The sequence below is a fragment of the Bos javanicus genome, chromosome 27 (genome assembly GCF_032452875.1).
Source record: "Bos javanicus breed banteng chromosome 27, ARS-OSU_banteng_1.0, whole genome shotgun sequence".
NCBI classification, from domain to species: domain Eukaryota; kingdom Metazoa; phylum Chordata; class Mammalia; order Artiodactyla; family Bovidae; genus Bos; species Bos javanicus.
Window position 1 is genome coordinate 8,662,514 of NC_083894.1, and position 72,089 is coordinate 8,734,602.

Below are 72,089 nucleotides of genomic sequence, written 5' to 3' on the forward strand. Positions count from 1 at the left end.
TTTTAATTGATGTTCCAAGAGAAACTGTGGCCTCACACAGCTGCTGTGTCCTTGGAAAAGGGAGAGTATTTTAATTGCTTTGCTTCAGCTAATTTTGAATTTTCTTCTTTGATAAAACACCAAATCTTGACAAGTGGTGATTTCTTAAATGCTGCATGCAGTGGAGAAACTGAAACCCTATCAGTGAGCTTCTTTTACTCCATTATCCTGAAAGTCATTGGTTTGTCTTGTTCTTGGATGAGTCTTTTGCCCGAGCATAGTATTGTAACATCATGTGTTAGTCATATGGAAAATACTGAATATCTGATTTACATAGTCTTACAAATATTGATGATTTCATTAATGATATCAAAATAATATTTATTATTATAACTACAGATTTAACAAGAAAAGCCAAGTAGTGAGAAGCTGTTAAATCTCATAGTTGTGAAGGTAAATATTCCAAAATTTAATTTTCATGTAAAAACTCAAATGTTATCACTGATAAATCATACTGACAATTGTTTTTCTTTTTTTTTCTACATACCAGGCTTACTTTATCATATTCAGTGTAATATCTGTCAAATACCCAGATCTGTATAACTATAGTTTATCTACTAATCATTTGTTGAAATAAAACATTTGTCATTGTTGTTCAGTTGCTAAGTCATGTCCAGCTCTTTGTGACCCCATGGACTGCAGTACACCAGGCTTCTTTGTCATTTACGATCTCCCTGAGTTTGCTCAAACTCAAGCCTATCAAGTCGGTGATGCCATCCAACCATCTCATCCTCTGTCGTCCCCTTCTCTTCCTGCCTCAATCTTTCCCAGCATCAGGGTCTTTTCCAATGTCAGCTCTTCGCATCAAGTGGCCAAAGTATTGGAGCTTCAGCATCAGTCCTAATGAATATTCAGGACTGATTTCCTTTAGGATGGATTGGTTTGATCTCCTTGCAATCCAAGGGACTCTCAAGAGTCTTCTCCAACACCATGGTTTGAAAGCGTCAATTCTTCAGTGCTCAGCTATCTTTATGGCCCAACCCTCACATCCGTACATGACTACTGGAAAAACTGGTGCATTGCAAAAACATTGGCCAGTTTTAGCTCAAAACTCAGTCACAGTGTTTTCCCCATGATGACACTGCACTTCACTATTGAGCTGACATACTCTATGGGTAATTCCCGTTTCGTCAGACAATGTTAAAAAAAGACATATCAAGGGTTGACATTTAATAATAATTAATACTATTTTCTGCCTCATCAAGGGCATTCTTAAGAGAAAGTGGCAATTTTTTTCCTTTGGCCACAAGTGTGTGATGGTGAAAAGTAGGATGACAACCTGCAGGGTTGGGCCCCACTGTGTTAGGCTAATACGTGAGCCATTTTTCCCATTATTGCTAGCATCAGCGCAATGAAAAGGGCAAGCAGTGCCTTCATACTGTCGTGACAGAGGTTTAGACTTCATGGACCGCGTAGGACTGTCTCAGGAACCTTCAGGGCCCATGTGCCACGCCTGAAGTGCTGGCCTGATACAGGGCATGCCCAGCGCTGGTTGTATATTAAAAGAATGGAAAGATGATTTAAATACTTTTGCTCAGGTCCCAGGTCAGACTGATTAAATCACAACTGTTGAGAGTGGGGCTCAGTATTTTTTTTAAAAGATTCCTAGGTGTTTCTACTGTCAGTAAAGTTGAGAAACTTTGGTCTCAGTGGTATTTGAACCTGTTTTCAAGTGCTTGTTCCTATTCTAAATTTTATTATTCTGGCTTTTCCCAAGGTCTTTGATGTGCTAAGAATACTTACCATTCTTCCATCTCATTCAGATCTTAAACTCTGTAACAAAACTTTTTAGACTTTAAACAAAGAAGATGATAACGCATTAATGAACTATCACCTAGTTTGTGCAATTAATTGGCCTTTTTTTTAACCTTATTGCATTGCTTTTTATTAAAAGACAAATATCCAAATAAAACGCTTACCTCCCATTTGTTCTTAAAAAATAATCAGGGGACTAGGTTAGAGTAGGTATAGTTTTAAATCATTCTTTTGTAATTACTCCCATAATGGGAATGGTGATCAAAAGGCTGTTCTCTCAGAGTACAAGTATCTGAATCACAAAGATTGCAATCCCCTGCCTGTACTAGACCTAGAGAAGTATCAGTACAATTTTAAAACATGTCTAACAATGCATATATTTTAAAATGTGTCCTTCTTGTTTCATCACAGTACTTTACCTTGAAGCCATTTGCTTTATTGAGAATTTATTCTATTCTTTGTATTTTAGAATGATTATTGATTGCTATATGAACTTCTTCTTGGTAAAGAATCCACATGGTGGGTTTTTTTTTTTTTTTTTTGCATTTACTGATAAGCAAAGAAAATCATATTGTGATGTATTCTTATACATAGAACTTTTCTCAATTTTGCATTTCACTGGGTAGACTATTCTGGCATCAGCGGACAAAGAGTTAAGCCTGTTGATACAAATACGTGATAGCTGTCTATAAGGGACAGGATTTCCTGATAAGTATTAGACCATAAAGCAAAGGGTAGCAATATTATAAAAATAAGTTTTCTGCTTATGACATCTTTTCTTATGAAAAAATATAAAATCCTTTTAAAGATAACTTATCATTTTTTATGCTAACCCTCCCACACCTGAGCATACTTTTCTTTTTCTTTCCTTCAAAAATAAAACAAGCCAAGAAAGTCTCAGTGACACCAAGGGAGCTAAGGGCAAAAATCCATGGATCGGTCTATGGGCAGTAGCCCTCTAGCCTGGTTGGTAAAACTATTCACAAAATGTCATTTGAACACTTTACTAGATGGAACTTAAGATGAGACTAGGAGGGGAAAAAGTATTTTTCTCCCTTCATATGGACTGTAGTTCTGAGCTGTTATCAAGCTGTCTCATATACCACCAAAGAGTGACTGATAGTCAGAGTCCGAACGAGAGGGAGAGAATTCCTCCAGGTCAGAAGAAGAGGATAATGATTTTTTAAGAGTATATCAGGAGATTGATGACATAGAGAGGACTTTCAGGCAGGCAAAGGAAATGGCTGGAAATAAACGTCTTGAGCTGTGCTAGTTTTCCGCCGTTGCTTTCAGAGCTGCCAAAGGGAACAGCTTCCCAGCCTTATTGACCATGAAGCCAGTAACATTTCCATTAAAATTTCCTAAATTAACTCTCTGGATGCTTGTGGACAAAGAGCAAATGGTCAGGCCCGAGGTTTCACTGACTTACAATATTCGCTCTTCTTTTATTTGTTATTATTAGTTTCACCCTCTTTTAAATGATCACTGTTTCAAATAAATTATTTAAGTTATTTATTTAAACTATCAGTACATCAAACTTGTATGAAACAGGGAAGGAATATGAAATCCTATGCTCCCTCCACGGACCACATTTACCTTGGATTGCGGTCCCAGGCTCTCTGTCCTGCTGCACCCCTGAGATGGGACCCCACACAGGGTGAGTGTGAGTTCCCTACGCTTTTATCTGCGACAGTGCCTAGTACCATTATCTTGGGGGAAAAAGTTACATCTGCATATAGTTTTGTATCTTGTTGTCTTTTCTTCCTTACAGAGTATTACCCAATGATTCATTAACTTCTCAGATTATTTAGTTACTATCTGTTTCAGTCATTTCTACTAATTTAATTTTTCACCTCTACTTTCAGTGTTAACTGAGAAATTTTGATGTTTAGTTTGTTTGACTTCCCTTATGTTACAGATGTCTTATTTAAAGTATCTTGGCTTATTTCCAGCTTTATAATCCCTTTTCCCCCTCTCTGCCACTTTTCCTGTTCCTTGATTCTCATCCTTATTTCAAAGTCATAGGAAAGAGTCATAGATCTGTAACCATTATTTACCATATACGATGTCTCAGGTATAGATCTTTTTCACAGTCTTACTCTGAGATAGGAATTATCATTTCCCCCGGTTTGCTGATATTGAAACCCAAGCTTAGAAAGAACATGTGAATTGATGAGGTTGGTAGGTGTCAGAGTCACGGGTGGACTCAAGCTATGCCGCCTTTCCCTGCAGAATGAGATTCTTGACCACTCTGCCTGTGAGGCTGTCTCTAACCATTGCCACAGAGTGTCCTTTTAAAAAGGAAGTTAATATTAGTTATTAACTAACATAGATTATGTTAACCTCAAAAGAATTACAATGTATTCCAAATAGCAGAAGCGTCCCTTAATGGTCCTTTACAAGGCCGTGATCTGTAGATTTATCCAAAGCCATCTTGAAGTCATTGGTGTTTTTTACACTTGGCATCTCATGGAGCAGAATTTTCAGAAGTTTGTTGCTCACCCAATTAAGTCCTCCTCCTTTAGACCTCTAGAAGTTCTGCGCTCATCACTCCTTTCAGCTTCATGACAGCTCTCCAAGCTGCTGCCTTCGTCTGGGTTCACTCCCTGCCCCTCTTCTTGCATTATTGGCACCTGTCATATCTCATCTCAGCTTTGACTTTCGGAGTCGTAAACCAGTCAGCACTGCTGTCTCCACTTCTTCTTGATGTCTCTAATTGCCCTCCTTTGGATCCTTTCCCCATCAACTGTATTCTTCTGAAAGTACAGACCAAACAGATTTCACAAATTATTTCTGATATGAAAGCTTTGTTTGGGAGCTACTGTGAAGGATGGATTAAAAAGGGAGTTACATCTAAAATCTCAAAGCTCTTGGTGTAATTAAGAGGTGATGAGGCCTTGCTAGGGGGCGGGGGGAGGCAGGGGCAGGGTGGGGAGGGGAAGACGGGTGATTAGTAAAGGAACATTCTTGGCATTCGCCCACTCTGTGGCCTTGGCAAACACTCAAGGTCTTTGGGTCTTAATCCTTTTACTTCCAGGAGGAAAGCTGTAATGACTACCTTTCCTTATCGTTTTGAATATTAGAGGAAATACATTCATTTAGACTTAAAGGAAGTACTCCAAAAGTTGTAGTTATTACAATCTAGATTAGGAGCAATTGTGTTAAAAAAGGAGGTAGAGATAATGAAAGAGAAAAGAATGAAAAAGCCCCCCAAGATGTTTATCCAGAGAGACTGGGATAAGATTAATATACCTTGAATTATTTCTGGCCTTTGAGATTTCTGGCTTGTTCCTAACCTGCCACAATATATGGGATTTTGCTTCTCATTTGGAAAAGCTACTGTTTTTTAAAAGATATAGTTTTGATAACACTGGCCTATTCTTTGTCAGGTAACTATGCTATCTATGTGTTTCTATGTGTAAGAAGATAATAAAGGTGGGTAGTGACTGGAGAAATTGAGAGTTCGGCAAAGGGGTAGGAGGAAGAAAGACAGGAGTGGAAGGGGGAGATGGTTTTTTATTTTTCATTTTTTTTGATTCATAGCTTACACTTGGGTTTGCTCCAGGGTGTTTTTAAGTAGTGTACAGATTTCCTGCTGATTATTGATTCTGCTTTATAATATCTGTATTTTATCATAGTCTGTTGCCTAAAGTTGAGTAAGCAAGTGATAGATTTCTTTAAAGTGTTTGCTCTCCAAGAAGACATTGATTCCTATTATACTGTGGCTTAATTCACAGATACTTCCAGGGAGGACCTCTGTTCATTGCTCAGGTTCAAGGCTCTAGCCATTTATCCTTCCCTAGATTATTCTTGCCCAAAGGAGAGGTTTCACCAATAGAGCAGCAGGGTAAAGTCTTACATGATAAATAACAATATGATTTATGTGTATATCTGAAATTAAAAAATTAAAAAAAAAAATAAATAAAACAACTTGCTTTTGAAAATGCTAAAAAAAAATAAAATAAAATAAAATTTGCATTTCTCCCTGTCAGTACTCATGCTTCCAGCTTACAGTGATGTACCTTGTCAAATTTCTGTAATACATTCCATTGCCACTTTAAAAATACATATTAGAAGGACTAACACCAAGTATATACTTTCTACAATAAGATTCCAATACCTTGATGCTCTCCGTTTTTGCCTCCCCCCACCTTTTGTATCCTTCCTGTAGATTTTGTAATCTACGTGCTCTGTATTCTCTTTCATCTTCCAAGTATCTGACATTCAAATTATATCCACGGTTTCACTTGCTGGTGTAGAACATCCTTCAGTGTGTTTGCATCAGGGCTTTTAACATGTGTTTTGAAAAATTTACATAACCTGCCTTCACTTTCCTGTTTCCACCCATGGTTCAATTGACCAATATATTACACAATCTAGTCCTTCCTGTTTTCCTTAAATACTCTATAAAGTTCCCTCAGTACTCTTAACTGAGCTTTGGAATCTAAAAATCTTCCTTTTTTTTTTTTTTAAAGTTGGCATCCCAGAATTTTTAATTCAAGAATTCTTGCCCTATTTTTAAATGACTTTATCAGAGCTAATGTGAATCTTATTTCAGGTGAAGTTCTGTGTGTAAGTGCTAAGTTGCTTTAGTCATGTCCAACCCTGTGACCCCATGCACTGTAGCCTGCCAGGCTCCTCTGTCCATGGGATTCTCCAGGCAAGAATACTGCAGTGGGTTGCCATGCCCTCCTCCAGGGGATCTCCCTGACCTTTCCTTAATTAGTACAGTGAGCACAGGTATTTATTTCCTGACTTACTCTTGCCATTAAGGCCTTGAAAGTTTTGGTTGCATTTATTTGGGTTGCATTTATTAGGTATTGTCTCAAGAAACACCTGGAGAAGGCAATGGCACCCACTCCAGTACTCTTGCCTGGAAAATCCCACGGACAGAGGAGCCTGGTAGGCTGCAGTCCATGGGGTCGTGAAGAGTCGGACACGACTGAGCAACTTCACTTTCACTTTTCACTTTCATGCATTGGAGAAGGAAATGGCAACTCACTCCAGGTGGGCTGCCCTCTAAGGGGTTGCACAGAGTCGGACACGGCTGAAGCGCAGCAGCAGCAGCAGCAGCAAGAAACACCAGTCAGAAGCCTTGGATTTGATTCTTCAGTCTATGAACTGGAATGGACCTTCAGCCTCTCCAGCGGTGGGGTACTTTCTCTGTGCCACTGAAATCCTTCCAGCCAAATGGCTACAGTTTCCGGTGTCTCCTCTATGATCATCTGATATATTTGTTTTGGTAGGGAAATCACATCCTGAAGATTTCACAATGATTGTTAATTCTAGTCATTTATAATTCCAGTTCCTTCTATCATATACCTCTATCTCAGAATTCCCTTCCTTAACTAACACCGAAACATTAGCTAGAAGGTGAGCTGGATCGAGAATACCCATGTTCTTCCTGTCATCGGGAGGTCACCTCACTCTCTTGTTTACCCTGCAACCCTGAGAGATTACATCTTGTGCTTCTGTTTCTCTCAATCAATCAATCAATCTCAGATTTTAAAAAAAGGCATATCATGTCATTCTGGTATAAATGTACAAATTTTTGTAATGAAAAACTACTCAGGAATTCCTAAGTTTAAGACCATAGACCATAGCAAACATAAACTTGGTTTTTATAACTGAAGTTATTTTGGCTACTGTCAGAATAAATGTACCTTTAGTGACCATTCATGACTTTTTTTTTTTTAATGAGTGTTGAAAATAGGGAAAGACACAGGAACAGCAACAGGAGACCTCAGAGAGACAGACGTGCCCCAAACTACACCCTCGGGGGAGCTGCCTGCAGGGATCTGGTTAAGAACAGGTGGGTAGACATGGGGCTGTGCCTTTCAGCTTGTTTCTCCTTTCCTCTTCAGCCACTCCTCTGATCTACCCAGGCAGTTTGTTCTAAAAGGTCTGGATTGGCTGTGGGGGTATATTCAAATTCATTGGATATTTGAACTGATTATCTTCTCACTTTCACAGTATAGATACATCCTGGGAAGAACTTCACAATATACAGAATATTTTATTTTAATGAAGCAACTAGAAAATCAATGTAAAGAACTATTTAATATTAACACAATCCATTACCAGAAATGCTGTGGAAATTCAGAAAAGAAGACATTGCTTAGTATTACTTAGAATTTTGCAAATAATTTTCATACAATGGATAGGATACTAGTGAGACATAAAGAAATGAGATTTGGGGGAGCCAGTTGTTCTAGGCAAGGGGGACCACTCAAGCTAAGGCAGAGCTGGGACTTCCAGGGCACATATTCAGAGGGTAGGAAGCAAGCCCACGTGATTGGTTGGAGGCCCTAATTTGAGAATGGTAAGAAGTTGTATAGTGAAAAGCAGATTGAGTTAAAATCTTGACTATGAAATGAGGTGAGATGAGACCCAGTCGTTCAAGGAACTAGATCTAACCCTACAGAGCACTACCAAAGAGTTCTAAAAGAGATGTGTCTTATAAAGGTGAGTCTATAAGCACAGTACTGTACAGATTGAAACAGGAAAAAAATGATGATCTGGTCATGAGGTTGATGGTAAAGGTCTAGACTAGTGCAACTATTCTATTATTTATAAAAATAAAGAGATGTGAAGCACACTGCAAGGGGAAGAGCTAACTGTGCTTGGAGTCTGCAGGGGAGCCAAGAAGTTTGGGATGAGAAAATGGTAAGGAAATAAGAAAGAGTTCACAATGTTTAATACAATTTCTCCTTCATTTTCATTATAAATTTTATAGTTGGGGCAAATAATCAAATGAAAAAAAAATTGTACTAGATCCTCCTGGAGAATTGAATGTGATTAAAGAAAGGGTCAATAGTTTTAAGATATGGATCAGTTTTGATTCTATAACTCAAGACCTAAGTTGTAAAATTTAGTCAATGATTCTGTTCACTTATACACTGAGTAGCACTTTTTGTGATTTGTATATTAAAGACAAAACACAATAAACTTTAACAAATGGGATTTCAAAATGTTGTTAGTGTTAGTTCATTAGTTCTATTAATTTTTTTTATTCCAATGAAAAACAAAAGCAGTATTCTGTTTCACTTTTGCTGCATTAGTTTAGGACAAAGTCCTAATTTTCCAATTTTTTCCTTCTAATGTAAGAGCACGGATCTGATTCCCTTTTCCATAACATTTTCTGTGACTGACTTTCTAACAAAGACCTCTGTGACTCTACTGCTCCTGGGGTGAGAAGGGGTTTCAGATAGAACCTTGACTGAAAGAGGAATTATCTTGCTGCCCAAAAGACTGTACTTTTATAGAGAAAAATATCTTTTTTCTCTAAAATATTTCCTGTTACTCATTATCAGATACATACCTCACTGGGTAAGAGGGGTTAATAGTCACCTGCTTGCTGTCTTATTATTTCCCGTCAATTTAAATATAGGCAGGAAACATAATGATATCCCTAGATTCATTGCTACCATCTCCACCGACAGAGAGGAGGACATGATGAAACACTTCTATGCTGGTTCTTCCCAAACCAGGCGTGAGTGCAGAGCTGCTTCAAACACTGCTGCTTCATTCCATTCATTCATCTAAGCTTAATGGAACAAAGTATACATGTAGGTATTGAGCATATTACAGATACACATGCTGTACAAAGAGATTTCAAAACTTACAGATCTGCTTCACTGCCTTCAGATGCGAGGAACTATCTTATTTGAATGATGAAAGTAGTTAACACTTACTAGGTAGCAGGGACCATTCTAAATATTTTTTAACATATTAACTCCTTTAAGCCTCACAATAACCCCACTTTATTATCCCCATTTTCCAGATGAGGAAACTGAAGCTCGTAGAAGTGAAGTGACGTTTCTAAGGGAAGTGACAGAAGCAAGATTGTTAAAGCCTGGCATTTGTTTTCAAGAATCCTGAGCTCCTTGAGCGATTCGTGCCAGGGTTGGAGACCAGTGCCTCTGAACAGGAAAAAAAAGAGCTGCAGAGAGACCCGGCTATGATCACAGAGTCCACAGCTCTGTTAAAGTCTCTGAGGGCCTCAGAAGCAACAAAGCTGATCTCTAGGGGACCAGGTGGATCTAGGACAGGAACAGAGGCCTCCAGGGTCGGTAACTGGTGGAGCCTCCCCATGTGATCAGCTTTGGGTGAGTCTCCACATACCGAGGAATTTTGAGGACCTTGGAGCAGAAGGCCACCAACAGTTCTTGAGGTGGAATTTGCCACCAGGTGGTCAGAATGAGGCTCAGAGACTTCACTAATTTTGTCTTCAAGTAAGCAACACTGTTTAGCCCACAGGGTTTTGTGGATTCAGACTTATCCTCATTTGAGTAGAATCAACTTTAGAGCCACAAACAATTCACTTTTCCACCACCTGCTTGTAAAAAGTCATCAAAAGTATCAAGTAGAGCAAAAACAATCACAAATAGCCCTTGAGGGCACCTCCCTGGTGGTCCAGTGGCTAAGACTCCAAATCAGGTGCCGGGGTTCAACCCCTGGAACTAGATCAGGGAACTAGATCCCACATGCCGCCGCTGAAGATCCCTAGTGGCAAAACTAAGACCTGGCACAGCCAAACGTAAAAATATTTGGGAAGCAGTGCATGTGTTACACCTTCCCAGCTTTTCCACATCATCATCTTCCTCAAAAGCTAGGCTTTCAAGAATCAACCGGGTTTATTTTTAAATAGAAAGCACCATAAGTTAACAACATGAAAAAGCAACAGTATATCTCCTAAGGGTACTAACTCAGTTCAGTCCAGTTCAGTCGCTCAGCTGTGCCTGACTCTTTGTGACCCCACAGACTGCAGCACGCCAGGCCTCCCTGTCCATCACCAACTCCCGGAGCTTGATCAAACTCACATCCCTCAAGTTGGTGATGCCATCCAACCATCTCATCCTCTGTCGTCCCCTTCTCTTCCCGCCTTCAATCTTCCCCAGCATCAGGGTCTTTTCACATGAGTCAGTTCTTCGCATCAGGTGGCCAAAGTATTGAAGTTTCAGCTTCAGCATTGGTCCTTCCAATGAATATTCAGGACTGATTTCCTTTAGGATGAACTGGTTGGATCTCCTTGCAGTCCAAGAGACTCTCAAGAGTCTTCTCCAACTCCACAGTTCAAAAGCATGAATTCTTTGGCACTCAGCTTTCTTTATAGTCCAACTCTCACATCCATATGTGACAACTAGAAAAACCATAGCTTTGACTAGATGGGCTTTTGTTGGCAAAGTAATGTCTCTGCTTTTTAATATGCTTTCTATGTTGGTCATAACTTTTCTTCCAGGTACTAACGACCACAATGATATCTATTTTTACATATTATCTTTCACTTGCATAATTTCATGCATTTGCAGTCATGCCTTGTTGACTGTTCCATTTTTTTCCTGAGCCCATGAATACTAATGCAGCAGATTATCTTCTAAACTAGAGAATAACAGAAATGATACTATTCAAATGCTCATCAATTATTCGACTGATGCTCCCTCCACTCTTATTTATTATTTTACTGCCACATGTCTTTTTTTTTTTTTCCTGAAATGCCTTGAGTTTTCCAAATAACCTGAGCTTTTTCAGATAGTTCAGACTTATTCTGGCTAAATAATAAAAGCAGCAAATTCCCCTTTCATGTTGTCACGGTTGTTCCTCCTCTGCTAGGAATTTGATGGAAAGAGTACAGAGCGAATAAGGCCTCAGTTCTAATCCTCTCCTCACCTACTTTTAGGAGTTTGTGTGCAGATTTACAAACCTTGTAAAGTAATAGTTGGCATCAAAATGTGACTGCAAGTGGTGATCCTATGTACCTTACAAAATTGTCAGAATATTATGAAAATCTGATCAAAAACTTTTCAAAACATTTATACAGAACATAGATGTAAACTTTTGCATAGCTAAAATTACGTATCTTTAATGTAATTGCTTTGGCTTTTCCCACCTATCATTTCTAAATAGCTCAACTGAATTTAAGAAATAACTGATACATGCAGCGACCTGTCAAGTGTGGGTACCATTGTCTGGAAGATGTTGAATCAGCTGCAGACCATCCTGAGATAGGTAACATCATCATTCATGGCATAGCACCAGTAGGTAGAGGGAATGCTTTAAATCCAAGTAGATGGACTACTTTCTATCTACTCAATTTTAGAAAAAGGTATTGAACTGTCATTAAGAAAAAATTGATAGCTATTGTATAAATTTCACAGATGTTTACTCCATTATCTTTTTTGTTATTTATGCAGAACTCATGTTTCACTTATGAAACAGCACTAAGTTGACCACAGAGCAACAGGAGTTACTAAGAGCAAGCTTTTGTGATCCTGTTTTTTTCTTTTTCTTGTTTTAGAGAAGTTATCACTGTCTTCTGTTGTTAGTCTTTGTGAACCTGACTGCTTCTAGAATGGCCTCTTCTTAATCAAAATTAAGGACATAAACATTGAACATAAAAGCAAATTAAGCGGATGTCTTATCTTAAAATTACTTGATGGAATCATCTAGAATTTATCTTATCTCTAAAGGAATGAATTTGTTTAGTGGAGGGGCGGGAGGTTCTTTGATTGTTTTATTAGAAAATTTATCACAAACTTATACGTGAGTGATATTTGGCTCAAGTGAAATCAGAGGGTTGCACATCAATCATAGTTCAATAAAAACTTAAAAAAAAATTCCTTTAATGAAATCAGAGGGGGAAAGTGACCTTAGAGACAGTGGTAGTTAACAATAAAAGGCCACAAATTACTTGACATTCCTGACATTGAAAAGCGCTTGGGACTGCTCTGATGAATAGAGTATGGTAGACAAAATACTGTGGTTTCCTACCTACATCATGAAAGGTTATGCTTTCTGTCTCTTTCTTTCTGGAGGAAGTCAGACATCAAGGAAGAGGTCCTGCTACCCTGAGACAACACACACTGGAGAAGCAACACCCAGCCATAGCCAGTCTCCAGCGCAGCCCCGTGAGTGACCTTCTGGGGCGCCTTGGCCAGCTAGCCCCACCTGACATCTGGACTGCAACTGCATCCGAGTCCCAGGTGAGACCTGCCCAGCCAGCCGAGCCCTTCCCAGGACCCTGACACGTAACCATGAGCAAAGGAAAATGAAATGCCCCTAAGCTTGGGGATCATTTTTCACACAATAATATTTGCTGGAGTAGTAGTCCTAAAGTTAATTTATGTGACTCTTAAGTAGACGGTAAGGCTAATATACAATATTCAAGCTACAAAAATTCCTGCTCTTGGTTTCATCATTCATTAAACTTGTGATCTAGCCAAAGTGTCATTTAATGCCTTGGTTCCTTTGTCTATAAAATGTCCATCTCTTTAGAGTTACTCTAAAGTTTAAGTGAGAATCCATGTAGAAATCCTTATAGAAGGGGGCATGAGAAGCATTATTCTCCTATTAGACATAACCGATAAGTGGAAATTATAATGCAAATATCTTATAATAGAGATGTGATGTTAGTTTTTCTTACAGATCAAATTTTCAGAGAGATATTTAAGCTATTGCCTATTTTCTGTAATGATATTTATTGTTGGATTGAGGGAGTGAAAGAATACAAATTCAATCAAAGTACATGAAAGCATGTGCCTACTTAGAGTTTCATTTTCTTCTCTCTTCTTATTGTGATATTACTCTGCATGATGTATTATGGGTTTTAGGAGTGATTTGTATTCATCATAAAAATTCCCTTCAGTATTATTAGAGCCCATTGTGGGATGCTTAGAACTGTCTGAAAGTCATTCGTCATTCAGAATGTATGATGAAACCACGGTTAGGCAGCTCCCAGCCACTGTCACATTTACACTTCTGGAAAACAACATAGTGAAACAACATTTGGGAAGGAAGTGACCTTGATGCTTTCATGTCATGCTATTGTGATAAATATCACCAAAGCTAGAACTTTTTAACATCAATCCTATCGAGAATCAACTGCTACGACATCTGAAGAGCTACATCCCCACACTTTATTTCTGACTATTTCCCTTGGAATGTAAATGAGCTGTTTCTCGCAAGCATGGTCCTTGATGTGACATTGGAGTGTACTTTCGTTTGCTGAGGTCTTTCAAGAGACAAAAAGCTGCAATCTTCAGACTGGGTTTCTGGGAATTATATATGTAAAGAGAGAGCCAGACTTCCGTTTCTGTATAAGGAGGAGACTTGCTAAGTGAAGAAACTGAGTTGCCCCCTGGAATGAGCCTCATGGGTCTGAACGGCTGCTTCAAAAGGGTGTCCAACACATAGTGAGGCCAAACAGACCCAAACATGAGAGCTTGGAGGAGAAAAAGGTTTACAGCAGGGCTGAGCAGGGAGAATTTTAGCAAGGAGCCTGCGTCCACCCTTCCACTCCTCACCCCCAAAACCCTGAGCTCCCCAAGGCGCTTTAGCAAAGCATTTTTAAAGGCCAGGTAAAGGAAAGATGTTCTCACTCACAGTACTCTGGCTGATTTTGAAGTCACAGGGCAGTTAACATTATCAATCCTTAGGCACCAGAAGGTCTAGGGGCTACATACTCATGACCATCAGGTAGGTAATGTCTTCCATTTGATGGTGGTTTTAGCAACTGAAAAACTCAGGAAATACACATGAGATACTATTATCTTCAGAGAAGAACTACAGCAGAGGATACGGGGCTAGGGTCTGTCCCAGGAAGTCCTGCTGGTCACAAGGGAAGTTGGGCTTCTCTGTCCTTACAGGTGTTTACCATTTCCTAAGTCATAGATCAGAGAAGGCGATGGCACCCCACTCCAGTACTCTTGCCTGGAAAACCCCACGGACGGAGGAGACTGGTAGGCTGTAGTCCATGGGGTCTCGAAGAGTTGGACATGACTGGGCGACTTCACTTTCACTTTTCACTTTCCTGCATTGGAGAAGGAAATGGCAACCCACTCCAGTGTTCTTGCCTGGAGAATCCCAGGGACGGGGGAGCCTGGTGGGCTGCCGTCTATGGGGTCGCACAGAGTCGGACATGACTGAAGCATCCTAGCAGCAGCAGCAGCAGCATAGTCATAGATTACACAGGATAAAGAGGAGATACCGGTTTCTCATCATCCTGGTGGTGGTGCTGTCTTACATTTGTGTGAGTGGGGAATCATGCAGTTTATCTATACTGCTTGTGTGCTTGCCACCTTTTTCCTGAAAGCGATAGAGGGAAAAAAAAGCCAAAATCAACCTTTGTCTAGAATCTTTAAGACAGTGCCAACTCTCATTTTGGAAGAGTAGAAATTATTTTATTAAGTGTTATTGTTTTCCAGTACCAAAACTAGTTCTTCAATGCAAAGTACAAACTGTGAAACTTTCTTGTAAAAAAAATCCTCCATGATTCTGAGGAAGAAGAAAAGCGAAATTACAGGAATTCAGAGGCCCCCTAATTTGGAGGCTTGTTATTTATCCCAGGCTTATTTCTCCTTCTTCTCTCCTGCTGGCCCTTCCCCCACTGTAACCAGTCTCTCATTGCCAAACACACTCTGAGACTTAACACAAATTACTGCCACTGCTAGGAATGCACTTTCCTGAGGTTCCAACAGTTGAGAAAGCCCTAACTTCTCTAAGTACTCCATTGAACTCTAATTTCCAAAATTTCCGAAATGTTCTCCAGCTAGAATTCTATGTCCCTCAGACATACCTCCAGGGGAATCTGTTTATACTTCTTATCAGTTGTTTCTTGTCAACTGTATTTTATCATTCATTATATTCTGTGTTTGAAATTAAAGATGCTTAATATGTTGGTTGCCAAGAATTGTAAAAGATCTGAGATTTTGTCTCAATACAATCTAACAAGTGTGCCTTAGCAGTTTCATGACTTGCTGGAAGACATGAAACTCCTGGGTCAGAAACAAAGGACTTTATTACCCACAGATAGAGCAGTAGCCAGAGTATCTGTATGTGCACCATTTCTCTGAACCCTGAATCCCACCAGGTGCCTTGAAGAAGGCAGGTGTTGCCTGCGTAGGCAGTAGGTTGCATAATGGAAAGGAAACCATGTCCTTTATAATGAGCAGTTAGTCCACCTGATGTTTGCCCAGAAGAACACATTATTTTTATTATAGTGGATGGTACACAGATATGCCCTTGCTGCAGAGACAGCTCTCTCTGCTGTCTTCCAAGTCCTTTCACTGTGCAAACCTCCCAGGAAAGGCAACCAGCACCTCAGCTCTCCAGACACCAAGAAATGTGGCTAATTCATGGAACAGTCTCTCAATGTAAGTTTCCTCCATTTTGCTCATAAGTCTTTCTGTCTGTTCATTATGGCCTTATAACCTAGGAAGAATGTCTGATTCATATTTTTAATAGAATAAACATTGTTTCTTGAAGAAAGTTCATCCAGCCTTCTGAGTAAATGGAGTGATAGAGCAAGGGTGTTAAGAATCTCCTCTGTCTACACCCTAGATTTTAAAAGAATCTACCTTGTGGATAGCAGAATGGAAACCAGTGAGTATGTATTTCAATGTTGAGCATACAGCCTCCCTATTATACTTAGATTTTCTCTTTGGAGACGATTTACTCTTAGGGCTTCCAAATTCTATTTCATCCAATCCTTGCCACAAGCAAAGTGCCTCCTACTTTCTTATTCCCAGCTTCATCAAGACCAGAGCCCAGGCAAAGAAGGTTCATTTCACCAGGGTGTAAATACTGATGACAGCTTTAGTGTTACCCATCTGAGACTGACAGTAAGCTAAACAAGAAGGAAATATAAGTTGGGTAAATGTGAGCAGTTGCTAGCTACCCTAATTAATAGAAATGTTGACTGTTGTTCCTGAAATCGTACATTCACACTACACTGATGAACATCTGCCCTTCCTATGTGTAGGAGTAAGCTTGGGCAATGAGTCCCAACGATACAGGGACATTAGTTAATATTGAAATAGTCAAGAGCAAAAATACAGCACTGTGGCTATCACATAAGCCTTAGCTTTTCCATTTGAAAGCAGGTATAAAGTAACACCAAATAGTTTTGAATCACAGACAAGAAAAAAATACTTGTTCCTGCCAAGACAAACATTTGGTATAATCTTTTTCTAAGGAAAACTTTGTGCATAGCCACAAACATTTTTTTTTTTAATGAACATTGAGAGTGCCAAGAGAGTTTGAAAAGAAGCATAATTATTACTTAGAGACCAAAAAGGAAGATGATTATCTTTTAACAGGAGAAATATGCCTGAGTATGAGAGGTAACTAGGTGGATTTTATTTTATTTTTTAAAAACCAAAGAATGCCTAGGGCATATACTACATTATATTTAATATAAAATTTGCATGGAAGTTGCCAGAATTCCCAGAAATGCTTTCAGTAGCATGTCATTTTGCAGCTTTATATGTATAGAGACGATTATGACAATTATTGGCCAATTTTAGTCATTCATATTCACCGCAAAATATCAAACCCTGCAGTTTCCACGCCCAACTTCACTCAACATTCAGATCATTTCAAAGTTACCACCTTGGGGTGGACCTGTGATCCCCAACCTAAACCTGCAACTAGACACTACCAGTCAGTCTGAGGGATCTCACCGCTATGATGGTTTACTGATGACTCCTCCCTCCGCAGCCTGCCCACATCCCTCCCCCACCACACACTCTGTGAGCTTCACTGGGGTTGAGCCATGCCGGTTCCTTCATAGCTCCATCTCCTGGGCATAGGAGATGCCCAGAAAGATAAAGGTAAAGAAATAACCAAAGGACGAATGGGTCCCTTGTTTTACTCTTTAGGGCTCCGCTTTCAGACCTCTTTCCGTCCATAGGATTCTTGGTAGCTGTCAACTCTTCTCAGCAGTGTGCTGGCAGAGGGCGTTTTCTCTAAACCCATAGGCCACAGGCGACATCTTGGTCTGGCGAAAGGGGAAGAAGGCCCTTTCACACGTGCAGTCACAGTGACTGGAGTTTTCTCTTTCTCGTGATTTTCCTTCTCTTCACTTGTTCCTTGGTTTTCACTGTTTCCTGAGTGTGGAGCGCCTCACTCCTGGCTGCCCTTGGACACCTTAGCAGTTCACCCAGTTCACAAACCGCCTTCCTGTCAGCCTTGCCTCCTGCTGCCACCACTCAGGCCCCAGCAACTCGTGTGTGGTGTTTGCTCCCAGACGCGCTCCACACGTGCACTCACGGGGTGTGTCTGTAACATGTCTTGTACATATTGTGATCTGATAAGTACATAGAAAAGAGGGATGAGGGCCTGGAGAGAATGCAGGACTATGGGTTCTCACTTTTCAAAAGCAAATATTAGTTTTATAAGGGCAATTTCAGAAAATAAATCAAATTTTTCTATTCAGTGTTTGGGTTAGGTCCCATAAAATTTGAGCTCTATCAAGTCTCAGATTATTTGAGCCACATCAAGTTTTGGATTGGTCAGTCTTTCTGGACCTGGGCAGAATTCTAGTCAGGAAAAATATCTATGCATCCCTCTCATGGTGCACTCCAGAGAATGCATATATTTTGTTTGCTTCTGGTATTATTTCTAGCACAGATTGTATTCCCATCCTTCCGTCTCCCTCCACTCTTGCTAAGTTCCTGCTCCTTTCACATTTTCTGCAGAAGTGGATTTCCTGAAGGAAAAATCAGGCGGCAAGCAACGTGCTGTTAGCACAGGAATTGACCTAGGATGGAGCCACGCATTTTGCAACTGGATCTGGAATGCATCTCCGTGTAGATCACGGTCTACTTCCCTCTGTGTCCCCAGGGTTTTCCTGACTCATCTTGCAGATCAAACTGGTTCCTGGGAGCCTGAGGTGTATTGTGAAGGACAGAGAAGGATGTGTTTAGGAGAGGTGTCAGCCCCACATACAGAAAAAGTTACTTAGCATTGGCAAGTTTTCTTCACTGCTTGGCAAGCTTTCCTCCTTTTCCTTATTTATCTATGCTGTTTTTTTTCCCCAGGTATGTTTCTAATGCTCAGAGAAGTTACCAGTGGTTTCCTGCTCTGTTTTCTCATCAGTTTTCTCATTTCTTTCTCATTCGTTTCATCTCCCGTTTCTGTTCTCTAAACCTAAAGCAGTAAGATGACTGTCTGGTCTCTTCTTGGCTCTCATAAAGCCTCATTAATTTGAAGAGACTGCTACGTTGCAAATAGGGAGGCCTCTTGAGAATGATTGTTGGGTGGGCAAACAGTGGTGTGTGCTACAGGAAATTGACGAATTGGAGCCTGAGGATATTGTTATAGACCAAGGGAATGCCAAGAGGAAGGCAAGCCAGGAATTCTCATCTGAGAAGGCTGCATTTGTGTTGAAATACCAGTAATCAACTAAATAGGCCTCAAGACTATTTATATTTGTGGAAATTCTTCTGTAAATAAAGCAAAAAGTATATTCAATATGGTGCTGAAAATAATTCAGAAGTTGTCATTTCTGACAAAAAAAAAAAAAAAAAAGAACAAATCTAGCAACCAGCAGTCCTTATCTAGGAAAACTCCAGATCCACTATAGCAGGTCAGAAACATTTGCTGTCTTTAGTTTTCTGTTCTGTGAAGAATTTGAAGGGCCCAGTTTAAACCACAACACCCTGTCTCAAGGCTTTATATCACGATGATATCCCAATATTATACAAAGATATGGTATATAATTCCTTACACAAAGAACTCAAATTTAACACCCAGCCACCCCTTTCTGCCTGGTCCTTATAAATAATCATCAAGTTTCCTGTTAAATCTTACCTCCGTAAGTAGGTTCTTTATCTCACAAAGTTTAGAGGGATGTATCCTTGCCTCAAAAATATGGATAGCATTTTACACTTAAAAAATTTTTTTGTTCTGTGAACTAGATTTGAACATTTTACATTTTAATGGTGATTAAAATTCTCTCAGTGTGGTAAAAAGATAAAGGTGGTTTACCAGGAAACACAGGAAATCTTTATGTTTAAAAAATAATAAGCTATTATGAAACAAATACTGAACTCAACTTTACCAGATGACTCTGAAAGATTCATGAGTACTTAAGACTTCATCCAGTAATTTACAACACAAAAAAACAAAACATGAAGACATGCATTTTCTGCAGATATTATCCAGTCATTATCTCAAATCTCTCTCCATGTGGCAGTAAGACCCTGGTCTTTCTGAGACATGATCGACTGCCTGATAGTAAGAAAAAACAGAAGGGATCAAGTGTCATGAAGCAAACCTTCCAATAACTCAAGTGTGGAATGAAATCGGGTAGGACATCACACTGACTTTCTCAATTTATGTCTCTTTTAAAAACAAAAATTGACATTTGCATGGTAGTCTTTCAGCAAATTTGGCAGAAAAAAATCCAACTTAGTTATTTCAGAAGAATTCTACCTCTCTTAAAAAAAAGTTCTTAGAGACCCATCAATGATAAGAAATATCTTTCAAGGCCTCCCTCAAACACTGACACATTTACCGGGTGACACTTTCTTCTACTTCTCATAACTTATCTGACACACTAGCGTATCAGCAATATACTACAGGGAAGATAATTGGAATCAAGAAAGCTAATCCACCTTTCTGCTTCAGCTGTCAGAGAGGGAAAAAAAATGAAGTCACAGCAAATACTTTTAAAAGCACAACAGTGGAATGTCAATTCCCTGACTCAGCAGCCCAAACAAAAATGGCAAATCTATTCACAAAGCTGTAAGAACCTGCCACAGCTGGTGTTCAGTGGCATAATATGCTTTTATAGCTAACTTGAATGAAAGTCGTAGGAAAGAGCGATGTGACAGACCCCTCGCCCCAACCTGCAAGGAAGGCTGCAAGGCACTGCACGCCCGTCTGGCGTCCAATAAATCCAGCCGAGTTAAAGCATAAATCTAGGACTCCGGTATAATCGAGCAAAAGTTTCAGGAAAGTGATTTCAAGTGTAAGAAAGGACAGTGACTTCCAAATAAATCTAGTTGAAAGCTGTGTTGCTTGGCCACAGAGCTAATCAGGGAGCCACGTGGGTGCAGTCCAGGTCTTAACCCCGTAATATTCACACACCCTCGTCCTCCTTGTGCGGCACGCAGATCCCTAAGCGTCACACAGAAGCAAGCGTGCTGGTTACAGAAACCTCTCTGAGTGGAAGACAAAAAAAAAAACCTTGACGATGAATATATTGTTCCTGTTTATATCATATCAAAAAAGTGAATCTTTGAAGGTATAATTATTTTTCTAAGGACAGTTCTCACAAGAAGTTTTCTCTTCCTCCTTCTGTCTGTCTCTTTCTGGATATTGAGTCTCTGACTTAGGCACATCTTCCCACCTTACCAAGATGCATGACATGCTGTCCCAAAAGCTGAAGAGTATTTTCTTATGGGGAGGAGAATATCCAGATATCCACCAGCTAGCAGTCACTGTATGAAGCAATGCCCTTCTTGAAAGGCAGCGGAAAGCCACAGTGGCTATCAGCTGCTGGGCACTTTCGGTTAGTCCCACACACTGTAACTGCCTCTGACCTGGCTGAGTAAGTGGGTGGATGTAGCTAGATGCTAAAATTGGCTTATCAAAGTCCAGAAGTTGAAATTATTTTAATGTTCAAGTATCTTTATTTTGTTTTCTACTTTGACTCTGAAGCACTTAAAGGGAAAGAATCTAGGAAAAAAGATTTTTAAATGAAATTTTGAAGTTGAACATTTTGAAGACTGGGTTCAGGATCCTGCCTGCTGTCAAGATGACACCCTGTTATCACACGTGTGCAAAACACCCAAACACAGATTATTGCAGACTCATTCACAACCTGCCATGTCTTACTATTTAACTGTCATGTACCGATATCAACAAAGACCAGTTTTTGCTACGAAAAAATGTTTTTACTGTGCAAGTTTTAGTGTAATTAATTTTTTCCTCTAACCTCAGGCTTAAGAGAACAAGGTCTTTGTGCCTATAGAGACCGCTAAGAAGCCTGCCCTCCCTTGCCCTTTACACGTTAAACCACCCTCATCAGCCACCTTAGCTATGGAATATCCTTTATGTTTGCAAAATTCTCTTATGATCAATTCTAAAGTTGTTCCATGGAAGAGTTTTATTGCTTCCTACCTTCTTTCTTTTATATGAAGATATCTATTGATTTCCTACTAACATTAAAGCATTATACTTGAAACTGGGGAGAAAACTTAAGACAGAAATAGTTCTCCATCTTATCATCTAGGAGGGACAATTATAGGCAATAATAATTTAGGGTGATTATTTGTGTTTAATGTGATTGTTCAGGAACCCTTAGGAAGGACACTTAACTGGACTACAGTAGTGAGGGAAAGCTATGCTGCTGTTGCTAAGTTGCTTCAGTAGTGTCAGACTCTGTGCAGCCCCATAGACGGCAGCTCACCAGGCTCCCAGTCCCTGGGATTCTCCAAGCAAGAACACTGGAGTGGGTTGCCATTTCCTTCTCCAATGCATGAAAGTGAAAAGTGAAAGTGAAGTCGCTCAGTCGTGTCCGACTCTTAGCCACCCCATGGAGTGCAGCCTACCAGGCTCCTCCGCCCATGGGATTCTCCAAGCAAGAGTACTGGAGTGGGTTGCCATTGCCTTCTCCTGAGGGAAAGCTATGACAAACCTACAAACCTAGACAGCATATTAAAAAGCAAAAACATCACTTTGCCGACAAAGGTCCATATAGTCAAAGCTGTGGTTTTTCCAGTAGTCGTGTACGCATCTGAGAGTTGGACCATAAAGAAGGCTGAGCGCCAAAGAATTGATGCTTTCAAACTGTGTGCTGGTGAAGACTCTTGAGAGTCCCTTGGACAGCAAGGAAATCAAACCAGTCAATCCTAAAGGAAATCAGTCCTGAATATTCAGTGGAAGGACTGATGCTGAAGCTCCAGTAATTTGACTACCTAATGTGAAGAGCCGACTCATTGGAAAAGACGCTGATGCTGGGAAAGACTGAGGACAGGAGGAGAAGGAGATGATGGTTTAGATGAGGATTAGATGGTTAGGTAGCATCACCGAGCCAATGGACATGAGTTTGAGCAAACTCTGGGAGATAGTGATGGACAGGGTAGCCTGGCATGCTGCAGTCCATGGGGTCACAGAGTCAGACAGGACTTAGCAACTGAACAACAGCAGTGAGGGAAAGCACTCTGTTAGAAGTGACGGCCTTTACTGTAGGAGGAGGGGAGGCAGAGGAGTGATCCTGGTGAAGAAGGTCTGGCTGGAGACAGAATGTGGGGAGTGGAGACTTGTGAAACCTGGGCTTGGTGGTATGAGCAGGGACCATGGTACAGATTAGCTAGCCCTCTATCCTAGCACTGAAGTAATCACTTGAGATTTATACATGCCATCACATTTGGGTTTGTGAAAATTTGCTCTGGAGTTTGGAGACTGGATTAGAGAAGAGCCTTGAATCCAGTTTAGAATATCAATCAGTTCAGTGCCTGTTAGAATAATCTCCATGGAAGAAAGTGATGGCCAAGCTAAGGAACTGCTGCTGCGAATGGAGAGAAACATACAGATTTGAAATATTTAAGAAGTAAATGTGATTGGCTCTGTGTGATGACAGACAAGTGTCGAGGTCTTGAGCAACTGGGTGGATGGGGTTGTCAGCCCTTGAGACAGGAAACATGGTAGGAGGGACATGTTCGGTGGGAAAGGTGAGTTCCGTTTGTACTGGAAGAGTCTGAGATGACTGCGGGGCATCCCAGTGGAGCTTTCCAGGAGGCACGTCAGAGCTTCCTGCTATGTTAGCAGAATACAATATGTAATCACTGTGACACACCAATTCCAGGTCATGTTGTGGAATTCTTTGATTGCTGGCTTTCTTCTCCATTCGACAGTAAGCTCTCAAAGGGCAGAATCTTGATCTGTTCTGACTCACCATCGCATGCCCCTGACCTAGCACAGTGCCTGGTAGATGGTTGGAGCTCAAGACATGTTCCATTCATCCTGTTTCCTGTGGGAATAAAACGCTGCCATTCGTATGCAGTAAGTGACAAAACATTTAGCAAGTTCAACGTTCATTTTCTCCAGTTGTTAGCTTCCTTTTGGATTTTAACTCTGATGGTATGTGGCTAAGAAATCAACTATTGCATTCAGATGTCTTCTTAAGTTTCCATTTGCAGAATCTTTCAACTTACATGACAGTTGCTTATCTATTGCTGTGTAAGAAATCCACGCAAAACTTAGCTGTTTAAAAACAGAAGTTAAACTTTTTCTGTAAAGGGTCATATAATAAATAATTTAGAAATCTCTGTTGCAATCACCCCACTCTGCCCTTGTAGTACAAAAGCAGCTATCGACAGCACACAAGTAGGGGAATGCATTTGTGCCCACATAAACTCTGTTGATGGACACTGACATCCCAACATTATAGAATTTTCTTGTGTCGAAAAACATTATTGTCATTTTAAGTTTCTTCCACCACTTAATAATGTAACATCCCTTCTTAGCTCACAGACCGTACAAAAACAGACAGTGGGCTAGATTTGGCCCAAGGGCCAACAGCAACATTTATATTATCTTTATCTGGGGAAGTGGAACCGTAGTCAGGAGCCAGGCTACAAGAATAAGGAGCTTTAGTTGGGGTCTTAAGAATTGCAGTTCTGGAGACACAAACTCAGGAAAAACCGAGAGAGGCTTCCAGGGAAGGGAAGAGTCAGGGGCTTATAAAGACAAAAGCCACAATATTGTTAAAGATGCCTGGCAAAAATCATGATTGACATGTCAGGAAGTACTTGTCCTTAGGGAATCAGCAGGCACTTTAGGGTAGGGGTCCGCTAAGTATCTTGAGTTCCTGGCAGATGTTCTAGATGCCTTCGTTAGGATAGTAAATGGTCAGAAGGCCAGATTCCCTCCAGGCTGAGAGGCATGAGTCATAGTCTCTCAGTGAGCTCCCAGCTCCATTCCAGAGAGCTCTCTAAGCAGTACTGACTCCTCTTCGATTTTTCCACTTGCAGAAGGAAAGAATTAAGACAGACCTCAGTGGGGTGATTCTCCTGCCCCTCTCAGTGTTGAGGAAAGCTGCTTGGCAGCACTTGGCTTTGGCTGTGCTGGCGTGGAGGATCTTAGCCTTATTCAGACACCTGGCACCTTGGTGGGAATGCCTGGGGAGAGCTGGGCTCAGCTGGGATCGTGACTGCAATCACTGAACTGGCTTCCAGAGAGCTTCAAGATGAGCCATATGCATCCTGGCGGAGGGTAAGCCATGTTCCATATGTAAAGCGAGTCAGGCTTTGAGAGGATGGATGACGCTTATCAGCAGGAACAGAGTAACATGGTGTCCACTTAGTTTCCTAAGAAAGCGCTTATGCTAATACACACTGTTGGGTTTTGTACAACTGTTTACTTTTCATCTGATCCTTTGCTATATTTCTCCATCCTTCGATTGCCTTTCCTTTTCAGTTCAAAACAAGCCTGCAGAGTCAATGCTGAAGCATAATCCTGTATTAATTTATGGGCTGTGGTGTGGCTCACCAGAAATGAAATGCTCTGGTCCCATGAAATCCTAATCACTCTCCCAGCCAGCAGGTGCCAGAGTTAAAGCATTTCCAGGGAAGTGAACAAGAACGTTTAATAAGACCAGGGCTGGGGACTGGTTGCATTTTAGTCAGGGAGAGGGAAGTGCTGAACCGCTGATCAAAGCTTAGCCGGGGGAGGCAACTCTGTTGGGCTTCAACTCAGTGGTAAAGGCAGTCACTTCAAATCCATGGTCAGTTCAATTCAATTTATGAGAGACTTACCCTGTTATTTCTGTATTGCATACCAAGCAGAGAGGATCTGAGCAGGCTTATGAAAAATCTCCCAGGTAAAAGAGAGAATATAAAAATTGTGCCCTGTGTGAGTACTTTCAACTACCCCTGACCCTTTGAGCCCTTCTCCCAAAGTAGATCAGAATCTCAGAAGAGGAGAAGGGCCTCTGGGGAGGCCTGTGTGTCTGGGGTGGATGGCTCCCATCCCAGCCCTGCAGAAGAGTTCTCTCTGATGCCAGAAGAGTGTGGGAAAGCCCTTCCTATTAACTGCTGACCGGGAGTAGCTCGAGCAAAAGCAGGTTTTAGGAAAACTCAACTTGGATGTGCTGGGATTAATGAACTTCCTGAATATACAAATGGCTATGGAAGGGTTTTCTAAAATCTAAGAACAGTGCGCAGAAGGACATCTTGAAATTCATTGCAAAGCCAAGATAAGGTATAATATGCCTTAAAGACGAATATAATTTAGTTTAGTTTTGATTGTCAATTATGCCAAGGCAAAACAACTTCTCAAAGCTGGTAAAAATTTTACATGCCTCCTAATAGCAAATGGAAGTTATACCCAATAGAATGTAAACCAAAAATAATAATCAAAAATTTGCTGATGTAGTATTAGATTCACCTTGGCAGGAACTATATCTTCTTAATGATGTTCAATGTATAGTGATGTTAGAATCAGCTTGTTTCCCTGAATTCATTCTTACGGTGTCAGGCAGAAAACTGCCCGTTTTAATTTTTAGTTTAATCTTGGTTTTGAATGTCAGTTTTATTTTAAAGGGATTTAAAAAGTGATGTGAATGAAATAGCTCATCTAATGTGTAAGTATGATAGCATAGAAAATTTAGAATTAAACTTAAACATTGACTGTAGTACCACTTTTAAGTTGATACAGTATTTAGAAATATTGATACATTTAATTGCAAATATAGTAATAGTCATCTTAGCCAGTCAGGCTTTGCAAAGATGTACACAGAAAAGCCTGTGAGACATTTGTGTATGTTGTAATATGAACAGGGAAAGGACTGGGAAGATGTTTACAAGGTTTGAGTAAGAAAGAAGGGAAGAAGGTGAGGGAAGATTTTGAACTGGGCCAATACATACTCAGACAATAATCCAACAGGGAGAGGAGGAAGAGATGGCGTCTATGTGGCAGGAGGTGTCTGTGTGTGTTTTGTTTATTCTTTCTCACTGGCTAATGAAATGATAATGAATTGTCTAGATCTGTAAGACGACAGAAGGAAACCCTTCAGGGGCTTTTGTGTTTGATGCCTTCTGTTGGTCTACCATGAAAGAATAGCTACAAGAATATTTAACAAGTGAAGTCCTCCAATCCCTTTCCTTCTTTCAACCAGTTTTGTCAGAATCATAACACAAATTATTCAGTTTTAGAAAGCAAAGCTGTTCAAGAATACAACTGCTAATGGAGCACTTGAAAGCCATCCTTGTTTTGACAAGCCTGGTTCAAATAGTATTTGTGGGCACAAGAGCATGGTTTGTTTTTATCTGCATCCAGACAACTTATCCCAGGAAAAGTTTTGTGCATGATTTTTTAAAAGAAATACCATCTAGAGTTTTGACAGTGTTCTCGGCTGATAATCCTTAACCAATTAAAGTGGACCCACCGGAGACCTTGTTCATAAAAGATTTACCAAAAAGTCACAGTGTAGTTGAATTCAAAATGAAGTGAAAAGATAAGTGAGCATTTCTGAATAATAACCTATTCAGTAAAAGACAAAACATATCACTTCAAAATACAATAGAACAGCATTTAAAAAGATATCTTGGGAGACATTTCTCTCCCCTAACAACTCTTTAGAATAAACAGATTTCTTCAGGGTTACTTTGAAAGACGGAAAGCACTTAATAGGTAATTGGGTCGACAGTCGCCCTGTTTTGAGACAACACTCCAAGGATCTGTACGTCTTGCCCCCAAGCAACAGCAACATTTTGATAATTTGAAAAACAGAAATGTTAGCTTGATTGTTTCTAGCCTAACTGACTCTAGTAGAGGAGGACTCCAGTTTATTTATTTCTGAGGGATACTGCATATCAAAGCTTGGAGTAACTCCATTTGCTGCCACTGGTAACTATTTAGTTCTTAGTATATGATGTTACTTTTGCAGGATTTGATCATTTATGTTTATTTTCTTCAGTTGGGGGCAGTGGCAGTAGGAGATGAGGTCTGTGACAGGAATTGAGATCCATAGAATCACAGGGTATTGGTGCTGCTGGAGAGAGTGGGCAAGGGCCAGGAATTAAACGATGTTCCATTTCTGTCGTATGCCAGACACTGTGGTAGGTGCGTCATAATTTATGAACAGCACATGTATTGACCGACATAATTTGACAGATGTGGAAAAAGACTCGTCAAGGAATTTCTCCAATAGATAATGCGGTGGCAGAAAAACAATTCCAGTTTTGCTGTTGTTGTTCAGTCGCATTTAGGGCTATCAAACGCCAGTGTTGTGTTCTTTCTGATTCACAAGGCTAACTCCTCCGGGAGGAAACTTGGCATCTTCTGGCTCAGCACTGCTAAATTCTAAATTGATATGAGTCATTGAAGGTCGTGAGAGAATGTGGATTCTGAATCAGTAGGCCTGGGGTGGGGGTCTGAGAACCTGCATTTTTAATTAGCTCCCAGACACTGCTGATGGCATTGGTTTGGCTTCCTGGTGAAAGGGTCTCCAATACAACACCGCTTTAACATCATTAGAATCATTGTCTGACATTGCTTTTATTCTGAACTCTGGTTTAATTTTTAATCAGCCTTTATTACAATAAATAGAACAAGAGAGCAAGACAAGTGACACTGGTTTTATTTGGGAATGCAAAGAAGCCTTTTGACGTTTAAGGTGTTTAAGGACTTTGCACAAGTTAGAAAGAAATGGAGACAGATTGCTAGCAATTGAAAGGAACTTTTTCCACATCTACTGTAATATCTGATTTTCTCATAGTATCATATGTTGCCATCCACATTCTAGAAACCAAATTTTAATTAAAGAGAATACATGAACAACCACATCTAATGAACAGCATAGAGAGGTCACAAATTTAAATCAGCTGACCAATGCTTTAGTGCACTGTCCAGGCACTAGAATTGTATGACTTCCTGTCCCTTTAACTCAGACGCCAATAGGTTGATAATGGCAGCTTTAACTTTCCCCATTATATCCAAGTTGAATGTGCCAGTGATTTTATCCTTCAAGTGGCTATGCTTTTTCAAATACTGAAATATGGCACTTCTTTACTGGCTGACCCTGGATTGTGTAAGAAAAGATTTATCTTACAGCACCTACGGGGCACAGGCAATTCGTAGATATGCAATTTTCATGGGCCTTGCCATCTTTTTAACTTCCTAAGGGTCAAATATACACACATAAATAGCACAATACTCAAGAAAACAAGCAAAAAATTTAAATGTCTTTTTAGAAGCACTTTTAAAGGTCTAGGAATCTTTTTTAAAAAGATCAATAAAATGACATAAATAGGTCTTAATCTGTTTTCATAATTAGCATCCAATTAAGATATGTCATCAGTTTTTATTCAAATGAAGTTAATTAAACTATTAAGATAGTGAGTTCAATTATGTCCTCAGGTCCAAATTCAGTCACCAAGTATCAGATATAATGATACTTTAATAAAAAGAACTTCTGCTTTTGAACTGTGGTGTTGGAGAGGACTCTTGAATTCCTTGGACTGCAAGGAGATCCAACCAGTCCATCCTAAAGGAAATCAGTCCTGAATATTCATTGGAAGGACTGATGCTGAAGCTGAATCTCCAATACTTTGGCCATCTGATGTGAAGAGCTGACTCATTTGAAAAGACCCTGATGCTGGGAAAGATTGAGGGCAGGAGGAGAAGGGGACGACAGAGGATGAGATGGTTGGATGGCATCACTGATTCAATTGACATGGGTTTGGGTGAACTCCGGGAACTGGTGATGGACAGGGAGGTCTGGCGTGCTGCGGTTCATGGGGTCGCAGAGCAGGACATGACTGAGCGACTAAACTGAAAAGGAACTTCAACAATTAAAAATTATGAGCTTTAAAAGTATGTTACAGTCTATGTATGGTATCTCAATTAAAAATGTCTTATGCTTATTATTTGTCTCTTGAAACCGAAAGGAATCATTTGACTGCTGGTATTAGAAATAGATGTTGGATGAAACTGGAGCCTATTATACAGAGTGAAGTAAGCCAGAAGGAAAAACATAAATACAGTATACTAATGCATATATATGGAATTTAGAAAGATGGTGACAATAACCCGGTGTACGAGACAGCAAAAGAGACACTGATGTATAGATCAGTCTTATGGACTCTGTGGGAGAGGGAGAGGGTGGGAAGATTTGGGAGAATGGCATTGAAACATGTAAAATATCATGTAAGAAACGAGTTGCCAGTCCAGGTTCGATGCACGATACTGGATGCTTGGGGCTGGTGCACTGGGACGACCCAGAGGGATGGTATGGGGAGGGAGGAGGGAGGAGGGTTCAGGATGGGGAACACATGTATATCTGTGGCGGATTCATTTTGATATTTGGCAAAACTAATACAATATTGTAAAGTTTAAAAATAAAATAAAATTAGGAAAAAAAAAAAGAAATAGATACCTTTTTATGTGCATATAGTATACATGTCAGAGAAGGCAATGACACCCCACTCCAGTACTCTTGTCTGGAAAATCCCATGGACGAAGGAGCCTGGCAGACTGCAGTCCATGGGGTCACGAAGAGTTGGACACGACTGAGCGACTTCACTTTCACTTTTCACTTTCATGCATTGGAGAAGGGAATGGCAACCCGCTCCAGTGTTCTTGCCTGGAGAATCCCAGGGATGGGGGAGCCTGGTGGGCTGCTGTCTATGGGGTCCCACAGAGTCGGACACGACTGAAGTGACTTAGCAGCAGTAGCCACAGCAGTGTACATGTACATGTCTAACAACTTCAGGTCAGAGTTCTACAAGAGTAAATCAGGATCAACCAATTTGCTAGGGAGCGACAGGCTGTGAAGATTTTCAAATTTATTTTTCTAGTGGTACATGGTTGCCTAACATTTAACGGACGGCAAACAAGAAACACAGGCATTTCACCTTGATATAAATAAATATACTCTGAGTTTCAATCTGGCTTCTTTCTCCCTGTTCCAAGGCCCAAAGTAGGAGATTTCAACAAATCATCACACCTTATGGGAACCCACAAAAGTTAAGATTTTCCCTGCTGCTCTGAGTGTGAGGCTGCAGGATTATTTCCTTACTGGTTTTCAGGCCTCCATCAGCAGCTGCTGAGTCCAGCTTTCAAGTTCCTCTTTGTGAAGACCGACTGGATAGGCCAGAGAGGGTGTCTGTGAGGAGGCACCCCAGTCATGATACGTGGTGAGGTCTGAGCACAGGTGACCTGAGAGCATTCTCAAAACTACAGCTTTCCAGCCCTAACTTACAAAGACCATGAAACATTAAGACGAGTATAGGAAAAAAACAGAGCAGATACCCTGTAGGTGGGGACAATATTGTACATACAGCTTTATTAATGACTCCTGATGTACAAGGTCATGAAGGCAGAGATGATAATGAGCACGTACAGTTCAGGATGGCTGTCCACAGACGGCTGACTGAGTGCTCAGGAAAGCAAGGCGGACAAGAGCCACTGACTCATTGCTAGCCTCTGGACAGGAGATTCATAAAACCACAGTACAGATTAAGTTCCCTAAATCAACTTGCAGAAGAAATTAACAATACTAAATACTTATAGCTAAAAGTCAAGAGATTTTTGTGGCTAACAAACCTTCACAGGTTGAGAGCTCCATTAGATGAAAAAGTCCAAGAAAATCAACACGGCTGCTCATGAGATGCCCACATTTTCTAATACATGCAAAACACAATGCACCTTTAATATTAACAGCATTCTTTCCTCTTCAGGCTAGAAGACCATATTATTTAAAATTGATAAGTCATTGACTTACTACTGTAAAGGTACTGAAATTCAGTTAGAGCATATCATGGTGGGACTCATCATTACTCTTCCTTTGGGTCTAAATATCTTGGCTACTCTACCCATTTAAGTATCCAAATACAGATTACGTTTTGTGCCTTTACTATATCACTATGGAAATAAATCCCCAAAGTAGAAATTTCTTGAAACACTGAGCAGAAATCCAGAGATCACTTAAAATTAAACATATACAAAATACACACATACATATTCATTTTCAGGGGATATATAAAGCTTAAGTAAAAACAAAAATTTTTTTTCACATATAGAAAGTGAAAATGCTGTTTCAGGATAAAATTTATTGTTGTGCTTATTTTACAGAGTTTAGAATACATGAGGCACATTATTCAATGACAGTGAGTAGCCTTTTCAGCTTCTGTCTCTTCTTTAAATATAGATGCTGACAGAAAAGCTGGATTAGATGCAGTCTACTTTTTCCTCAGTTGGCGCACTTTTTAGAGGATTATAAACCATGAACGGAAACTGAGTAAATGTTGAAAGTTTATTGCAAGCAGCACCTGGGGCCAGGAAGAGAGAAAGCTGTTTGGTTAAATGCAGAATGCACATGTTTACAACCGGTACAGACACTGCTTCGGACAGCGGCCACTGCGTACCTGCTGTCCAGGCAGGCCATAAAGTGTGCGTGTAGCACACATCAGCTGACAGCCCACGAGACCTCATCATAAAGGCTGATGTTTTGCTCCTATACATATGCGGTCATTGCTACCATTATTTTAAAGTTTTCATACCTACCCTTTTTGTAGCAGAAGAAAATTTTCAGGTACATTTCCTAGTCACTGGGCCATTCCCTGTATCCATCCATAATCCTCCCCTCCCCAGGCTCCCTGTTCGTTTCTACTCTTCTATGCCCGTGGGTGGGGAGGCTAATTTGTCAAGATGGTCTCTGTCAGACAGAGACAGTTCTTCCCCCGGCTCATACACCTGGAGGGCATTCTTTTAATGCCACTACTTTCAGCATAAGGAGCTGGTCAATTTTAAATTCATCTACAATTATATAATTATCATTTTTACATCCTGTTAAATGCAACTTTGAGCTTTCTAAGATTTATTTCCTAAGACGGAATCGATGAAACGGACTTATTGTAGACATAAAGCCTTTTCCCCCATAACTTATATTGACTTTTGCATTTTAGTACTTAAAAAAGCGTAAGGAATTCCTCCACCAAGTTTTCAAATACCGAACTGTGGGAAGTAAGAGATCAAAGCACAATAATAAGCAGTCTAACCTAATAAGTTGTATTGATCAGTAGGCCGTGTATCTTCCCCATCTGAAATCTCACTAATGAGGAGCGGCCGTGGTTGATCTTGAAGTGCTTTGAAACTGTGATAGGTTCACATGAAAAGTAAATGAAGCAAACGATATGCCTCAAATACACTGCAAAAATAATTCTGCCAACGCCTTTAGTTTACTAATTGGCAATACATTTTGTACCCGGGAACCCTGAGATCTAAATGACTGAGGCCTTTAAATAATGAATGGAAAAGAAGCAGGGAAGATCATTTATCCCTACCTACTTCTAACAAATAAAGGCATTTGACTAGATTAGCCCATCTCAGCATGCACTTGAGCTGAAGCTAAACTTTCCTTTGGACAGATGTCAAGGCTACAAAGCTAAAAACCAAAGACTGGATCCTAACCACTGCCAGTCAACCAAGGAGGGGTTCAGGTGCATTTGTAACCCTTTGGGGGTCTTGACACATCAGCAGTGAACAACTATCTACTCAGTATAGCCCCAGTTTCTGCTGCAGAGGAATAAAATTCCTCACAACATTTAAAAGTCTCTGTCCTCATCAACATTTGCAGGTCCACACAAATATGAATTTCAAATCAAACCCACCATAACTTCCGGTCACGTTAGCACATATCACAGCCCCAAAGAATTTGGGAAAATACTTCTGGATTCTTGAGATCACTTTTTCACATGCTGTGGTTGGATTTTCTCCTCTTCTCATATATTCTACAGCTTGATAGCTGATTTAAACAGAGGCAAAAATTTAGTATCACAGAATAAACAAACTCCAAAGTTTGGTTACTTGAGGTTCCACATGTAAAACTTACAAAATTGTCAAATTTAATACAGTGCAGATAGGTGAACAGAGGCCCCTAGCTTCTGTGGCAATATCAACAGAAAAGGAAGTAATCTTGATACCATTTCTGTCTTTTCAGCTCACCCTTTTCATTTCAGATAAGAAGTAATGTATTTGGCTTTGGCTGATTAACTGTTATTTAGTAATAACAGCCTAAAGTCAGGAAGTATAGAGTATAGTTTCTTTAAATAAGAATCAAGGCTACTGTCAATGGGGAGAAACAGTAGGCATGAAGAGAACACCTAACTGTAAGGGTTATCTTTTGGTCATTAACGGTATGTAGTGACTCCATTTTCTACTTCTGTTGTCAGTTTTCACATTTTCTTAGCGGCCTTACACTTTATTTAAATAGATCCTAAGTATGCTCATCTGTGTAGCGCAGTGAGCGGTATTATTCCATTTCAGAGGACTATGACTGCTTCATCTGAACGATTATGACTGTTAAAGTGATAGTGTGAAGAGCTGGTAGGCAGGGTTTCTAAAAAGTTCTGCCACATACAGGTTCGGGTCACGTGGCACAGACGATTATGTTCTATCCTGACACATGGCATTGCCACCCGACTCTCTGGAGTCCCAGATGGAGGAGGGGGACACACCTTGGGACGAAGCGCATCAGGATGTCCCCGTCGCCCGTGGCTGCCGCGGCTCCCACCATGTCGTCAGCGTAGGCCCCAGACCCAGGGATTGGTGAGTCTCCTATTCGGCTTTGGGAGGGCACAGCATGGTCATTCAGGGTGCAGAAAACTCTCTTAGATGTTTCTGCTTAGTCACTGACTATCATTTCAAGTAAATTCTTCATCAGAATACAGACAAGCAAGATTTTCCTTAGTTTTTCCACTTGGGTTTTCACAACCCTGCACTCCTTACACGGCGATCAGACAGCAGCCCGTCACACGCAGGGGGACGGGTTCACAGCCACCACCACCACCCTGCATTGTCTCACGCTGGATCGTCTCAACAGGTCCCAACTGCTTTTCCTCATCTACAATCTGTTCCTGCTTTCCAGCTCACATGCCAGCATTTCAGCAAGCTTTTCCTTGTGTTAATAATAAACCTTCCATGCTTTTCTGCTACTTTGAAATAAAAGTCCAGGAATCCTTAAAGACCGCCTCAAGTCCGGCTCTGGTCTTCCTTCCCTGCCCTTGATAGATGTGCAGTTCTGCTCTGGCCATCCTGAGCCCTGAACCCAGGCGTGCACTGCTTCGGGTTGGCTCCAGACGTGGCTTGGACATCGCCGTTCCCTGGCTCAGGCTCAGGGTTAGTGCCTGGCCTCTCTCTCTGGTCTCCCTGACTATCCCGGCCTAATCTGATCACCCCTGAACTCTGCAGCCCTGGCTGAGACCCCTTCTCCTTTGCACTTAGCAGCTACTCATGTATCTTCTTTCACAGTGAACTCAGCTATGAGGGCAGGGCTGTGCTCTTAAGGCTCTTCATCCCCCAAGGCACCTAGGACATATTGGCTGACAATCAATACATATTTTAGAGATCTGTTCTTTTAGAAACACTAACCCAGGTATTTTGAATTTTATACCATTTGTAGATGTACCAGCAGCAATATTTCCTGTCTTATGGATGACGACCATGCCTAGAAATTTAAAAAAGAATATATCATTGTAGGTATCAACTCTACAGTGTACCTCAAATAAAACCAAATAATTGAGCAATTGGCAATATAAACATCCTCTTCCATTAATTTCAGGTAGAAGACAATAGGAATCTTGGGGATTCCGAAATTACATCAGTGGTATATAATCTGTGTGTTTTAATGACCTGGTTTCATGGCATCATTTTGTAGGCATCCCATTTCCTCACTTCAGACTGCTCACTTTTCAGTGCCTCTTCAACGATTATGCCAAAGAGAATCACTGCTGGACACTAATGGAAACTTCCAACATTACCGGAAATGACTGGAGAGATCATTTGAATGTGGCAAACAAAAAATAATTAAAGAACTAAATATCAAACAAAGATTTAAAAATCATCAAGTGAATGATCATCAGATTTTTGTATAAGGTAACTGACCAAAATGTATACATATAAAAAGAATGAAAAGAATGTGTGTGTATGCATATGTGTATACGTATGTTTTTTTTCCCTTAATTGGCAGTTAATCAAAATCACCTTCTGGTTCATGAATAAGAATAAAGAAATTTAAAACTACAAGGAAGAAATTAAAAATGGCTGACTATAACCATAAAAACTGTAGAGAAGACAAATTACCAATAGTATCATGACCGTAACTCTGTGCTGTATCTTCGTAGGTGATACCATCTCGTTTTAAGACAGTAGGTGGTTTGTAGGGTCCACAGTATTTTGAAGAATCTGGTATAACATTCTGTAAATAATATTTAAGTTTTAATTTTTTAGAAGGGGTGATTTTAGAAATCAGCAAGTCGTTATGTACAATCACTAAACATCAGCAAGAAACCAAAAGGACATCTGGTAACTGAAAGGTAAGAATTAAAAGCCAAAGGTTACCTAAGTCTTATGTGAACAGATGGATATAATTTTGCTAAATATGTAGTCAAATCTCAGAATTACCCAATATGGACTAGACAGCTATAATATCTGGAAGAGATCCCCACTTTTTCTCTGTATATGCCAAAATGTCTCAGCACAATGGCAAATATAAAGATACTCATTTTTAGATTAGACATGATTTTTAAGATTAGATTTTCTTTTTTTTTGGATTCCTTAAAGAAATCAGATATACAACCTGATTTTTTCAATTTTAGAATCTGTTCCCTGGCCAAGAAGACTTATGCTGAGATTTAAAGCAAAATCTATTTTAAAACCTTCCAATTTTCAAAGCTAGGTTCATGTGAGCATATTCTAAGTTGTACTCTCAGATTCTTTTATGAATCTTAGAGGCTCAAGAAAATAATCCAAATTCATAAATTCAGCTTGTGGACCTGGATTAGTATTAAAGCAAGAAGCCTACAACTCGTGTCTTATCCGTTTGTGCACAGGGTGCCTCCCATGACCTGGTGTCAAGCAGCGGTCTCTTTCAAGAGACTCCCTGGTTACTCAAAGGTAATTAGAATTTGGTGAAGAAATGGACGAGAGATCAAGGTACTCTAAAGGATTCTGCTGGGAAAGAAAAACCGATTTAGGCTAAAGTCCTGGTGGCTCAGACCATAAAGAATCCACCTGCAAAGCAGGAGACCCAGGTTCAATCACTAGGTCGGGAAGATCCCGTACAGAAGGGAATGGCTACCCACTCCAGTAATTCTGCCTGGAGAACTGCATGGACGAGGAGCCCGGCGGGCTACAATATCGCCATGGGGTCACTAGCAGTCGGACACGACTGAGGATTAACACTTTCTTTGCTTTCCCATTGATTTACAGACAAATTATCTTTCTAGTAACAGACACCTAATAGTATAAATCTTCAAGGTGAATAAGGGTAAAATATAGAGTACACTGCACATAGATAAACTGTTAAGAAATACTTTAGATTAATGGTTTCCAAACTTTGGGTTTTTAACACATGGAAACTTTTGCTACAAAGGAACAGAGAGCAGTTGCAGTGAGGCAGCCCCTTACCCCACAGCAGAAACCTTTTAAGTCCGAAGCCACTGCCAGGGGCCAGGAGCTCCCCAACGGGGATGTGGATCGGATGCAGCTAGGGAGCTTTCGAGACCACCTGTGCCCAGAGCTGGCTTCAATTGCTGGTTCCAACGAGCAACCAGGGGTGTTAACTCACGCTGCAGGCAACAGGTAGATGACCGAAAGCAGAAGGACTGTCACTCAATATTTTCAAATAACTTAAAAAAATCATGCATACATACTTTCCAGTAATTTGGTTGGCAATTTCGAGCACGCCAGTCTGAATGAAGAGCCTGAGAAACGTTGGTGGATAAATCCTCATTGATAAAGCCCATGCTTTCGGCAAACTTAGTGGCTGGAGATTGGGAACAAAAATGTACATGAGTTAAGTGTCTTCTTTTAAATAAAATGTATGCACAGGAAGTGCTGTGGGTCAGCTGTCTCCTTCATGGAGCACAAGGAGGGGGAAACACAGACGGTCCAGGGAGTATTCAGACTCAAGGAGTGCTGTGGGCATTGGTTTCCAGGTCTCCACTTCCCTATGACCTTCCTGACGCTCATCTACTGACACCCTGGTGATGTGTGTGAGGACAGTTCTCCTTTCCCTCCAGATCTTGCTCCTTCTGCTTTACAAAAGGAAAGGGACACCCTGCAACCACAGTGACTCTGTGGCTCTAACTGGGGTGCAGGGCCTGGCATGTAAAGAAATGCTGAGACACCCAACAAAGGCACCGCTGATTCCACGAAAGAGTAACGGCTCCTGGCTTTGTCGGGTAGCTTTCCATTCTGAACATCAACAAAACTGAAGGATGCCTCCTGGAGTTGTTCACTACATCATTAAACGATGTAGCAAATGTGATTTTTGACTATAGATGGCGGTATGATTTTTAGTATATACCTAGGAAGGTGTTCAAGGATGTAGCACTGTGGTAGCAAAACTCCTTCTGTTCCCACCCTCTGTCATCATATGTCTCTCAGGTCTCATATCCATAAAACTGTAACACAAGACAGGAAATGATGCTGAATCCTTGTTCCCCTCCAGTAATTACTCATTTACTGATAATAAACTGATTCCTAAAATACCCTCCATTAAAGATAAAGAAAGTATGATTTAGAAGTTAAGGAACTTATCCAAAGTTAAACATGTTATGTGAAACAGCTGGACGTTGAACTTAGGTCTGCTTTTATGCACTATTTTATACTGAGCCCTTTTTTCAGAGTGAAGACTAGAGCCAAAAGACACCGTAACAGAGCACAGTTGAAACACACCTGCCTCTCCTGCCAACAGCGTGTGTGTCGTGTGTTCCAGGACTTTGCGCGCCACGCCAATGGCGTTTTTAATTCGTCTAAGGTCTCCGACTGCTCCCACGTTCATGGTAGTGCTGCCAGAAACAAGCGCGGTAAAATTCATTCAGGTATTTCTATATGTTCACAAGTTTTTTACTTCAACCTATAGTGTTTTGTAGGATTAAACTCCACCGTCTTACCATAGAAGCGACAACACATTCACAAAGTTCATACAAATTCCCACATTCAGACATTTAAGGGGAAAAAACCCAGAAAATCAATTAGCCATATACTCCCAAAGCACTGGCCTTCTCAGTTGCCCACCGCTCTGGCTTTTGAAAGGGCCTTTAAGGCTTCAGGTCAGGGAAACCAAAGGGTTCGTGGCTGGCAGGTAAACAATGGTTTCCCAGGTACACGTTTTTGTACTTTAAGGTTCTCTCTATTCTAAGGAGACCTACCTACCTCCATGCGATATTTCTATTATGATAACGACTTTTCCTTTCAAAAAATTTTTAAATTAAGGTGTAGTTAATTTACAATGTTGTGTAGTTTCAAGTGTACAGCAAAGTGATTTGGCTTCTTTTCCATTATAGGTTATTACAAGATACTGAGTACAGGTTATATCAAAATATATCAAAACTTATACATTGTGGGGGGGAGGGATAAATTGGGAGATTGAGACTGACAAATATACACTACTACATATAAAATAAAGAGCAAGGACCTACTGTATAGCACAGGGAACTCTACTGGATAGTCAGCAATGGCCTAAATGGGGAAAGAATACAGAGGAATATGTGTAGCTGATTCGCTTTGCGGCACATCTACTAACACTACACTGCACATCAACTACACTCCAATAAAAAAAATTTAAAAAAGAATAAACACCGTATATATTTGTGCATCTTGCTCTGGGTATAAGACTAACTGCAAATGTAGCTCAACCTGCAGCAAAGCCGCAGAGAGAAACACGGCTCTGCGCGCAGGGCGCCCCTACCCGTCCATGATCATGGCGTCCAGCGTGGTCTCCCCCGACTCGTCCGGGCTGCCCCCGAAGCCCACGCTGCCGTCACACTGCTGCTGCTCGCAGGTCGCGCAGCCACTCTCAACCGCGTCCAGGGCCGAACCTCCGGCCGCCAACGTCTTCCACGCTGGGAATCAAATCCCAACAGTGCTCGTGAAGATAGTGATTTCCTTTTCCGTGCCAAAGGCAACAGACCAAACACGGCACGGAAACGCCTATTTTAAAAACTGTTTGCACATTTACTCCAGTTAAGTTGAAATTTTCATTTATCAAGTGCTGCGAAGAAGTCAGAATGATACAGACAGAATTATATAAGACAGCTACTTACCATGAAGAATCCAAAGCCTTCAGCGATTGACGCAAAGTGAAAAAGTACCCATTTCTACTACGAGTGTGAAGAATGAATACTTCTGTAATTCTGGGCCGTGTGACCCTGAGCTAATAACAACCTCTCCAGATCTGTTTCTTGCTATTTAAAATGGAGATACTAATCACACAGTAACTGAATTAATCCACCTGAGCACACATTGGAATTATCTGCTGTTATGGTACTGTTATGGACACTTGCTGTGATAGAGGCTACTTCAGTAGGTATATTTTTATTTAAAGTATTAGATATATTTAAATGATTATGTAGAAAAAATCTTATGATGCTATATCATTAATTTTCAATTTGCCTTTTAGTAGCTTCAGTTGTAAGTTTTAAAACGGAAGGAGAGAAATACCATACTAAATACTTATTTTGGCTCCAGTGGCCATGCTTTTAACACTAAACTATGTTCTCCAGAGCCCCATACATGGAAAAGGGGAGGAAGAAAAAAGGTCTGCAGTAGTCAATTTCTTTATTAATAAAAACAGAATTCCTTGACGGGTTGGTGCTACTATTTGTAAATAATTTAAGTATTACTACTGAAAGAACAGGCTTCAAAGTACATTTAGAGAAGTTTCCCCCTTGAATTCAGGCAACATAAAGAACTGTCTCCTGCCTGGGGCCCTGAACTTTCTTTTCTGTCTCCTTGTTGCTGGCAATTTCTTGCAACCTGTTTACGCATTCTCTGAATCATACGCACTGCCTGTAACATACAAACTTAAGGCCATCAAATGCTAAAGCCAGTTCAGCACCAGAAAATTCTATTAGTAGCCTCAAATGGGGGAGAGGAGGAGTAGAAGAAACTCCTGGGGCAGTACGAGTTGAAATGACTGGAACACAGTAAGAAAATGACAGAACCATGATATGTACAGGATGTTACCAAAGCACATAAGACAGGCACCTGACTCAGACTGGGTCTGAGGGTGCTAAATGAGGGAAAGCTTCCTAGAGGAGGTGATAGTTTAGTCAGTCTCAGTCCCAGCTGGCTGCAAATCAACATTACTTAAGCAGCTTGGAAAAAAAAAAGTTTTGGTTCAAGCAGTGGAATGAACACCTCAGGAGTGGGGCCCAGGCACATGTATCTTTTGAGAAGTTCTGAAGCAACTGCACTCATCTTACACGCTAGTAAAGTAATGCTCAAAATTCTCCAAGCCAGGCTTCCGCAATACGTGAACCGTGAACTTCCAGATGTTCAAGCTGGTTTTAGAAAAGGCAGAGGAACTGGAGATCAAATTGCCAACATCCGCTGGATCATCAAAAAGCAAGAGAGTTCCAGAAAAACATCTATTTCTGCTTTATTGACTGTGCCAAAGACTTTGACTGTGTGGATCACAATAAACTGTGGAAAATTCTTCAAGAGATGGGAATAACAGACCACCTGACCTGCCTCTTGAGAAACCTGTATGCAGGTCAGGAAGCAACAGTTAGAACTGGACATGGAACAACAGACTGATTCCAAATAGGAAAAGGAATACGTCAAGGCTGTATACTGTCACCCTGCTTATTTAACTTATATGCAGAGTACATCAAGAGAAACGCTGGACTGGAAGAAACACAAGCTGAAATCAAGATTGCCAGGAGAAATATCAATAACCTCAGATATGCAGATGACACCACCCTTATGGCAGAAAGTGAAGAGGAACTAAAGAGCCTCTTGATGAAAGGTGAGAGTGAAAAAGTTGGCTTAAAGCTCAACATTCAGAAAACGAAGATCATGGCATCTGGTCCCATCAGTACAGTTCAGTTCAGTCGCTCAGTTGTGTCCGACTCTTTGCGACCCCATGAATCGAAGCACGCCAGGCCTCCCTGTTCGTCACCAACTCCCGGAGTTCACTCAGACTCACCTTCGTCAAGTCAGTGATGCCATCCAGCCATCTCATCCTCTGTCGTCCCCTTCTCCTCCTGCCCCCAATCCCTCCCAGCATCAGAGTCTTTTCCAATGAGTCAACTCTTCACATAAGGTAGCCAAAGTACCATCACTTCATGGCAAATAGATGGGGAAACACTAGAAACAGTGAGAGACTTTATTCTTCTGGGCTCCAAAATCACTGCAGATGGTGATTGCAGCCATGAAATTAAAAGATGCTTACTCCTTGGAAGAAAAGTTATGACCAACCTAGACAGCATATTCAAAAGCAGAGACATTACTTTGCCAACAAAGGTTCATCTAGTTAAGGCTATAGTTTCTCCAGTGGTCATGTGTGGATATGAGTGTTGGACTGTGAAGAAAGCTGAGTGCCGAAGACTTGATGGTTTTGAACTGTGCTGTTGGAGAAGACTCTTGAGAGTCCCTTGGACTGCAAGGAGATCCAACCAGTCCATCCTAAAGGAGACCAGTCTTGGGTGTTCATTGGAAGGACTGATGCTGAAGCTGGAACTCCAATACTTTGGCCACCTGATGCGAAGAGCTGACTCCTTTGAAAAGACCCTGATGCTGGGAAAGATTGAAGGCAGGAGGAGAAACGGACGACAGAGGATGAGATGGTTGGATGGCATCACCAACTCGATGGACATGGGTTTGGGTGAACTCCAGGAGTTGGTGATGGGCAGGGAGGCCTGGTGTGCTGCGGTTCATGGGGTCGCAAAGAGTCGGACACGACTGAGCGACTGAACTGAACTGAGGATGATGATAATACAATGTATAACCAAGACTGGAACCCCATATTTCTAGTGACAAATACGGCATGTCAGCATGTAGCTCAGAAAGTAAAGGTGAATAGACGATGCTTTATTTGGGAACTTGGTCGTTTGCCAAGCCTAAGTAGAGAGTTACTGCAGATAGGTCAGGGGTTAGAAAGCAGAGGTGCTGAGGCCGACAAGAGACACAAGCCCAGAAAATACAATAAAAAGCAAAAGAAGGTGCAGGGGCCCCTGGAAGTCTGAGCAGAGCCCGCAAGTGCCGTACGTCAGGGTGGAAAATAGTGACCGGAGTCCGAATAAAAGTCACCCCGCCGCTGATGACCTAAAATGCAGCTGTGGCGGGGAGGAGGGTGCGGCGCAGGAGACGCTGCGGCGCGGGGGTGCAGGAGAGCCCCGAGGGGCGGTTGCGGAAGGTAGGCCGGCTCCCGGCTTCCGGCCCCCGGCCCGGGCCCAGCGGCGGCCCGCCCGCCCCGCGAGCTCGCGCAGCGCAGCCCCCGGCTCGGCCCCGCACCTGCCACGGTTGCATTCCTGAAAGGCCAAGTGTTGAGGACCAAGGGCAGCTGGCCGAAGCTGCGCGCCGGGGCTGGGCCGAGCAGCAACAGCAGCAACGGCAGGAGGAGGCCCGGCTTCCACGCCATAGCTGCGCGCCCAGACCGCCGCCGGAGGTCACAGCCGCCGCGGACCCGCGACCCGTGAACCCGGAACTCGCGGTCCCGGCGCCCCGCCCATCGCCCCGCCCCGCCCAGTCCCTTGGGGCGAGGCCCAGATCCTCAATTCTCGCGAGACGCGGTTTCTGCGGCCCCTTGAAGTCTTCAGGTCGTCACGGTGTTGTCTATTTTTCTTTTTGTAAACTATTCAACCAAAAGTTAGTACGAAATTGTTCGGCTTTGGCTTACGCGATCCTGGGAACTTTTAAATTTGATTTCGTTAGTCGAAGTTGGTCAATTTGTGAAATTTACAGTGTGCTCCGTGCGGTTCCTTGACGCAGATACGGGGATGGTTATTGAGTGTTAGGTGAGCCGTGCTCGCCTATAAACCAGGTTTATATTAGACTTCTCCCACTCTACCTGCAGTCGTCTCTCCGCTGCAGTTTTTGTAGGACGTCCTCTGGTTATAAATCCCTGAGCTGAAAGAAATGGGAGAAACTGGAGAAGGGGAATCTAACAACTGTCTACACAGCTCGCTGAGGTGTGCTTTGTCGTACCTCTAGGGCGAGAAGCTACCTCCATTCATTTCTGAGTGTGTTTTACTTGTGCCTGGCAACATTAAGTGCTTAATACATGTTTGAATACAAGCAGAATGGAGACTTTACCTTGTTGAAAGATGAACTGAAGCGCATTAAAGATTCTGGGAACTATTTCTAAGTAGACATACCATAAAACATAATTCTCATTGAGTGTTCATTTAAAACCTTTTATTTATATGTATCTAATTTACTTGTTCTTAACAATTAGATTTGCTTTTGGAAATTTCATGAAACATTAAACAGCTAATCATTTTAAGTTATGTTTCTTGCTGACAAATTCTGCAACTGAGGGAAGGAGCTGCTTTGACTTTGTAAACCGAGGTAGAATTAAAAATACTCTGTTTAATGCTAATAGCTTCAAAGATTGACCTGTTCTAATTAAGTAGACAAATTAGGTTTTATTTATGAAGATTATCCTAGATCACGTGAACTTGAAAAACAGGTTTCTATATTTCTGTGAGTATATTTTATATACTGTTTGCCTTTAAACCAATTAAAATAGAGCTCTTTACAAATTAATAGTGCCAATACTACTGGGAAGCTTAAACAAATCATACGACTATAACACACATAGATACTATAAACGTACAGACGGATGCAAACAGTTTTTATAGCTTTTGTTTTAAAATGTTAGGCATGAGGCAGGTATGATAATGCAAAACCCACTAGCTTATAAAAGATCATTGTGTTTCTGGCAGACGGAACAAGTTAAGGTTACCTCTTCAGATAGCTTTTTACTAATATTTATGAAAGAGACAAGATTTTTTCATAGGCCTGGATTGCAAAATAGCCTTTTCTCTCTCTCTCTCTCCTGATAAGAATTACCTTGGTTTCTAGAGAAGACCAAGTAGAACAATTACATCTCAAAAGACAGTGAACGAGGGCAAGTTCCACCGAGAAGGACTCCTGTTTGTAAGTCCAAATAATTTACGAAATCTGAAAACATTTTGAGATGAATTGGGGAGGTTTGGGGATTGGTTAAAAAAAGAAAAAGGAAAAAAAGCAAAGGAATGAGTGTGCTGTGAATTGTTTCTAGAGTTGCATTTCCGTTCTTGTAAAGACTCTATCTGTAATACAAATAAAATATTTTTAATTCCTCAAATAATTGGACTGCAACCTGAATTTTAAGAGACTGACCCAACCATCCAACCACTTATCCTCAATTTGTTTCTTTATGCCAGGGAGAAGATCTTCCACTAAGGTAAAAATCAGAAGATTTCATTGTTTCACATTTAGAGTTCTGTGTCTTTGGAATGTTTTAGCATATCCTTCCACAAAGGCTTCCTAATGTGTTTCTCTCCTCCTGGGTACATAGTTTTAGTTTAGAGGACAAAAGCTAAAAAAACACATTGCTCTCAGCCTTTTAAAATCAGCTTCCAATTTGGCCAACTTCTGATAATAGAGCTACTTTAATATAAGTTTTGAAAAATCCTCTCAAATACTTTGTCAGGTTTCAGCTGGAATGGACAGTAAATATTCCTGATTGTATTAACTCCATGGATGCAAGGGCTTCCCTTGTGTCTCAGCTGGTAAAGAATCTGCCTGCAATGCGGGAGACCTGGGTTCGATCCCTGGTTTGAGAAGATATTCTGGAGAAGGGAAAGGCTACCCACTCCAGTATTCCGGCCTGGAGAATTCCGTAGACTGTATAGTCCATGGGCTTGCAAAGAGTCAGACATGACTGAGCCATTTTCACTGGATGCAAGGGGCATTTCCCCAGGAGGGTACAAAAGATCCCACTCCTCCAAGATCTGGCATCACCCGCAAGACAGACAAAGCAAAGACTCAGAGTTCTCCCAAGATCTGGCAGTTTCAGTGGGTTGCAACCCACATGTCTTCCAGGCTATGTTTGCAGACTCCCAACGTGAGAACTGTCAAGCCAAGTTCTCAGTTCACAAATGAGACAAACCAGCAGGCATAGCTGTCCCTGGGAGAGAGAGTCACCATCAGGGAGCATCTAGAAATCTAAGTCACGAGTCACAACCCAAAGATCTAATTCTCACAAGTGGGTTTTGGAAACTGTTCATTCCTCTTGGCCAAGCTCCACAGTAGAGATCTGGGAGAGCTGCTGCTGCTGCTAAGTCGCTTCAGTCATGTCCTACTCTGTGCGACCCCATAGATGGCAGCCCACCAGGCTCCCCCGTCCCTGGGATTCTCCAGGCAAGAACACTGGAGTGGGTTGCCATTTCCTTCTCCAATGCATGAAAGTCGCTCAGTCGTGTCCGACTCTTAGCGACCCCATGGACTGCAGCCTTCCAGGCTCCTCTGCCCATGGGATTTTCCAGGCAAGAGTACTGGAATGGGTTGCCATTGCCTTCTCCAGCTGGGAGAGCTGACTTTGGTCAAAACCCCCACCCTTTGCCGGCTTTGCCAGTTTCCTCAGGATCCCGGCTGCAGGCCCTGGAGCAGGTGGGGTGTCCCAGCGGGTCTCATCCAGGTCCCCAGAGACTGTAGAGAAGGAAAGATAACGTTCCCTCTATCCTTTCTGGTGAGTGCTTGTCTGAGACCCCTCTTCTCTAGGGCACCTCCTGAGTGGAGGTGAAAAGCCCTCCACCATGGCCTCTGTAGTTCAGGTTATCTTTGTGAGTTGAGCCTGTCTGTTCAGCCTGATAACAAAACTTGATTCACCTGTGGTGCCAGGCAGAGCCCGGTCCAGCTCACGGCAGTCCCCGGTCCAGCTCACGGCAGTCCCCATCCACCCCAGACCCAGGCTGGCTTCTGTGCCAGATCCAGGTGGACTCCAGCCAGTTTCAGGACCCAGCACAGACAAAGGAATGCTCAGTTGAAGTCTGAAAGCTCAGACTAGGTTCCAGGGTGACTCACCCATGACCTCTGGAGCTGGCAAGAAACTGTGAGCTTGGGGCACAGCAGGCACCTGCATTTGCTTGCTCTTTGCTGTTGTTTGTGTGTGTGGGGGGGTGGGGTTTATTTCATTCTCTTTTCTGATGCTGCACTGTTAAAGGATAAACTGAGTCATATTAAAATTTATTTTATTTATTTGAGCAGAAATTAATTTGAATCAGGTAGTAGCCTATGTAGAAAGTAGCAGCTCGGAGGAGCTGTACAAAATGAAAGATTTTGACAGGCAGAAGGGAATGCAAACAAGGTGGTTACACCAGCACTACCCCCCGCGCCCCCCCCCCAGAAAAGCAGATTGGTTGGTTCAAGTTTGCTTTAGGGCAACAGGGACCATTTTTGTGCAAGACAGTCTTTCCTTGGACCGTGGGTGGGGTTGGTTTTGGGATGAGTCAAGTGCATTTATTTACTGTGCAGTTTATGTCTAATCTAATGCCGCCGCTGATCCAGCAGGAGATACCAGTCGGCCACTCACAGCTTGGAGACCCCTGCTTTAGGGGAGTACAGAAGGCTTCATGAGCAAATTATCTAACTAGTACTGATCAGATGGTTCCTGATTGACTGGTTTACCTTTCCATTTCTGGAAGAACCAAAACTATTCTTGTAAATCTTAGTTTGATCATGTGGAGCTTAGTGATTCCATCTGGGGGTCTGTCCTCTTGTTTTCAACCATATGCATGGCTCGTTTGTTTAGCTCAGTTGTCTGGGGAGATGGCAGAGCATGAACCTTCAGGAGCTGGAATGCCTGCCTGATTGCGAAGGGAAGCCACATCACCAAATGATATACAGGAGTGTCTATCAATCTGTCCAGACTTTTAAAATATTAACTTGGTAGGAGTTGTAAGGTTTACAGAAACTTCAAGGCTCTTACTGCTATGAAATTAAGTATAAACAGCCTAAGATAGCCTGGAAGAATTCTCCTAAGATAAAGAAATGCTATTAAAAAGTTAGGTGTCATTGAAGACAAGTGTTACAAATTTCTGCTCAGGGTTTTTGGAGGAGGAATGAGTCATTTGTGCTGGGGTAATCAGGATAAATTAATGCCAGCTGAAATTTAGAAGAGGTGAAACAGGTTGAGAAAGCAAGGAAAACGTGCACTGTCTTTTCAATTAATTTTTGTTAGCACCTGCACTGAGCCTTAGTGTTCTTGATACACCCTTGGGGGCCAGGCCAAGCCTTCAGGAAAATAAAACGTATGATACAGTACATGAAAAGACTGGTCTCTCTGCTCATTGCCCTCTATAGCTATCTCTGGTTCTTCTTTTGAAAAGAACTGAACTTTGTTGTGCATGCTCAGCTGCTTCGGTCATGTCCAGCTCTTTGCAGCCCCATGGACGGCAGCCCACCAGGCTCCTCTGTCCATGGAATTCTCCAGTCAAGAATACTAGAGTGGGTTGCCATTTCCTCCTCCAGGGAAACTTCCTGACCCAGGAATCAAACCCACATCTCCCTATGTAATATTACGATAAGTCAAGACAGTTATACATTATTTTTATTTAACTTTAGAATGCATTACACAGTTTTCTTTGCTCAAAAGCTTATTTTTCTAAATGGAACTTACTTGTAACTAGCAATACTGTGGGAGAGTTCTCAAGTTCTGGATTTTAAAACATTGTTGTTTAGTTGATCAGTTGTGTCTGACTCTTTTACAACCCCATGGACTGTAGCCCACCAGGCTCCTCTGTCTATAGAATTTCCCAGGCAAGAATACTGGAGTGGTTTGCCATTTTCTTCCTCCAGGGGAATCTTTCAAACCCAGGGATCGAACCCTCATTCCTGCATTGACAGGCGGATTCTCTACCACTGAGTAACCAGGGAAGCCCCTTTTAAAACATGGGGTGACAACCTATCGGCATGATTAATTCATATAATCTTCCCTTGGCACACTTTTCATCTGTAAGATGGAGAAAAAAGAGTGTTATTCTTTATCTTAGAAAGTTTGGGGAATAAGTTAGGAGATGTGAGAGAATGGTAAAGTACTACAAGAATTCGGTTGTTTAATTGGCATTTGCCAAGCAATTGATGTCAGCGAGGAGGCAGCCCAGAAATACACAAAGCAGCAAAATGAAATTTCGCCATTCAGAATTTTCTATAGGACTAATAAAAAGTTGGCTGGATACCTAGAAGGCATTCTGTAAAGTAAGCACTTTGATTTTCTCGACTGTCTTAAATGAGAATTAAAAAGAATGTTTTCCATTCTCTAAAATTTGGTTTAAATTCTTAAAAAGATGGTCCATGGCAGGGTTGTGAGATTTCTGGAATGTCTTAAAAACAGCATCCTCCAGCCTTCCCAAATGGAAACTTAAACGATGTTACCAATAGAGCCTTCCTGTGTTGGATGAGGAGGGGGCACAGGTGGCTATAGGCTCCCTCTTTTGCTCTAAACTTCATGGCTTTCAATTTATCAGTCTCCAAAGGATGAAGAGTTGAGTCTCTTCTGATAGCATTTGAAGCTGTGGTTCCACAGAGGATTTAACGCTGTAGTTGCAGGGAGTCTGGGTATTTCAAATCTGAGGCTTAAAAAACTAAGCCATCCCCTCCGGCTTTTGCACTGATGCTGTGAAATCCATTTGAGAAACATGCTCGTGTTTTGCTACTCGTTCAAAGCTGTAAACGTGACTTGGCGTTGAAATAATAATTTCTTTTTTCAAAAGCTCCCCGCTGAACTATTACCTGGGTTATCTACATACAGGTTGTTTATTTGATTGGCATATGCTCTTGTCAGATTTGCAGACAGTAAGTAATGATGGTGGCTAATGTTACAACATTGTGGTACAGCGTTTCTCATTTCTGTCCAATTTTACACTCATCCTGGGACACTTGATGGTTCTACCTGATTGAATATTCTAGATGTAATTAGAGTCATTATATAGAAATGTGTTTTATTATTCTGTAAATGAGAAAACAAAGAATTCTTCCTTTCTGAAATATTTTTTCTGGTTCACGCCCTTGAACCCATTTGTCAAATCATAGATTCAAATCCCAAACTTTTATTTTTTTTTAACTTTTTAACCTTTAAAAATCATCTTGGTGAAGTACAGGACCAAGATTGTGTAGTAGAAGATGGCCCGATTAAATGATTTCAAGGTAAGTTATATGAATGTGCTACAATAAAGTTACAATAAGGATATAGTAGACGACTTTACGTGGTGGAATCTACTTTTATGACAATTGTTTACCGTGTTGTGATGTCTTCATGAATGTGATTCTTTAATAAAGGAGGACACGGCAGAGCAGACTTCGTGGTATCTTCCTGTCAGTTTAGACATCACCTGGCACCACTAACTGGTGTCACAATTGGTTTTAATGAAGAAGTTTAACAATAAAAACAAAATCATAAAAAAAATCAGTGATTCACAGGATTATGCTCACCATTTAAAATAATGCTCATCCAATGATTTAAGGGGAAAAATATTCTAATACGAACAAATGTATCCAAATAGTCTGTTCTTTCCCAATGGTTCATATAAACTTTGAAAAGGAAGGGTTATTATACATGTGACTTAGTGTTCATTTTTTAGAAACACATATATGGTCAACAATCTTCCAGTTATCAGTAATCTAGCCCTTATTAAAGATAAGACATTAATATTTTGGTACACATCTGTTAGGTGAAAAATCTTGACAGTACATGCACTGGTGTGTAACCTGCCTTTTAAAGATATCTTTAGCCGCTTTGCATGTCACTAATATTCTTTACACCATTTTAGTCTTTTTTATTGTGAAATATAATGCAAATATAGAAAAGGACATAAAGCAAAAAGATACAAAGAATTTTGCATAAAATGAACACCCATGTAATCACCACCCATGTAAACAAACAGAATATTTAGAGCACCCTAGAAAACCCTTAACCATTCATACAACATACTTTTTTACTGGAGGTATAACAATCATTCATGTCTGAACAGAAATTTACTGCTTTCGACTGTCTTTTACATAGTATAGATTTGACCAAGGAGTTTGTTCAGGGTTTTTCTACATGCAAAAACCTTGATCAAACTTCTTGGCCAACCTAACAGGTGAGAGTGAAAGTCACTCAGTTGTGTCTGACTCTTTGTGACCCCCATGGACTATACAGTCCATGGAATTCTCCAGGCTGGAATACTGGAGTCTCTAGCTGTTGCCTTCTCCAGGGTGTCTTCCCAACCCAGGGATAGAACCCAGGTCTCCCGCATTGCAGGCGGATTCTTTACCAGCTGAGCCACCAGGGAAGCCCAAGAATACTGGAGTGGGTAGCCTATCCCTTTCCCAGTAGATCTTCCTCACCCAGGAATCAAACTGGGGTCTCCTGCATTGCAGGTGGATTCTTTACCAACTGAGATATCAGGGAAGCTCAACCTAATAGGTATTTGTATATAAGTCATTTTTCAGAATTAGCCTGTCAGGTAGTACACTGAATTTATATGATAGACTGTAGCAATTAAAATAGTATCATGCTAGCTCATGGGTGAAGGTCAATACCAGGAATTCAGGGCCCTTACATGGCTCAGGTGGGTGGGCAGCATCTATTATTAATGGGTTTCTGAAGAGTCAGGACAGATTTAGAGTTTAGGCAGCTCTCCAAATTCAGGGCAGATTCAGAGAGTCAGGTGGCTAGAGGAAATGAGCTCTCATTCTGAGGAAGGGGCTTTTCTACCCACCTACCATCTTTATCATTTTCTCATCTCTTTCCACACCATCTTAGGGAGCTGTAAACTGGATAATTTTAATTACATCCCAAGGCCCTGATGGTATTCAGTAGTTTAGGTGCCCTAATTACCAGGCAGCCTTAAGAGTAAACATTTAGGTCACACATCTTTAAACTGTTTGAATTTCACAGGTTTAGGATTATGATGACTGTGATTTTGAAATTTTGTATTGGCTTTAAGTGCTCAGTATCAAATAACAGAAAACTCAGTGAAGGTTTAAAGCAAAAGGAATTTACTTTGTTGCACAAAACAAGAAGCAGAAAGGTGCTGGCCTTGGCTCAGTAGCTGGAAGATGGTAAAGCATCCGCTTATAATGCTGGAGACCTGGATTCGATTCCTGGGTGGGAAAGATCCTCTGGAAAAGGTAATGGCACCCCACTCCAGTACTCTTGCCTGGTAAAAAACCATGGGCAGAGGAGCCTGGCGAGCTACACTCCATGGGGTTGCAGAGTCGGACACGACTGAGCAACTTCACTTTCACTTTACTTGTCTTATAGTCACAAGAGAGCTACTGTTGCTCCAGATATTGCATCTGCATTCAAACAATGAGGTGGAAGAAGGATCTGGTATTAGCCACACTGTCTTTGTCTTTGTATCAGGAAGGCAAAAGCATTCTCAGATGCACCCAGCAGAAAACCACTTCATTCTCATTGGTCAGAATGGTGTCACTTGGCCTTTCCAGTAAAAACCTTCATTCCATACTCACAACATTTTCTTTTTCTTTCCTTCATTTTAAGGAAGAGTCTGGATGTCACTTCTGTGTCAGTGTAATACATAATAGGAAGAACACGTACAGGAAGAGGTCAGATACTGAGGGGACCCTGAGAACTCAAGACTTTTTTAAGTTTCTAACGTCTTTTTGAAAGATTTTTGGACTTCAGCAGAGTATAAACTTGGAGTCTGAGCCACTGTTATTTAGATCTCAGGGATCAAAAGAACCTGATTCAAAATCAGAATGATGAGTGTGGTGCTCAGGTGGAAAGGAACAGGGCCATTCTCCCTCTGCAATAGAAAGATGATTATTCTTTAGAATAAGAGATTAAAGGAAAACTGGGGACTTTGTACCTGATAATCTTGATCTTCTCTGGGAGTCATAAAAATCACCTGCCAAGATTATAGTGAGTTTGAAATGGTGACTAGAAACTGGTGAGGGATTTTAGAAGATTCATTATTTCAAGTATTCATAAAGGTGGGTAGTAATTGAACAGAACAGATGGTGGAGCAGGAAGGCAGATCCCCATTTGACATCAAGTTGCCTGATGTTGCCAAATCCTAAATAATCACTGTTTTTGCTTTTCTTCAGTATCATTTTAAGTGGCCTGACTTATAATGTAAAAAGTGATAATCATCCTGTACTCCGTTGATGGGAAACGGGTTGGTTTTGCTGATAATGGCAACATCCAGACTGAATGTTGTGTGTGTGTGTGTGTATGTGTGTTTAATGAAGAGTCAATAGACTGGGTGAATAGAGAGCTGGAGAGCGAGGCGGCTGTGATAAATAGCAACAGCCCTCTTCACATATGAGGACTGCTGCATCCTAGGCTTCAGAGTCTGTCCTCAGATTGAGGAGGAGGAATCTTGCCCTGTGGGCTGACTTTGCCTTAGAAACCGCAGGAGCCGTTTTGTTTTTCTTCATCCCTTACCTCCTCTCTCTCTGTCCCTTCCTTCTCCACCTTCTTCCTGCCCTCCCTTCTTTCCTTCCCTCCGTCTTCTCTCCTGGTCCTCTCATCTCCTTCTTCCCTTTCTTTTCAAAAGTAGTTTGTTGGTTGCTCATTACGTGTCAGGGATGTTTTTATGTGGTATAGATACAGCGGTGACCAAATCAGAGAAATTCCTACCCTGATGGAACTGATCTAAACCTCTGACATAGGTAGTATACTAGGGAGTAGTGGGAGCCCGGGAGGAAGGTGAGGCGGCGGGAGGAGGCTGCCTGCCGCGGATGCTTCTGGTGCCAGTGATGAGAGATGGCGAGATTCTAGCTGGGTTTTAAAGGAAAGGCCTGTAGACTCGCTGATGGCTAGGACGCGGGGTCTAAGAGGCCCAGGTGCCGGAGACAACTCGGGAAGTGAGCAGACACAACCCAGGACGAGACGTGGGACAAAGAGTAAATTTTCGGCTTTGGGAATGGAGTGACCTTGGCGACGATTTCAATAGTGTCCTGCTCTGACAGGTGTCTGCGTATTAGGAGGGCAGAGTCTGTGTTTCTTGCAGTGGCCTCAGCGGGGCTCACAGGAGCGCTCACCAGGCTTAAGGGAGGTGCTTCCGCCGGCGAGTCATCACAGGACTCCCTGCTGACTGTAGCGCCTTATCTCAAAGAGGGGAGTCCGCTCAGAAAGGCAGGGAGAGGCTCTCTCCTGTTTTAACTCCTCCTGTTGAGGCTTGTAGTGAGCCCTTGGCTTTTCCAGTCTGGGTTCTGTGTGATAAGTCAGGATGACACTGAGCGGACTCACCGTGACGTCTGGAGCCGAAGCTCCCCGCAGGGACGGGCTTGCCACCCTGCCCTGCGTGCGCTCTGTGTTCCTGACCCAGGGGGAGCTGGCCGGTTCTGGGTCTCGCGGGCTGAAGACCATCCGCTTGGTGGTGAAGGGCTGTCCTCTGCCTCGACCTTGGTTTTTTTCTGAAAGTGCGCATCAGACTTCGGTTTGTCTCTCCTGGATTCTGTCTTGCAGTTTACTCAGAACCCTGGCTCAGGAAAGGCGTCCTGGGGGTGAAGTTCCCTGGGGACATACAGCAGCGTTGGTCACATCGCCTTCCATTTTTCACAGCGATTTACAGACGTAGTCCCACGCACGTTAGCTCATCCGTGGCTCCCATTGTGCAGGTGGAGGGATGGGAGTTTTTAGCAGGTCATTGACACAACCAAACTCATTGTTACCAAGAGTAGCAGTGAGATGCTATATTTAGGTCTCCTCACTACTAAACATAATGTTTTACCCCTTATGTCCATGATGACTTTGGACATATATTAAGGGTGAGTTTTCTTTGAGTCCTTGGGGGTAATGTGCACATTCATCAAAGTCTGAGCAGCAGCATGGGGAACCTCTGTAAAAAGCGTGAAAATAGAAAACTCTTCTCTATATATTTTATTAGTCAAAACCCTGTACATTCGTTCATCCATCTCTCATTTGAAGTATGTCAAATTTTTCATTTGAGCCTGAAATGTATCCAAATATATTTTCTTTGAGAGTTGCCTTTCATAGTTTTTTTTTTTTTTTTAAGTGCTGAATTTTGGTATAAATTTTGTTATGTTTTTTGATCGGGTGGTATTTGTGACTCTATTGGGAAATGAATAATAACATCCCCAAACTGTCGAAGAATTTCTATAATAGCTGCTTTCTCCTGAGTACCTCTGAATGCCATCTTCTTGGCAGAATGCAATATCTATTAATTATTGCAAAATCTTAAAAGTCTCCAGCTTCAAAATGGAAACTATGTTGCACTTATTTTTATGGGAAAGAAAATCTATCGTGGTGTGTGCCCAGGAGAGTCATGACGGCAGATAAAGCACGATGTGAATGGCGCTGGGCAGGTTCCAGGTAGCAGTAACTCTTATCTGCAGCCAAGACCATCAGCAAAAATAGGACAAACGTGGGAATCGGCCACCGAGGCCATGCGTTTACTTCTAAGAGCAACTGTGCCATCTCGTTTCCAAGACCTGAGCCACCCAAACACATTTTTCTGCATTACATAATGCTGTCATTTAAACACTGTCATTCCAACGTGAAGACCAGCTGTGCACATCAGGGCCCAGCTGCTGGGCTGAGGTACCGATGAGCCATCTGGCGCTTGGTTCTGGGTGCTTAAATTCCAGCCGGGCATTTCACTCCATATCCAGCTGTGATAAAGTCAATTGAAGGCTGCATATTATTCCTCAGAAATCACTCCTTGGGGATATTCCTCAGAAATAAATTTCCACCAGAGGTGTCATTGATTGGTTCTGTACTTTCAATGACAGCATTTGCCAAAATAAAACCAAACAGAGAATCGTTCGGTCATTTTGCTGTCTTTGTGTGAAACAAAGCAGTTAAAGAGAATGAAGCTTTTTGGTCCTTCTGCAGATTATTTGTGTACATGGGCAACCTGCAGTGTAGCTGCCTGGCTTCCTTCATCTCTCTGAGAGGAACAGTCAGGTGCTCCATAAAGGCTCAAACAGCAAAGGCGATAATTAGCCTGCTTTCCAGAATCATTCTGTCCACAGGTATGTGAGACGGCAGACTCGCCTCTCCCTTCATACCAAATGTTTTCAAGGGAAGGATCTGAAAATGCTGCCTTAAGTTTTTATACGTGTGACTAATCGTGGTGTCCTCGGGAAGAAAAAGACCTTGAAAAATTAGACTTAACATTTCAGCAGTTTCCGTCATGTCATTTCTGTTGCATAACTGAAACCATGGACCTCAGATTCGGACTTGAACCCACCATCTTTTCACTGAGATCACACACCTGGTCTCAGGACTTAGTGAGGCTCAAGCACTTGATGTCTCACTGCAGAAAAAATTCAGTGAGAGACAAAGTGATAGGTAAGAAGAGGATTTTTATTTAGAAACACACTTTACAGACAGAGTGTGGACCATCTGAGGAGGCAAGAGCGACCCCAGAGTATGAGGTCATCAGTTTTTATAGGGATAGATCATTTCCTAGGCTAACGTGTGGAGGAATAGTCCAGCTATTTTGGGGAAGGGGTGGGGATTTCCCGGAATTGGGCCACAGCCCACTTTTTGGCCTTGGAACTGTCCTGGCGACCATGGGTGTGTCATTTAGTGTGCTGATGTGTTAGGAGAGAAGGCTGAGGCTCAAGTTCTAGTGGCAGTCAACTTGGATCTGTTTGGTCCTCAGGCTGTGTTATTCTTTCAAAGGTTGTGCCCTGCACCCTTCCTTCCTGTTTCATAAGGATATGGAACTATGGATTTAATCTTTATTATGTTTTAACGTCTTCAAAGGAGCCGACTATTCTTATAACTTATTACAATGTTTCACTTAGTGATGCTGTATAGACAATTTTATCTTAAGCAAACAGCCCTAGGATATATTAATTACTGAGAATAGAGTTATGCTATATATTAGTGTATGTTAGCTGTCAAATACACTGACTGAGATTGAAATAAAATAGTTTTCTTTTTCCTTAAAATTAATTTACTTTGTTCTGTGATTTCTGATTGAAAAAGCTAACCATTTATCCCTAGATGGAACCTTCTTTTGGGAGCTTCAATTGCTAATTTAAACACACAAAAAGTGAATATATGTGCAGAGAAAGTATTCAGTAAAGACACTTTTCTTTATTATCTTTTCGGAGTGTTTAGAGAAACTCTTGTATGGGGATTATATGAGTAACCAAAACACAGATAAGCACAGTAATGCAGCTTCCAATGCATGTGTATCAGGGTTCCTCAGAGAAGCAGAGTCAATAGCATCTGTATAAATAGGTAGATATAAGAGGAGATTTATTAGAGGAATTGTCTCATGAGGCTGTGGGGGCTGAGGAGTCCCACAGTCTCTTGTCTGAAAGCTGGAGAATGAGACAAGCCAGTGGTGTGATTCAGTCTAAATCTGAAGGTGTGAAAGCCAGGAGCTCTGAGGTCAGAGGCGGGAGAAGTTGGGCATCCCAGCTGAAGAAGAGAGAGAATTTGCCCTTCCCCCGCCTTTGTGTTCCACCTGGGCCTTCAAGGGATGGGACAGTACCACCCGCATAGGTGAGGGTCTGCTGAATCAAATGCTGGTCTCTTCCAGACACACCCGCACAGAAGGCCCAGAAGTAATGTTTTACCAGCAGCATCTGGACATCCCTGAGGCCAGTCAAGGTGACACAGAGAATTCACCACCACAGAGTACATTCAAGTTGGGTGGTTTGTTTTCCTTTCGATTCTAAATGCAGAAATTCTTAAGGAACACTTTCACTTTTATTACTATGGGTTTAAGTTCGGGGCTTGTTTCTCAGCTTCTGAGAGGTCTAAAATAAACCAGTGAGTGTATTGTGACAATTTATAGTCTCTTTGCGTATGTTTGAAAGAGAATTTAAACGGAAAAGATTTTTAGAGTTGATACCAGGGTTATAGATGCACTGTAATTTCTCCAAAATATATATTTTAGAACCCCACTAATACTTTGAGTACAAAATAGAGAAGTCCATCCCTTACACTTTATAGGTGCCCATATCCTACACCCGAATCCCAGGACTGACTGGAGCTTATAGTCACAGTTGGAGTAACTCCACAGAGCACGAAGGGGCAGGCCTTGAGGTCATAGAAATCACGAGACAAAACTAAGAGACAGCAAGGAAAAACAAAAGACGTTAACAAAGTTTTTAAATTTATGAAGATTTGAAACATGCACTGCGCCTCTTATTTTCAGATTTAAACTTTGGACTCTTGTTAAATTTTAGACTAATTCACTTTTTGTTCTTTTCGTTTTGAATACCTTAAAAGTTTTATTATGTGCTTTTGTACCTCAAAGTGTAGACAAGCAAAAAACTGAAAAATACTTCTATTTGGTGTTAGAGGTTCCATTATTTGACTTAGAAAATTGATTTTATAGGAGTCACTGGACTGCCCGTCCGTGGTAGCAAGCATCCTTTCTTTACAACAAGAAGATGACAGATGGGTGGGAAGAGTGTAAGGGAAACTCACTTTCAGTGACTTTGGCTCTTTACCTTATGTGAATTATTTCTTTTGAAAATGAGAGATGGGTAGGCATCTCCTAATCAGTGAATTTTAAAAATACTTGCAATAATAACGGGTATTTATATAATCCCTGTGTTATATTGTGAAACATAGGAATTGGTAAAATTACCCAAGTAAATCTCATATTTCTATGAAGGGACAGGTTGTAAAGTCAGACCTTCTACCAAAGAAGGGATTAGTGGTGTTTTCAGTTTTTCCTGTGTGTGCATGCTAAGTCGCTCAGTTGTGTCCGACTCTTTGCTACCCTATAGACTGTGTAGCCTACCCGTTTCCTCTGTCCAAGGAATTCTCCAGGCAAGAATACTGGAGTGGGTTGTCATGGCCTCCTCCAGGGCATCTTCCCAACCCAGGGATTGAACCCAAGTCTCTTACATCTCCTGCATTTGCAGGTGGATTCTTTACCACTAGTGCCACTGGGAATGGTTTCCAATTAGGAAATGACTAGGAGCTGTGACAACAATGGTGCCCAAATATATCGATATGTCACATTATGTACACAAAAATGACCATGATGATCAACAGCTACCATTTGTTGTACACTTCCTATTAGCCCAGCACTGTTATAAATACTTCATGTGCTAATTTACTGAATCTTCTCAACACTATTATTATCCAAACACTGTATAGGTAAGTTCTGAGTTTAACCAGAGATGTTAAGTAACTTGGCCAAATCCTTGAAGCTTGTAAAAGGTAAAGCCAGAATCCAAATTCATAATATGTGACTACAGAAACCACAGCCTTTTATGGTAAATGATACTGCCTCCAAAGTATTACCTTGTGTTAGGGCATTTAATATAATAATACCTGATTGTGATCATGTAAACAACCAGCACATAACACATACATGTGTGCACTCTTTTACTCTCGAACAACCAACCAAAGAAATGTTTGTTTAGAATATGTTAAATATGCCAAAATAATTAATTCTCTAGTTGCTTTCAAATCAAAGCCTGTCACATTTTGCAAATAATTTGAGGAGAGCAATTTGGAAGAAAAAGATAACAGAATCACTTAGCTACGGACATGGGCAATGGAGTTCAGATTACAGAAGTAGCTATGATTGGAGGAAGGTTACCTAAATGAAACTCAAATACATTAAAAACAATTCCTGAACAAAGAAGGACAGTCTCCACATCTTTATATACCCTGAAGACAGGATAGAAGAAAATGGATTTTGCTCACAGAAAGACAGGCCTGGATTAGACTTGAATAAACCTTTGCAAGATGATTTGAAAAAAAACTGAAGTCATAGGGACTAACCTGGTTCTGCTCATGATGACTCAGGCACATATGTTACTGGATTACTAAAATTCCTTATATCTCTATGAATCAATCTGTTGAACTTGACCAAGTTCAGTTCAGTTCAGTCCTCAGTCGTGTCTGACTCTTTGTGACCCCATGAACTGCAGCACACCAGGCTTCCCTGTCCATCACCAACTCCCAGAGCTGACTCAAACTCATGTCCATCAAGATGGTGATGCCATCAAACCATCTCATCTTCTGTCGTCCCCATCTCCTCCTGCCTTCAATCATTCCCAGCAACAGGGCTTTTCCAAGGAGTCAGTTCTTCGCATCAGGTGGCCTAAATATTGGCGTTTCAGCTTCAGCATCAGTCCTTCCAATGAATATTCAGAACTGATTTCCTTTAGGATGGACTGGTTGGACCTCCTTGCAGTCCAAGGGACTCTAAAGAGTCTTCTCCAACAGCACAGTTCAAAAGCATCAGTTCTTTGGCGCTCAGCTTTCTTTATAGTCCAACTCTCACATCAATGCATGACTGCTGAAAAAAACTATAGCTTTGACTAGACAGACTTTTGTTGGCAAAGTAATGACTCTGCTTTTTAATATGCTGTCTAGGTTTGTCATAGCTTTTCTTCCAAGGAACAAGCTTCTTTTAATTTCATGGCTACAGTCACCATCTGCAGTGATTTTAGAGCCCCCCAAAATAAAGTCTCTTACTGTTTCTATTGTTTCCTCATCTATTTGACATGAAGTGATGGGACCAGATGCCATGAACTTAGTTTTCTGAATGTTGTGTTTTAAGCCAACTTTTTCACTGTCCTCTTTCACTTTCATCAAGAGGCTCTTTAGTTCTTCTTCACTTTCTGCCATCAGGGTGGTGTCATCTGCATATCTGAGGTTATTGATATTTCTTCCAGCAATCTTGATTCCAGCTTGTGCTTCCTCCAGCCTGATGTTTTCCATGATGTACTTTGCATATAAGTTAAATAAGCAAGGTGACAACGTACAGCCTTGACGTACTCCTTTTCCTATTTGGAACCAGTCTGTTGTTCCATGTCCAGTTCTAACTGTTGCTTCTTGACCTGTATACAGGTTTCTTAAGAGGCAGATCAGGTGGTCTGTTATTCCCATCTCTTTCAGAATTTTCCACAGTTTGTTGTGATCCACACAGTCAAAGGTTTGGCATAGTCAATAAAGCAGAAGTAGATGTTTTTCTGGAACTCTTGTGTTTTTTTGATGATCCAACAGATGTTGGCAATTTTATCTCTGGTTCCTCTGCCTTTACTAAATTCAGCTTGACCATCTACAACTTCACGATACACATACTATTAAAGGCTGGCTTGGAGAAATTTGAGCATTGCTTTCCTAGCATGTGAGATGAGTGCAATTGTGCGGTAGTTTGAGCATTCTTTGGCATTGCCTTTCTTTGGGATTGGAATGAAAACTGACCTTTTCCAGTCCTGTGGCCACTGCTGAGTTTTCCAAATTTGCTGACATATTGAGTGCAGCATTTTCACAGCATCATCTTTTAGGATTTGAAATAGCTCAACTGGAATTCCATCACCTCCACTAGCTTTGTTTCTAGTGATGCTTTCTAAGGCCCACTTGACTTCACATTCCAGGATGTCTGGCTCTAGATGAGTGATCACACCATCGTGGTTATCTGGGTCATGAAAAGTTTTTTTGTATAGTTCTTCTGTGTATACTTGCCACCTCTTCTTAATATCTTCTGCTTCTGTTAGGTCCATATCATTTCTGTCCTTAATTGTGCCCATCTATGCATGAATTGTTCCCTTGGTATCTCTAATTTTCTCGAAGAAATCTCTAGCCTTTCCCATTCTATTGTTTTCCTCTATTTCTTTGCATTGATCACTTAGGAAGCCTTTCTTATCTCTCCTTGCTATTCTTTAGAACTCTGCATTCAAATGGGTATATTTTTCCTTTTCTCCTTTGCCTTTTGCTTCTCCTCTTCTCTCAGCTATTTGTAAGGCCTCCTTAGACAACCATTTTGCCTTTTGCAGTTCTTCTTCTTGGGGATGGTCTTGATCACTGCCTCCTGTACAATGTCATGAACCTCAGTCCGTAGTTCTTCAGGCACTCTATCAGATCTAATCCCTTGAATCTACTTGTCACTTCCACTGTATAATCATAAGGGATTTGATTTTGGTCATAATGGTCTAGTGATTTTCTCTACTTTCTTCAAATTAAGTCTGAATTTAGCAGTAAGGAGTTCATGATCTGAGCCACAGTCAGCTCCCAGTCTTGTTTTTACTGACCGTATAGAGCTTCTCCATCTTTGGCTGCAGAGAATATAATCAGTCTGATTTCAGTATTGATTATCTGGTGATATCCATGTGTAGAGTCTTTTGTGTTGTTGGAAGAGGGTGTTTGCTATGACCAGTGCATTCTCTTGGCAAAAGTCTGTTAGCGTTTGACCTGCTTCGTTTTGTACTTCAAGGCCAAATTTGCTTGTTACTCCAGGTATTTCTTGACTTCCTACTTTTGCATTCCAGTCCCCTATAATGAAAAGGATATATTTTTTGGGTGTTAGTTCTAGAAGGTTTTGTAGATCTTCATAGAGCTGTTCAACTTCAGCCTCTTCAGCATTATTGGTCAGGGCATAGACTTGGATTGTTGTAATATTGAATGGTTTGCCTTGGAAATGAACAGAGACAATTCTGTCATTTTTGAGATTTCATCCAAGTACCACATTTGGACTCTTTTTTTGACTATGATGGCTATTCCATTTCTTCTAAGGGATTCTTGCCCACAGTAGTAGATATAATGGTCATCTGAGTTAAATTCACCCATTCCAGTCCATTTTAGTTCGCTGATTCCTAAAATGTCAATGTTCACTCTTGCCATCTCCTGTTTGACCACTTCCAATTTGCCTTGATTCATGGACCTAACATTTCAGGTTCCTGTGCAATATTGTTCTTTATAGCATCGGACTTTATTTCCATTACCGGTCACATACACAACTGGGTGTTGTTTTTGCTTTGACTCTGTCTCTTCATTCTTTGTGGAGTTATTTCTCCACTGATCTCCAGTAGCATATTGTGCACCTACTGACCTGGGGAGTTCATCTTTCAGTGTCCTATCTTTTTGCCTTTTCACACTGTTCATGGGGTTCTCAAGGCAAGAATGCTGAAGTGATTTGCCATTCCCTTTCCCAGTGGACCACATTTTGTCAGAACTCTCTACCATGACCCATCTGTCTTGGGTGGCCCTATCCAAGGGCCATGGCTTGGCTCAGAGTTTCATTGAGTTGGACAAGGCTGTCATCCATATGATCATTTTGTGGTTTTTCATTCTGATGGCCCTCTGATGAATAAGGATAAGAACCTTCCTGATGGGAGTGACTGACTGAGGGGGAAACTGGGAGGTTGACCAAGGGTAGGCAATGGCACCCCACTCCAGTACTCTTGCCTGGAAAATCCCATGGGCAGAGGAGCCTGGAAGGCTGCAGTCCATGGGGTCACTGAGCGTCAGACATGACTGAGCAACTTCACTTTCACTTTTCCCTTTCATGCATTGGAGAAGGAAATGGCAACCCACTCCAGTGTTCTTGCCTGGAGAATCCCAGGGACGGGGGAGCCTGGTGGGCTGCCGTCTATGGGGCTGCACAGAGTTGGACACGACTGAAGTGACTTAGCAGTAGCAGTAGCAGCAGTGCCATATTTCTTTACCACCTCCCAAACTTGATTATAAGGGTTGTGATTATTGTTTTTCAGTTGCTAAGTTGTGTCTGACTCTTTCTGACCGCATAGACTGTAGTGTGCCAGGCTCCCCTGTCCTTCACTGTCTCCCAGAGTTTGCTCAAACTTATGTGCATTGAGTTGGTGATGCCGTCCAACCATCTCATCCTCTGCCACCGTCTTCTCCATTTACTTTGAATCTTTCCCAGTATCAATACACAGCCTTATTGGGGCAAAGGGGCTTTTGTAACTCAGTGAAGCTATGAGATATACTGTTCATGGCCACTCAAAACGGTTGGGTGATAGTGAAGAATTCTGACAAAATATGGTCCACTGGAGGAGGAAATGGCAACCCACTCCAGTATTCTTGCCTTGAGAGCCCCATGAACAGTATGAACATGGCTGTGATATGTATAAATAGAAACTAAAGTTTACTGCATAGTTATTGGGAAAATGTAAGAATAACAGTATTATTAACAAACTATAAGAATTCCAAAGAATAGCAAGGAGAGATAAGAAAGACTTCCTTAGCAATCAATGCAAAGAAATAGAGGAAAACAATAGAATGGGAAAGACTAGAGATCTTTTCTAGAAAATCAGAGATACCAAAGGAACATTTCATGCAAAGATGGGCTCGATAAAGGACAGAATGGTATGGACCTAACAGAAGCGGAAGATATTAAGAAGAGGTGGCAAGAATACACAGAAGAACTGTACAAAAAAGATCTTCACGAGAAAAGATAATCACAATGGTGTGATCACTCATCTAGAGCCAGACATCCTGGAATGTGAAGTCAAGTGGGCCTTAGAAAACATCACTACGAACAAAGCTAGTGGAGGTGATGTAATTCCAGCTGAGCTATTTCAAATCCTGAAAGATGATGCTGTGAAAGTGCTGTACTCAATATGCCAGCAAATTCGGAAAACTCAGCAGTGGCCACAGGCCTGGAAAAGGTCAGTTTTCATTCCAATCCCAAAGAAAGGCAATGCCAAAGAATGCTCAAACCACTGCACAATTGCATTCATCTCACATGCTAGGAAAGTAATGCTCAAAATTCTCCAAGCCAGGCTTCAGCAATACATGAACTGTGAACTTTCAGATGTTCAAGCTGAATTTAGAAAAGGCAGAGGAACCATAAATCAAATTGCCAACATCTGCTGGATCATGGAAAAAGGAAGAGAGTTCCAGAAAAACATCTATTTCTGCTTTATTGACTATGCCAAAGTTTTTGACTGTGTGGATCACAATAAACTGGAAAATTCTGAAAGAAATGGGAATACCAGACAACCTGACCTGCCTCTTGAGAAACCTGTATGCAGGTCAGGAAGCAGCAGTTAGAACTGGACGTGGAACAACAGAGTAGTTCCAAATAGGAAAAGGAGTACGTCAAGATTGTATATTGTCACTCTGCTTATTTAACGTATATGCAGAGTACATCATGAGAAACGCTGGACTGGAAGAAGCACAAGCTAGAATCAAGATTGCCAGAAGAAATATCAATAACCTCAGATATGGAGATGATACCACCCTTATGGCAGAAAGTGAAGAGGAACTAAAAAGCCTCTTGATGAAGGTGAAAGAGGAGAGTGAAAAAGTTGGCTTAAAGCTCAATATTCAGAAAACGAAGATCGTGGCATCCGGTCCCATCACTTCATGGGAAATAGATAGGGGAACAGTGGAAACAGTGTCAGGCTTTATATTTTTGGGTTCCAAAATCACTGCAGATGGTGATTGCAGCCATGAAATTAAAAGACGCTTACTCCTTGGAAGGAAAGTTATGACCAAACTAGATACCATATTAAAAAGCAGAGACATTACTTTGCCAACAAAGGTCTGTCTAGTCAAGGCTATGGTTTTTCCAGTGGTCATGTATGGATGTGAGAGTTGGACTGTGAAGAAAGCTGAGCACCGAAGAATTGATGCTTTTGAAGTGCGGTGTTGGAGAAGACTCTTGAGAGTCCTTTGGACTGCAAGGAGATCCAACCAGTCCATTCTAGAAGACATCAGTCCTAGGTGTTCATTGGAAGGACTGATGCTGAGGCTGAAACTCCAATACTTTGGCAGTATTGGCCACCTCATGTGAAGAGTTGACTCATTGGAAAAGACTCTGATGCTGGGAGGGATTGGGGGCAGGAGGAGAAGGGGATGACAGAGGATGAGATGGCTGGATGGCATCACCGACTCGATGGACATGAGTTTGGGTGGACTCTGGGCATTGGTGATGGACAGGGAGGCCTGGCGTGCTGTGATTCATGGGGTCACAAAGACATAGTGACTGAACTGAACTGAACTGATAAGAGCTCAATGGTGGTGTTTTATAAACATTTTTTAGTTACTTAATATCTGAGGTGAACTCAATAAATGCTAACCAGACATGGGTTAATTAATTATGGGCTAAGTTATTCATGAGTTAGAAACCTCTAGCCAAGTTTGTCATTTAGGTTAAGTAAAAACACTTATTCTTCCCAGGAAAGGTTGTAATCACCAAGATTATAATCCAAGAAAAGACATAATCTCCTATGAAGTAAAGATTTTAAGCTCAAAATTTTTAATACAAAATACATGCAGTCATTTCATTAGATTTAGTTTTTTGTAAAGAGAACAACAGAAAATTTTCTTTGGAGCAATACTAAATTATCTTAAATAATTATTTGACCTTACAACCAATAATAAGTTTCAGGGAGCATTCATTAAACTTAGAAGCGACAATATATGTTTTACTAAGCTTATAAGTATCATAATTGGGCTTCCCAGGTGGCTCACTGGTAGAAAAGTCTGCCTGCAAAGCAGGAGACACAGATTTGATGTTGGGGTTGGGAAGATCCCCTGGAAATGAAAATGGCTACCCACTCAGCATTCTTGCCTGGAAAATCCCATGGACAGAGGAGCCTGGGGACTACAGTCCATGGGGTTGCAGAGAGTTGGGCATTACTTAGTGACTAAACAACAGCAGTTATCATAATACTGTTCTCAGAACTAGCCACATTTTCTAGGCCACTGTTAGTTGTGAGACCACCACTATTGGTTAACTAAGGCTCTAAGGAGCATAAAGGATTTTTGTTCCCCATTCTGCTTATTTTTTAAAAATATAAAGATACGGATTTGTAACGCTATCATCTATGTTCTGTCAGGTTATAATCTTACATGTATACAACTTGTTCAGTCTTAACAAATTTTTTTAAAGAGTTCTCATATCTTCACTAATTTATTCTAGGTCATTGGAATAAATTTCATCCCATCTTCCAAAGTCTTTCACCCCTTTAAACAGCTTTGGTGACATTTCAAGGTCAGTAACTGTTGAGGATAAATTGAAAGAAAATCCAGTTAAGATGAGGCCTAAAGGATTAGGTTATTTAAACAGAAGACATTTCTTGACAATGAGGGTTATTAGATATTAAAATAGAAATTACCCTTTTTGGTCTGTTGGCTATAAACATTCTCATTTATCTGACAGGAAGTAAATGTAATAATTTCAGAAGTCTTGGGAACAGAAAAGATGACCTTAAAAACTCATTCCGTGAATATAGGTGTGACATGTATGATATTGAGCATGAAGTAATTAAATGGTATCTATTCCCAGGGTGGAAGAGAATGTGTAATGATGACAAATAGGAAGTGTCATGACGTACCGAGTCTGTCCAGTGGAAGAGTTGTAGGTGATGCTTCCTATCAGAGTGATTTTAACAGCCTAAATATCCCATCATTCTACCCAGAAAAGTGCAGTGCCTTCCCTGGTGGCTCAGATGGTGAAGAATGTGCCTGCAGTGTTGCAGACCAGGTTCAGTCCCTGAATCTGGACGATCTTCTGGAGAAGGAAATGGCAACCCACTCCAGTATCCTTGCCTTGAAAATCCCGTGAACAGGTGAGCCTGGCAGGCTACAGTCCATGGAGTCACAAAAGAGTCAGACATGACTGAGTGACTAACACTTTTTCACTTGAGAAATTGAAGGCATGCAGGACTCAGGCTGGAAATACAGAGCTGAAGAACCCTATGCTCACACCCAGAGCCTATTAGAAACACAAAGCTTTTGTGCATATTTGTTGATTTAGATTCATGCTTAAAAAATCCATTTTGAGCAAGTGCCAGCCGAGGCTAAGGGTGACCCAGATTCTTATTCCTGGTGTCTTGATGCATCAGAAGCACAACCGAGTGGCTAAGATTTTGTGTTGTGGAGTCAGCCTACATGTAAATGAACCCACTGTACAAGCTTTGTGGTTTGTTATGTAAAACTACATATTACTGATTGTAGATAGTTTGCATTTCTGCGGATGAGCTCCATCTTTTCTAGTGGATCCTTTTATCATCTTCGTGAAAGGCAGAGTAGACGCTCGGGGCAGGCAGTTCTCTCATAATAGCTGCTGTCCGTTCTGAATAGTCCAGGTATCCATTCTGATTAACGAGTGCTGATGCATCAAAATTAAATAGCTTGAGTATAACTCCTGGGGCTAAAGACTATTGTGTAGGCATTTGGATTTGGTTCATATATGTCTATGATGAGATATTATTAGGAAAATGTACATGGAGCCAGAACTTTCTGGCCCTGGCTTTATAAGTAGCTTTTCTTCTAATAAGAACTTGGTTCCCCATGACCATTATAATTATTTTCAGTTTATTTACTCTTATTGAGGTATATAAAGTGCACTCTGTATCTACAGCTATTTCTGGTGGAGATATTTAAGTATATCTTGCGTGTGTATGTGTAAATGCACAAATATTAGTTAAATAACTTGATGGATTTTTGCATATAGAAATATTTCCACAGCACCACCACCCATAGAGCAAGATTCAGAACTTTTCCAACAGCTGTACTTAGCTGTTTTCCATCCCATTCCAGAAATAAGCCCTAATGTGACCTTTATCACTGTAGAATAGTTTGCCTGTTCTTGAACTTTATACAAATGAAGCCATGCCGTTTATATCTTTCATGTCCAGCTTGTTTTTTTCCCCAACACATTCATTTACATCATTGCATAGAACCATGGTTCTTTCTTTGTCACTGGTGTATAACATGCTGCTGCTACTGCTGCTAAGTTGCTTCAGTCGTGTCCGACTACTGTTCTACAATTTATTTACCCACTGTAGCATTAATTGAATGCATTGTGCCCAGTTTGGAACCTATATACTTATATATGTTCTTGGGTAGACTTCAGCACTTATTTCTGTAGTGTGACTTTATTGCTCTTAAACAAGGTATGCCAAAGAAGTAGCTTTCTCAGTGTAGATATCTGCCTGAAGGGAGATTAACTAGCATTAGAAAATCATCCACTTCAAGTCTCTTTGTGTAGGAATTCTATTTCCTTGTTCATCTGGTATGTTACTTTATCTCCGCAATAAAGCCTCCATCTTACCAAGAAAGCAAAACCAAGTTGTAGACATGGCCCATGAGTTGGTCTCCAGTGAGACTTACTCAAGACGACTATCAGTATTATGCTATTGACAGAGATTATGAAAAAAAAAAATCACAAAGCTTCCAGCTCAGCCATAATATGCTGCTCCAAAAAATGTAATACAAACAGTTCAGAATCTCTCTGACATAACTTGCAGCAAATTCCAGCCTGAGCAGTGTGCAAATCTTCTTTGTCATACAACAGCCCTGATCACTGAGAGAGACCCCAGCTCTGTTCTGGGTCTCAGGATCTTTATCTGCAGGCAGAGAAAGCAAACACAGTGTCAGTTACATCTCCATAAGCTCAGGAATTGCACTGGGAGCATAATGAGGTAGAAACATTTTTTTGTTGTTGCTGTTTGGTCTCAGACTCAGAATTAATCTAGCTCAACATTTAGAAGACCCTGAACCCCCACTCTGTGACACCACCTTTCTGCAGCTGCTCAGACTAGAAACCTCGAATTCACCCTTGATTTTCTTTCCTCAAGTCCATCTCCAATCCATCAGCAGCAAATCCTACTGAGCCTTAATAAAACTGTCCAAGTGCAAACACTTCTCTGCTTCCCAGTGCCCCTCTCTCAGCTCGGCCACAGCAGCCCACCCTCGGGCACCTCTGCGTCCACACGGGCTTTGCTGCTTTTGACCTATTCCTACAGTCTACTGTCCCTGCTGCAAATAGCATTTTTGTTTGTTTAGGTTTTTGTTTTTGTTTGTTTGTTTACAAATATAAGCCAGGTAATGACATTCCACTGTTAAAAGAACAGAAACAAAACTAAACAAGAACTTCCTCTGGCTTCCCATCACACTTGGACCAAAATCCTTTTTGGCCAAGAAAGCTCTAGAATCTTAAACTTGACCGCACATTGAGAAGCACCTGGAAAGGTTAAGAATACTAACTAAAGACCTATATATAGAAAACTATAAAACATTGGTGAAAGAAATCAAAGGGGACACTAATAGATGGAGAAATATACCATGTTCATGGATTGGAAGAATCAATACAGTGAAAATGAGTATACTACCCAAAGCAATTTATAGATTCAGTGCAATCCCTATCAAGCTACCAACGGTATTCTTCACAGAACTAGAACAAATAGACCTTAATACAAAAATAATCCACCAAGCCCTCAACCCCCCTTCTTAATATCGTGATTTCCACATTTAAGAATTAAACTTTTGTTCTGTTGTTTGCCTAGTTATTTAATCAGCCTATTTCCTGCTATGAAGGTGGGGAGGGGTAAAAGGGTGGTGGTGGGGGAGCTAAAGAAGCAAGTTTCCTCAGGAATAAAAAAAAAAAAAAAAGAACAAATAATTTCACAATTTGTATGGAAATACAAAAAACCTTGAATAGCCAAAGCGATCCTGAGAAAGAAGAATGGAACTGGAGGAATCAACCTACCTGACTTCAGGCTCTATTACAAAGCCACAGTTATCAAGACAGTATGGTAATGGCACAAAGATAGAAATATAGATCAATGGAACAAAATAGAAAGCCCAGAGATAAATCCACGCACATATGGACACCTTATCTTTGACAAAGGAGGCAAGAACATACAATGGATTAAAGACAATCTCTTTAACAAGTGGTGCTGGGAAAACTGGTCAACCACTTGTAAAAGAATGAAACTAGAACACTTTCTAACACCATACACAAAAATAAACTCAAAATGGATTAAAGATCTCAACGTAAGACCAGAAACTATAAAACTCCTAGAGGACAACATAGGCAAAACACTCTCCGACATACATCACAGCAGGATCCTCTATGACCCACCTCCCAGAATATTGGAAATAAAAGCAAAAATAAGCAAAGGGACCTAATTAAACTTAAAAGCTTCCGCACAACAAAGGAAACTATTAGCAAGATGAAAAGGCAGCCTTCAGAATGGGAGAAAATAATAGCAAATGAAGCAACTGACAAACAACTAATCTCAAAAATATACAAGCAACTCCTACAGCTCAACTCCAGAAAAATAAATGACCCAATCAAAAAATGGGCCAAAGAACTAAATAGACATTTCTTCAAAGAAGATATACAGATGGCTAACAAACACATGAAAAGATGCTCAACATCACTCATTATCAGAGAAATGCAAATCAAAACCACTATGAGGTACCATTTCATGCCAGTCAGAATGGCTGCGATCCAAAAGTCTACAAGCAATAAATGCTGGAGAGGGTGTGGAGAAAAGGGAACTCTCTTACACTGTTGGTGGGAATGCAAACTAGTACAGCCACTATGGAGAACAGTGTGGAGATTCCTTAAAAAACTGGAAATAGAACTGCCTTATGATCCAGCAATCCCACTGCTGGGCATACACACTGAGGAAACCAGAAGGAAAAGAGACACGTGTACCCCAATGTTCATCGCAGCACTGTTTATAATAGCCAGAACATGGAAGCAACCTAGATGCCCATCAGCAGATGAATGGATAAGAAAGCAGTGTACATATACACAATGGAGTATTACTCAGCCATTAAAAAGAATACATTTGAATCAGTTCTAATGAGATGGATGAAACTGGAACCTATTATACAGAGTGAAGTAAGCCAGAAGGAAAAACACCAATACAGTATACTAACGCCTATATATGGAATTTAGAAAGATGGTAACAATAACCCTGTGTACGAGATAGCAAAAGAGACACTGATGTATAGATCAGTCTTATGGACTCTGTGGGAGAGGGAGAGGGTGGGGAGATTTGGGAGAATGGCATTGAAACATGTATAATATCATGTATGAAACGAGTTGCCAGTCCAGGTTCGATGCACGATGCTGGATGCTTGGGGCTGGTGCACTGGGACGGCCCAGAGGGAGGGTATGCGGAGGGAGGAGGGAGGAGGGTTCGGGATGGGGAACACAGGTATACCTGTGGCGGATTCATTTCGGTATTTGGCAAAACTAATACAATATTGTAAAGTTTAAAAATAAAAAAAAATAAAAAGAATACTAACTGAGCTGCGTCCGCGGAATCTGATGGCCTCTGGGCATACTAGGATCACTCTACTTCTCTGCGGTCCCTCCTCCCAGTCCACTTTCCCTGTCTCTCTGCACTTCAACCCCAAGTGCCTTCTTGCAGTTTTTTTTTTTTTTTTAAACATTCTCAGCTCATTTCTATCCCCAAGCATGGATTGCTCTTCCCTCATCTTCAGCTAACCTGTTCTTCCACAGATTTCCATTTCTGTTCACATACTAACTTTACAAAAATGTTTTCCTTGACAAGCCTACTTAACCACCCCTATTTCTTTACCCTGTGTGTTTTCAGCATTTATGGGAAATGGCTGTTTTCTTCCTTTCCTGTTTATGACTGATGTTCCTCATGACACGAGAGGCTCCAGGAAGAGAGCCACTCTGTCTTATTTACTAAAATCTCTTAAGCCTGGTATATATTATGCATGCATGCTTAATTGTGTCTGACCCTTTGTGACCCCATGGACTGTAGCCCGCCAGCCTCCTCTGTCCATGGGGTTTTTCAGACAACAATACTGTCCAAAGTGTCTGGAGTGGGTTGCATTTGCAGGCAGAGTCTTTTACCACTGAGCCACCTGGGAAGACTTAGTATATATTATGCCTGGTACTAATTTTCTAATTCCTTCATTTTGAGTGAAGAAAAGGATTAATCAGGATTCTGGGATCGAGAGTTGCTACAACTAGGCAACGGTGGCTTGTGGAATTCTTTATTCAGAAGACTTATGCTGTTGTTCTACGTACAGTCTTAGACTTTCCTTCTGGAAATAGTCAAGGAGACCGTTGTTCATATTTGCTTGACTGTGTTGCTTGGTTTTTATGTTCCATTTCCTTCCTGACATACAGACTGTCTGGCTGGACTCTGCAGTGAGTTGGATGCTCCCAGATTGGGAGTCTTGGCTCCATTCCTCTCTGTTGAAGGCGTGGGATCCACCTCTCCTCTTAGGAGATGCTACGGGTGGGAAACCCTGCTCTTATACTGAAGGTGTCAACACGCTTTGTCTTTATTCA

The 72,089-nt window shown here is 41.2% G+C and overlaps 1 protein-coding gene and 1 long non-coding RNA gene across 3 annotated transcripts; one reads left to right on the forward strand and one right to left on the reverse strand.

The window, feature by feature from the left end:
* The first annotated feature begins 6,070 nt into the window (after positions 1-6,070).
* On the forward strand, positions 6,071-34,047 carry LOC133239844 (uncharacterized). Of its 2 annotated transcripts, none has more exons than XR_009733999.1 (5): positions 6,071-7,606; positions 11,701-11,802; positions 12,609-12,776; positions 24,555-24,795; positions 33,946-34,047. It is a non-coding gene; the product is annotated as an uncharacterized LOC133239844 (long non-coding RNA). The 2 variants fall into 2 exon arrangements; XR_009734000.1 differs by having other exon boundaries at positions 12,613-12,776.
* Positions 31,604-43,073, reverse strand: AGA (aspartylglucosaminidase). The gene is made up of 9 exons (XM_061404117.1): positions 42,826-43,073; positions 39,278-39,431; positions 38,263-38,375; positions 37,236-37,348; positions 35,665-35,779; positions 34,954-35,029; positions 34,041-34,148; positions 33,195-33,328; positions 31,604-31,853 (listed from the first exon to the last, which is right to left on the reverse strand). Exons 1-9 carry the CDS (start codon positions 42,950-42,952, stop codon positions 31,753-31,755), a joined length of 1,041 nt encoding a protein of 346 aa, XP_061260101.1. The 5' UTR covers positions 42,953-43,073; the 3' UTR covers positions 31,604-31,752.
* Positions 43,074-72,089: the final 29,016 nt, after the last annotated feature.

Excerpts from the sequence above, each read along its gene's own strand:
- AGA (XM_061404117.1), bottom strand. The coding sequence starts at position 42,952 with ATGGCGTGGAAGCCGGGCCTCCTCCTGCCGTTGCTGCTGTTGCTGCTC. Across the intron at positions 38,376-39,277 it reads GACGCCATGATCATGGACGG|CACTACCATGAACGTGGGAG; the intron begins GTAGGGGCGCCC and ends TGTTTCTGGCAG. Across the intron at positions 37,349-38,262 it reads GCTGTTGGCAGGAGAGGCAG|CCACTAAGTTTGCCGAAAGC; the intron begins GTGTGTTTCAAC and ends CCCAATCTCCAG.